We start from the raw sequence: 54,119 nt of genomic DNA, 5'->3' as shown, positions 1-54,119 counted from the left end.
TAATTTGAATTTCTATTTATTTGATTAATATTTAATTTGAATTACTATTTGATTGACCTCTAATTATAAAAACAACAATATTTTATTACTATTTGATTTCTATTTAAAAACAATATTTGATTACTAAGAAAAATTGTTGTAATTTCAATTACAATTAAACTGATTTCTATATTTTTTAAAACAAAATACTTGATTACCACTTGATTTCTATTTATAAAAACAACAATACTTTACTATTATTCAATTAATATTAAAAACTTTTGTAATTTGAATTACTATTAAATCTATTTCTATTTAATTTTAATGCCTATTTAATTGATTTCTATTTTTCAAAAACAACAATATTTAATTACACTTTGACTTCTATTTTTAAAATATCAATACTTAATTTTTATTTACTTACAATAAAAAATATTATAATTTGAATTACTAGTTCTTTAGTTAATTGATTTGTAATTTGTAGAAAAAGTTTTGTTATAAAACAAATTCAAAAATATAAAAAAATCTAAATCAAATATTTTATGGATAAGATCTGTCATATTTATATAATTTAAAATTTATAAGATTTTTGGAAAAATTAAATTTTTTTTTTAAATTTATGACAATTTTATAATTTAAATAACAAATTAAAAATTTGAAAAACAATCATTGTATAGCATTAAAGTAATACAAATAGTTTGTTAAAATATTTATGTTCATTTCAAAAAATAATCAATTGATACGTTGACTAAAGAAATTAGAAAAACAATTAATGGATATATTTTATGCATAACAATTAATGGACAGTATCAAAATAATTTTTAAAATATTTATGTGAGTTTCAGAAAAAATAAAGATTTTTAAGAATAACCAAATGATGCGATTGATTAAAAATTTAGAAAAACAATCCATAGATATTTCTTGACATAACAATGAATGAATAGTATCAAAATAAATATGTTAAAATATTTAGGTTAATTTTAAAAAAAAATCAGAATATTTAAATGATACTTTGACTAAACCACCTTATATATACTACTACTATTGATTACAAATTCAATAGCTATCTAGGGCATCATAAACATTACAAATTCAATATGTCCATCACCACTTTCGATTACGCTCTCCCTTGCAAAACACACAATAAGTACGATGTTTTTTTCAACTCTTTCATTATTCACACAATGATTACAAATGTTCCTTCCATGCTCGACAAATGGCTTTTAAGCATCAAGCCTTACCTCAACGACAGCGACAACGTAATCGTCGGGTTGGATGTTGAATGTCTCCTCGCCAAACGTCGCAGTATGCCAAACACGACTACTGTCCTTCAACTTTGCATCGGTGGAGAATGTCTTATTTTTCAAATTTTACACGCCTCGTTTATTCTAGAATCACTCATTAATTTTTTGGGCAACAAAAACTACAAGTTTGTCGGTGTTGGAATCAAAGACGGCGTGGACAAGCTTCTTAGAGATTTCTCCTTGCGTGTTGTAAGCTTTGTTGATCTTCGCACACTTGCTGCAATAAAGATGAGTGACAAAGCTTTGAAATTTGCAGGGCTTAAAAAATTGGCTCTTCGTGTTGGTGGTATAGAGATTGAGAAACCAAAGAAAATTACATTGAGTAATTGGAGTAATTTTCCACTTACTCTTAAGGAAGTTGAATATGCATGTCTTGATGCTTTTATCTCTTTTGAGGTTGGAAGACTTCTTTTCTTATTATAGGGTTTTATTGATTTTTATGGCTTTTATTCATCGAGTGAAAGTATTGAAGATTTAATTACATATCAATATATCAAGAATTTTATAAATTGTTCATATTATTTACTTTAGTCTTGTTAAATTTACGTATAGTTATACTTTGTCATCGTTTTTATACTTGCATATGCAAGTCGTGTTTTAATATAAATATTATAGTATGCTGAAGTTTGGCTTTGAGTTTTTTACTTTCTAGACATAAGTTTGAAATTATAAAATGTTATAAGTTCAATTTTGAAGTTTTTTCTCAATCTTGTTTTTTTCTCAAATAAATTTCATTGCCGGTCATTATTACAATATAAGTTAATTTTGAAGTTTTGAATGAAATCTTATCATCTATTAATGATTTATATCTTATTTAGTGTATTTTTATTTGATTTGAATTAGAATTAATTTTAATTAATTTTGTATTATTTATTTAAAAATTAAATATGATTTAATTTTACTAAAAACTTAAATTCGAGCTAGATGATATTTGATTATGTGAAAAGCAATCTTTTAAAAAAATAAGATTTAAAATGAAGGGTAGAATTGAAAGAAAGAAACTATATCAAAACTTAGTTTGTCTTCTATATAAGGGGCCAACTAATATAAAACTAAAAATATAGTCAGAATTTAAACCTCCAAACTTTTAATAAAAGATGAGAATTTTATAATAATAAAATATTTAGAGTAAAATATATTTTCTTACTGAAATATATCATAAAAAAGTTAGGTTGAGCACTAAACCGGCACATATTATACGCTTCCATATATAGATATACATTCAAATTTAAATTAAAATTAGCTTAGATTTGATTTGATTTTTTAAGATTGATTAAGGATTCTTTCAGATTTGATTTGATTTTTATCGTTCCATGTTAACTTTAAATTTGATTTTTTAAACTTTTTTTTAGAGATTACATAGATTACTTATTTAGAATATGAAATATAATTTATAAATTTAAATTATCCATGAAGTATATGTATAGTTCGTTTGATAACTAATGACTACTGCATCGATAATCAAATTAATGGGTGTTTTATGCCAAAATCTCTTGCTTCTAAACCGATCCAAATACTTTCTTACATGAAAATATAAATAAAAATGTGGGGTGATATTACCATATGTGAATATTGATACCCTATCTTTACAAGCCATGTAGAACTCAGAAGTCGATTAGCATAACAAACGTCCACCGCCTACTAGCACTCCTTATTTTCGAGTCTAATTTTACGGAATTAGGGACAAAATTATAATCATTTCCACTAATATGGTTTTACTAAATGACCTACCTCCATTTCATGGAAATCTATTCCACTAAATATGGCTTTACGGCTGGACCTACCTCCATTGCATGGAAATCCTTTCCACCAAATATGGCTTTACGTTACGACCTTGTTCTTTTCTTCATATGCATAAGTGGTTCAAACCTAATATTTTCCACACTAAGCTTCTTTAGAAAGATACTATTTATGGTAACATTATCATTATACCCATCGTCATCAAATCTCTTTAACGCATCAGTCGTTTCTCTGTTAATATTCTAAAATGAGATATTACACTATCTATAATATACACGGGACTTGTTTTTTTTATAAATATTAGAATATATATATTGTCTAACTCATCCTCATAAATTTGCTAGGGTTTCTATTAGACATTGTTGTAATGTTAAATGGTAGTAAAATATGTATTGAGCAGTATATTCAATGGTAGTAAAATATGTATTGAGCAGTATACTCAAATAAATAATTAAATATAACATAAAATATATTTTATATAATTGAAATTAAACAATACAAGTGATACAAGACTTATTTAAATTGAACATCTAAACATTTTAAATGGAATTGAAAAAAATTACTTATTTAAATTGAACATCTCGACATCATAATTGATTTTGAAATGCACCAAATTCTTAAGATTAATTTTGTTTAATAATTTTTTTATTAATCGGTGATAAATATTTACTCATTAAAATACCAATGTTAAATATATTTTTTTTAATATTTATCAATGAAAAATTAATTTTGAACCTTTTTTTAGTGTACCGATAAAAAATATTTGTCCAATATTTCTTAATAGTTATCGATGACAAATATTTACCGAGTGTTTTTTATATACACTCTCAAATATGTTTCTAAAATATATCAATATCCCTTTAAATTTAAATATCCATCAATGTGTTGTGTTTTAAATATATAATACAATTCGTATATCATAACTATTTTCATATTTATTGAAAGATATTTAAAAGGTTTATGTAATACCCGGTATTATATCGTCCGAATTATTATCATTAATATAATGTGATATGATTAGTGAGACAAATATAATACGCCTTTTTATTAGTAGGCTTAATGTAACAATTAGGCCAATTAGTAACTATGGGGACATTATAGTACTTTCACCCTTAATATAGAATTGCGACTTGTTTGGATCCCTCATTCTTTCCTTGTCCAAAAACAGAATTTTGAGAGGGAGAGAAAGAGAAGGAAGCGTGGAAAGAGATGAAGAGGAAGAAAGTTCCAAAAACTTGGTCCAAGCTCACTTCTTGCATGCACCAGAATTCTGTCCAAACCTTGTTCCTTTCATCATCTCCATCTTGCTACAGCTTCATCATCATCTTCTTCATCTCTAAGGTGAGTCCTTAGATAGAAACTTTGGGCTTGCATGTTGGGGTTTCCAATTTGGGGTTTAGGGATTATGAGTGAAGTATGAATTATAGATGTTAATCATGATAGTTCTGCTATAATCCTTGTTTACTGATGTTTCTAAATGCATTTGTGTGATACAATTTCGTTTGGACTGTTGTACAAATGTAGGGGATCAATTATAGATTATTTGGGACTGGTTTAGAGCTCCCAAAATGTAGAAAAATGATTCTGGTTCAGTGTAACCGGTTACGGGTTTGAGTGTAACCGGTTACGCTGTTGAAAAACTGAGAATCTGAGCATTTTGCGTGACCGTAACCGGTTACGGTTCCTGGTGTAACCGGTTACACTGGGCGCAGAAGGAAAAATTCAGTAGTTTGGGAAATTCATATCTCCCGTTTCGTGCGTCCGTTTGATGCGTACCATATACCGTTAGAAAGCTAATTAAGTATACTATCTAGAAAAATTAGCTTTGGTGTTTAAATAATATTTTTCGGCATATCTGACATGCCTTCAGTTAAAGTGCGACACTGATATTATGCAAATTATGTAAAGTTAGACTGAATTAGCTCACTATTTTTAACTGCTATGTTATGCTGGAGTAAGAATGCTATATTATGATGAAATATGATCATTCTATTAATGCCCATTATTTCGGTTAAATAATCGGGTTTGTCTGTTTGCGTGCTTTAGCGTTTGTCTATGTGTGTGTGTGCTGAATCGAAGTAGACCAGGTACTAAGTTACGATTCGGACCATGGGTCCTTGAGTTGTCCATGGGACTGCCCTGATCATGGATCCCAGAGGCACATACCTGAACTACCGTTACAGTGTGCTTGTGAGGGTCTGGAGGCATTTTACTCACTTGCTGTATACACACTCGCGTGCTCGGTATGATGGCGTTATGCGGCTAAGTAAGCCTACGCATAACAGGTAAACCATCTCTAATGATGCCATGTAGGCTACATCATTAGGTTCCTACCCGGATGGGCTCATGCGTCGAGACGGCGTGTTGCACTTGCTGTTAACACCACGTGCGTACAGATGGTTAATGGGACGGTGTCGCCTCTTAGGCAAGGTCACCTCGCAGCCGTGTAGCCTTGTGCGAGCCCGTTTAACCATTCTTGCAGGGTGCTTGTGCAAGTCTCTTGACAAATAGGCACGGGTGAACCCACCGAGGGTGTGTTAGTAACTTAGTCTAGTGGTATTAACTTACTTCTGGATTCCCCGTTATGGATGCGGGTTTTGCATGCTTGTTGCTATAAAATGTGTAATTGTTTGAGGCAAGTCCAATGGTGGACGAGTCACTTGTTGCTCCGTACTTGTACCGGAAGTGAGTATAACCCCGAATCAATGGTGGATTCGGTTTTGATTGCATGTTCCCTTTAGATCCGAGTGGACTAATAGGATAGGCGGACTCACTGAGATTTAGTAATCTCATCCCATTCCAATTATTTATTTTTCAGGTGGTTCGAGGCAAGATCGCGGTAAGGGAAAGATGGATTAGATCTCTTGGCGATGCTTGGATGTTTCTTTTAGTTTCTTATCATGCTTACTAGTTCGTGTATTTTGGATATGTACTGATATGATGTACTTGTATTTTGGCCATGATACATTCGGCTCATGTATTCGTGTACTTCTATTTTCCGCTGCAACTATTATGTAATTGTTGTCTTATGAACCATATTTAATACTTTATGCATATTATTCTAGACAAATATGTGTGGGGTGTTACAGTTGGTATCAGAGCAGGTCGATCCTCGACCTTGCTAAGACACATCATAATGCAGTACAATTCTGCCTCATATGTGTTTAATCAGTATGATTCCTTATGTCTTATTTATGGCATTGAGTCTGATCAACTTGATTCCATGCGTAGGACAGACAGGGAGATGGCTGAGCAACGCAGAGGTCCCGGGAGGCCCAGAACTAGGCATGTGGAGCCCGAGCAAGAAGCCGGAGGTGCAGGCGTGCCTTGGCAACAGATGATGCAGCAGATGATGCAGCAGAACCAGATGATGGCTCAAATGATGCAAGGCATGCAGGGACAACAACCTCCTACTCAAGCTCCCGTTCCTCAAGCTGCAGCTGGACCAGATTTTCGTGCCTTCTTCAGGATGGATCCTCCAGAGTTTGTTGGTGGACTTGAATCACTCTTGGCTCATGATTGGTTAGCTGGTATGGAGAGGGTGTTTCAAGCTATTCAGTGTACTGAAGAAGAGAAGGTGATCTTTGTTACTCAGAAGATGAAGGGACCAGCTCTTAGGTGGTGGAACACTGCATCTACTTATTTCACCACACAAGAGATTCCTAAGGATTGGCAACACTTCAAAGTGGCATTCTTGGAGAAGTATTTCCCTAATAGTGTGAGGACTCAGAAGGAGCGAGAATTCCAGAACTTCAAGCAAGGTGACATGTCTGTTTCAGAATATGCAGAGAAGTTCGAGGACTTGGCAGACTACTCCAGACAAGCTGCTTATGCTCCAGATGAACTATGGAAGATTGATCAGTTTATGATGGGTTTGAGGGCCGACATTGCTCATAGTGTTTCCCAAAGAGAGTTCACTACCTATGCTGAATGCTTGAGACAATGCTATGTTGCTGAAAACAGTTTGAAGAGGGTTCAAGAAGAGAGGAACCAGAACAGGACTAACTTTAGGGAGCAAGGGAGATCTACTCAAAACTTGAGGCCCCGTAATCCTCCACCAAAGATGAAGCAAAGCCACGGTGACCGTTTCCCCCGACCACCCTTTTGTGATAAGTGTAGGAGGAAGCACACTGGAAATTGTGAGGTTTATCATGTTAGATGTTTTGAGTGTGGCGAGCAAGGTCACGTGATGAGGAATTGCCCGAAGAAGAGAGCTCTAGAAAAGACTGCAGGTCGTGTTTACACTTTGGATTCGAGGAAGGCCAAGGGAAACAACAATCTCATTGCGGGTACGTGTTATGTTAACAATTAACCTTTATGTGTTTTAGTTGATTGTGGAGCCACTCATTCTTTTGTCTCTACCGAGTGTGTTTACCGACTTAGTTTGGAAGCTACTCCATTACCCAATCCTATAATTATTTCTTCGGCAACGGATGATACTGTGGAAGCTCGACTAATTTGCAAAGATTGTTCAGTCTCTTTTAATGGTCGTGACTTCCCGATTGATCTAATTTTCTTACCCCTCAAGAAGCTTGATGTTATTCTAGGGATGGATTGGTTGTCTCTTAACTCGGTGTACATTGGTTGCAAAGAGAAGGCCATATTCATTCCTGCAGAAGAGACTTCTTCCGATGATGTAATTACCAAGTTGATAGAAGGTACAATCAGCACGGTTAATTATCTCTTTTCTCAAGAAAGATCCTTTCTTTTAGTTCTTTCTAAGGAGCCTTCTGTGAGGATTGAATTGTCGAAGATTCCGGTGGTGTGTGAATTTCCTGATGTATTTCCTGAGGATATCACTTCTCTTCCTCCAGAAAGGGAAGCGGAATTCTCAATTGATCGTGTTCCTGGAACAGCCCCAGTCTCCATCACCCCTTATAGGATGTCTCCTATTGAACTCAGAGAACTGAAGCGTCAATTGGAAGAGCTTCTTGCTAAGCATTTCATCCAACCCAGTGTTTCTCCATGGGGAGCTCCTGTTCTTTTGGTGAAGAAGAAAGACGGAAGTATGCGTCTGTGCATCGATTACCGTCAGCTGAACAAAGTTACCATAAAGAATAAATATCCTTTACCACGGATTGATGACCTCCTAGATCAGTTGAAAGGAGCCAGTGTGTTCTCGAAGATTGATCTTAGGTCAGGATACCATCAAATTCGAGTGAAGAGCTCAGATGTACCAAAGACTGCATTCAGGACCCGATATGGTCACTACGAGTTTTTAGTTATGCCTTTTGGTGTGACTAATGCTCCGGCAGTTTTCATGGATTACATGAATCGAATCTTTCAACCATATCTGGACCAGTTTGTAGTGATCTTCATTGATGATATTCTTGTGTATTCTCGTACTCCCGAAGATCATGAAGAACACTTGCGGATTGTGTTATCTACTCTGTGAGAGAAACAATTGTATGCCAAGTTCAGTAAGTGTGAATTTTGGCTATCCGAAGTAAGTTTTCTCGGTCACGTCATCTCTGGGGGAGGCGTGGCAGTGGATCCTTCTAAAGTAGAAGCAATGGTGAATTAGAATCGGCCAAAGAGTGTGACTGAAGTCAGAAGCTTCTTAGGTTTGGCAGGTTATTACCGGAGATTTATCATGGGGTTTGCTAAGTTAGCCTTACCATTGACAAAGCTTACGCGAAAGGAGGTTGCTTTTGAATGGGACTCCGAGTGTGAGCAGAGTTTCCAGAAACTTAAGAAGAAGTTGACTACTGCACCCGTGTTAGTAATTCCGGATCCAAACCGATCCTACGAGGTGTTCTGCGATGCTTCTAAGAAAGGTTTAGGCGGAGTATTGATGCAAGACGGCCAGGTGGTAGCTTATGCCTCTCGGCAGTTGAGATCTCATGAAGAGAATTACCCGACCCATGATCTTGAGCTTGCTGCAATAGTTTTTGCACTCAAGGTGTGGCAACATTACCTATATGGCGTTCACTTTGAAATGTTTAGTGATCATAAAAGCTTGAGATATCTTTTCGACCAGAAAGAGTTGAATATGCGACAAAGGAGATGGATGGAGTACCTCAAAGATTATGACTTTGAATTGAAGTATCATCCAGGAAAGGCTAACAAAGTGGCAGATGCATTAAGTAGGAAGGAATTTCGAGTTGCGGAGTTGATGATGTTAGAACATGACTTATTGGAAAGGTTTCGAAATCTTAACCTTCAGTTTGAATGGACACCCAATGGTGTGTTGATCAGTAATTTGAGCATTCAGAATGATCTACGAGAAAGAATTCGGATATTCCAAGGGTATGATGAGCAATTGCAAGCGAGCGAAGGCATGCCTGATTTTGTGAGAGCACCTGATGGAGTAATCTTGTTTAAGCAACGGATGTGTGTACTGAGTGATTCTGAGTTGAAGCGTTTGATTCTGGATGAAGCACACAAGAGTAGATTTTCTATTCATCCTGGATCGACCAAAATGTACCAAGACTTGAGGAAAGACTTTTGGTGGCCAGGGATGAAGAAGGAGATTGCAGAGTATGTAGCACAATGTCCCATTTGTCAACAGATTAAGATTGAACACCAGAGGCCAGGAGGAATGTTGCAACCACTGGAGGTACCAACGTGGAAATGGGATTCTATCTCTATGGATTTCATTGTGGGATTACCTCGTACTCGAGGCGGACATGATTCTATATGGGTAATAGTGGACAGGTTGACTAAGTCTGCTCACTTTTTACCTGTAAAGACCACTCACAATGTGATTCATCTCGCAAGGCTTTTCATAGCAGAGATTGTACGGTTGCATGGCGTGCCGTCCAGTATAGTGTCTGATCGTGATCCAAAATTCACTTCGAGATTTTGGAAGATGTTTCATAAGGAATTGGGGACTAGATTGGATATGAGTACGTCTAACCATCCTCAATCCGATGGGCAAACGGAGAGGACGATCCAGACGATAGAGGATATGTTGAGAGCTTGTATTCTAGAAGAAGGTGGGAGTTGGAAGGATCATTTGCCGTTGATAGAGTTCGCATATAATAATAGTTACCATGCTAGTTTGGGTATGGCTCCCTATGAAGCTCTATACGGGAGAAAATGTCGATCACCTTTGTGTTGGGCCGAAGTAGGGGAGAAGAGTATTCTTGGACCGAATATTATACAAGAAACCACCGAGAAAATTAAGATGATCCGAGATAATCTCAAGAAAGACCAAGACCGACAAAAGAACTATGCGGACAAGCGAAGGAGACCCTTAGAATTTGAGGTTGGTGACCATGTGTATTTGAAGGTCACTCCAAGATTGAGATTGGGAGGACCGTTCAAAACACGAAAGCTCAGTCCGAGGTATGTGGGACCATATCAGATTATGAGCCGAGTAGGTGAGGTGGCTTATCAGTTGGCATTACCGCCTTCACTATCCGGGCTGCATGACGTATTCCACGTATCTCAACTCCGGAAGTTTGTGCCCTATACTTTTCATCCTATCCTTCCGGATTCTGTTGAGGTAGAACCAGATCTTTCCTATGATCCTCAACCTTATCGTATCTTGGAGCGTGCTAGCAAGTGTCTGCGCAGTAAGGAGATACCTATCGTGAAGGTGATGTGGGATGAGACGCGTCCTGAGGAAGCTACGTGGGAGGTTGAGTCAGAGATGCGGGAATCCTATCCTCACTTGTTTTGGTAAGTTTTCTTTGAATTCGAGGACGAATTCTATTTAAGGGGGGGAGAATGTAATACCCGGTATTATATCGTCCGAATTATTATCATTAATATAATGTGATATGATTAGTGAGACAAATATAATACGCCTTTTTATTAGTAGGCTTAATGTAACAATTAGGCCAATTAGTAACTATGGGGGCATTATAGTACTTTCACCCTTAATATAGAATTGGGACTTGTTTGGATCCCTCATTCTTTCCTTGTCCAAAAACAGAATTTTGAGAGGGAGAGAAAGAGAAGGAAGCGTGGAAAGAGAGGAAGAGGAAGAAAGTTCCAAAAACTTGGTCCAAGCTCACTTCTTGCATGCACCAGAATTCTGTCCAAACCTTGTTCCTTTCATCATCTCCATCTTGCTACAGCTTCATCATCATCTTCTTCATCTCTAAGGTGAGTCCTTAGATAGAAACTTTGGGCTTGCATGTTGGGGTTTCCAATTTGGGGTTTAGGGATTATGAGTGAAGTATGAATTATAGATGTTAATCATGATAGTTCTGCTATAATCCTTGTTTACTGATGTTTCTAAATGCATTTGTGTGATACAATTTCGTTTGGACTGTTGTACAAATGTAGGGGATCAATTATAGATTATTTGGGACTGGTTTAGAGCTCCCAAAATGTAGAAAAATGATTCTGGTTCAGTGTAACCGGTTACGGGTTTGAGTGTAACCGGTTACGCTGTTGAAAAACTGAGAATCTGAGCATTTTGCGTGACCGTAACCGGTTACGGTTCCTGGTGTAACCGGTTACACTGGGCGCAGAAGGAAAAATTCAATAGTTTGGGAAATTCATATCTCCTGTTTCGTGCGTCCGTTTGATGCGTACCATATACCGTTAGAAAGCTAATTAAGTATACTATCTAGAAAAATTAGCTTTGGTGTTTAAATAATATTTTTCGGCATATCTGACATACCTTCAGTTAAAGTGCGACACTAATATTATGCAAATTATGTAAAGTTACACTGAATTAGCTCACTATTTTTAGCTGCTATGTTATGCTGGAGTAAGAATGCTATATTATGATGAAATATGATCATTCTATTAATGCCCATTATTTCGGTTAAATAATCGGGTTTGTCTGTTTGCGTGCTTTAGCGTTTGTCTATGTGTGTGTGTGCTGAATCGAAGTAGACCAGGTACTAAGTTACGATTCGGACCATGGGTCCTTGAGTTGGCCGTGGGACTGCCCTGATCATGGATCCCAGAGGCACATACCTGAACTACCGTTGCAGTGTGCTTGTGAGGGTCTGGAGGCGTTTTACTCACTTGCTGTATACACACTCGCGTGCTCGGTATGATGGCGTTATGCGGCTAAGTAAGCCTACGCATAACAGGTAAACCATCTCTAATGATGCCATGTAGGCTACATCATTAGGTTCCTACCCGGATGGGCTCATGCGTCGAGACGGCGTGTTGCACTTGCTGTTAACACCACGTGCGTACAGATGGTTAATGGGACGGTGTCGCCTCTTAGGCAAGGTCACCTCGCAGCCGTGTAGGCTTGTGCGAGCCCGTTTAACCATTCTTGCAGGGTGCTTGTGCAAGTCTCTTGACAAATAGGCATGGGTGAACCCACCGAGGGTGTGTTAGTAACTTAGTCTAGTGGTATTAACTTACTTCTGGATTCCCCGTTATGGATGCGGGTTTTGCCTGCTTGTTGCTATAAAATGTGTAATTGTTTGAGGCAAGTCCAATGGTGGACGAGTCACTTGTTGCTCAGTACTTGTACCGGAAGTGAGTATAACCCCGAATCAATGGTGGATTCGGTTTTGATTGCATGTTCCCTTTAGATCCGAGTGGACTAATAGGATAGGCGGACTCACTGAGATTTAGTAATCTCATCCCATTCCAATTATTTATTTTTCAGGTGGTTCGAGGCAAGATCACGGTAAGGGAAAGATGGATTAGATCTCTTGGCGATGCTTGGATGTTTCTTTTAGTTTCTTATCGTGCTTACTAGTTCGTGTATTTTGGATATGTACTGATATGATGTACTTGTATTTTGGCCATGATACATTCGGCTCATGTATTCGTGTACTTCTATTTTCCGCTGCAACTATTATGTAATTGTTGTCTTATGAACCATATTTAATACTTTATGCATATTATTCTAGACAAATATGTGTGGGGTGTTACAGTTTATATTTAAGTAATTTATCTGTACTTAATCTTTAGTATAAATTATAATTAATTAGTTATAATTATTGTTTTATCTTGCTAAAACACTCTAAAATTAGCCAATTAATTAATGATAACTATTTATTCAACGAGTAAATAGTACACTCTAATAATTATTTTAGTCCTCATTTTTAGAAAAATGATGCGACAAAATTGAAGTGTAAATATTTTTTATTAGCGTATTATAATTTATTTTAAAAAATTATAATATTAAAATTTATTAATTTAACCTGTTTTGTTCAAACTTTTGTATGCTCTAATAATTTCTCTAGTGATTTTTTTTATTAAAAAAAAGCACATGTAAAACTTTAATGATGACCTCATTAAAGCGGAAGAGATACTTCCTAAAGAACTCGCAAGACCCTTGAAGGATGTTAAACAAACTTGTGGTCAATACATTCCTATGCTTACTTACTGAGAATTAAAGGGTCAATTTCATAACGATATCCTGATAACTAGTCACTTAGAGGCATGGACGATTCATGTACAACCTTAATGTTGCATCCTTGAAAGTATTGGGAAGAATGTTACAAACTTAAAGTTGCAACCTTAGTGCCAATGATGGCGATTTGGTTGTTGATTGAGGCAACAAGCTCCCAGGGGTCTCCTCTTCCATCAAACTTCATTAATGATTGAGGCTTGAAGTTCTCGGGTACTGGGCTCCAATATTTCATCAGAGAAAGGTTAGGGATCCAGGATTTTCATCTTTTTATTAGGGTCGACCTCCTGGTATCGTTGTTGAAGGTTTATGATATTTTATTCTAAGGTTTTATTGTAACAACACATTTCGTCCATAGTAACTCTCATCGCTGCTATGGTAGGGTTGTCTTCACCGACATGGCTGTTAGCTTCTATGGTGCCTCGTCTTATCATAATGTCGAGGATGGCGTCGGAGGCAGCTTGTGAAGTGATCTTGAGTTTGGCCTAGGTTAATTTTGCTGATGCCCACAGTGGGCGTCAATTTTATTTGCAAAAAGCATAATGATGTTGATGACCATGTTCACTGTGATCGTGAAAGGGTCTCTATATTCTGATTATTTGAAACTTGAGAATATCCTTTAGACCCTTTGGGTTGAAGTATTACTAAATGTCCCATTGGGCCAGGCTATAGAGAGGAAACCATTTTCTCCTACTTTCTCCACAAGTACATGGGAGTAGATGGAGTACCAATCTCCTAAGTTGAAGGATGCTTACCTTCCTTTATGGCGTGATAATACTAACTTTATCCTTAGTGATTCTTTTGCCATATGTGGGAGATAGACAAAGTGGTAATCTTAGGATTGAATTAGATGAGTATAAGCCATGAGTCAGACAACCTGAGGTAAAATCTACACAAGTACTTCTAAGTCTTGAGATGTTTCTTTGGATTGACTCTTTCCAGACCTAATAAAATTATCAAAGTCCAACTACAATTCTTCAAGTAAATAAACATTTTAAGAAGACATACCCCTTAATTACGGGATCATTACCGCCATTTAATAGTATTAAATACTTTTTTTTGTTGGTATTTTGAGCTACTAAATAAACTTTTCTTACAAAATATAGAATGACAAATGAATAAAACACTACAAGAAAAGCAAAGTTTGTCTAAGAATAATTACTTTGCCAAATCATCATACAACAGTATTTGATTACTTTTTAATTACTTATTTTTTATTTTAATTAATATTTACTCACTATAAAAAATGTTGTAATTTGAATTTCTATTTATTTGATTAATATTTAATTTGAATTACTATTTGATTGACCTCTAATTATAAAAACAATAATATTTTATTACTATTTGATTTCTATTTAAAAACAATATTTGATTACTAAGAAAAATTGTTGTAATTTCAATTAAAATTAAACGGATTTCTATATTTTTTAAAACAAAATACTTGATTACCACTTGATTTCTATTTATAAAAACAACAATACTTTACTATTATTCAATTAATATTAAAAACTTTTGTAATTTGAATTACTATTAAATCTATTTCTATTTAATTTTAATGCCTATTTAATTGATTTCTATTTTTCCAAAACAACAATATTTAATTACACTTTGACTTCTATTTTTAAAATATCAATACTTAATTTTTATTTACTTACAATAAAAAATATTATAATTTGAATTACTAGTTCTTTAGTTAATTGATTTGTAATTTGTAGAAAAAGTTTTGTTATAAAACAAATTCAAAAATATAAAAAATCTAAATCAAATATTTTATGGATAAGATCTGTCATATTTATATAATTTAAAATTTATAAGATTTTTGGAAAAATTAAATAAAAAATTTAAAAATTTATGACAATTTTAAAATTTAAATAACAAATTAAAAATTTGAAAAACAATCATTGTATAGCATTAAAGTAATACAAATAGTTTGTTAAAATATTTATGTTCATTTCAAAAAATAATCAATTGATACGTTGACTAAAGAAATTAGAAAAACAATTAATGGATATATTTTATGCATAACAATTAATGGACAGTATCAAAATAAATTTTAAAATATTTATGTGAGTTTCAGAAAAATAAAGATTTTTAAGAATAACCAAATGATGCGATTGATTAAAAATTTAGAAAAACAATCAATAGATATTTCTTGACATAACAATGAATGAATAGTATCAAAATAAATATGTTAAAATATTTAGGTTAATTTTAAAAAAAAAATCAGAATATTTAAATGATACTTTGACTAAACCACCTTATATATACTACTACTATTGATTACAAATTCAATAGCTATCTAGGGCATCATAAACATTACAAATTCAGAATGTCCATCACCACTTTTGAGTACGCTCTCCCTTGCAAAACACACAATAAGTATGATGTTTTTTTCAACTCTTTCATTATTCACACAATGATTACAAATGTTCCTTCCATGGTCGACAAATGGCTTTTAATCATCAAGCCTTACCTCAACGACAGCGACAACGTCATCGTCGGGTTGGATGTTGAATGTCTCCTCGCCAAACGTCGCGGTATGCCAAACACGGCTGCTGTCCTTCAACTTTGCATCGGTGGAGAATGTCTTATTTTTCAAATTTTACACGCCTCGTTTATTCCAGAATCACTCATTAATTTTTTTGGCAACAAAAACTACAAGTTTGTCGGTGTTGGAATCAAAGACGACGTGGACAAGCTTCTTAGAGATTTCTCCTTGCGTGTTGTAAGCTTTGTTGATCTTCGCACACTTGCTGCAATAAAGATGAGTGACAAAGCTTTGAAATTTGCAGGGCTTAAAACATTGGCTCTTCGTGTTGGTGGTATAGAGATTGAGAAACCAAAGAAAATTACATTGAGTAATTGGAGTAATTTTCCACTTACTCTTAAGCAAGTTGAATATGCATGTCTTGATGCTTTTATCTCTTTTGAGGTTGGAAGACTTCTTTTCTTATTATAGGATTTTACTGATTTTTATGGCTTTTATTCATCGAGTGAAAGTATTGAAGATTTTATTACATATCAATATATCAAGAATTTTATAAATTGTTCATATTATTTTTTTTATTCATCGAGTGAAAGTATTGAAGATTTTATTACATATCAATATATCAAGAATTTTATAAATTGTTCATATTATTTACTTTAGTCTTGTTAAATTTATGTATAGTTATACTTTGTCGTCGTTTTTATACTTGCATATGCAAGTCGTGTTTTAATATAAATATTATAGTATGCTGAAGTTTGGCTTTGAGTTTTTTACTTTCTAGACATAAGTTTGAAATTATAAAATGTTATAAGTTCAATTTTGAAGTTTTTTCTCAATCTTATTTTTTTCTCAAATGAATTTCATTGTCGGTCATTATTACAATATAAGTTAATTTTGAAGTTTTGAATGAAATCTTATCATCTATTAATGATTTATATCTTATTTAGTGTATTTTTATTTGATTTGAATTAGAATTAATTTTAATTTATTTTGTATTATTTATTTAAAAATTAAATATGATTTAATTTTACTAAAAACTTAAATTCGAGCTAGATGATATTTGATTATGTGAAAAGCAATCTTTTAAAAAAATAAGATTTAAAATGAAGGGTAGAATTGAAAGAAAGAAACTATATCAAAACTTAATTTGTCTTCTATATAAGGGGCCAACTAATATAAAACTAAAAATATAGTCAGAATTTAAACATCCAAACTTTTAATAAAAGATGAGAATTTTATAATAATAAAATATTTAGAGTAAAATATATTTTCTTACTGAAATATATCATAAAAAAGTTAGGTTGAGCATTAAACCGGAACATATTATACGCTTCTATATATAGATATACATTCAAATTTAAATTAAAATTAGCTTAGATTTGATTTGATTTTTTAAGATTGATTAAGGATTCTTTCAGATTTGATTTGATTTTTATCGTTCCATGTTAATTTTAAATTTGATTTTTTAAACTTTTTTTTAGAGATTACATAGATTACTTATTTAGAATATGAAATATAATTTATAAATTTAAATTATCCATGAAGTATATGTATAGTTCGTTTGATAACTAATGACTACTGCATCGATAATCAAATTAATGGGTGTTTTATGCCAAAATCTCTTGCTTCTAAACCGATCCAAATACTTTCTTACATGAAAATATAAATAAAAATGTGGGGTGATATTACCATATGTGAATATTGATACCCTATCTTTACAAGCCATGTAGAACTCAGAAGTCGATTAGCATAACAAACGTCCACCGCCTACTAGCACTCCTTATTTTCGAGTCTAATTTTACGGAATTAGGGACAAAATTATAATCCTTTCCACAAATATGGTTTTACTAAATGACCTACCTCCATTGCATGGAAATCTTTTCCACCAAAGATGGCTTTACGGTTGGACCTACCTCCATTACATGGAAATCCTTTCCACCAAATATGGCTTTACGTTACGACCTTGTTCTTTTCTTCATATGCATAAGTGGTTCAAACCTAATATTTTCCACACTAAGCTACTTTAGAAAGATACTATTTATGGTAACGTTATCATTATACCCATCGTCATCAAATCTCTTTAACGCATAAGTCGTTTCTCTGTTAATATTCTAAAATGAGATATTACACTATCTATAATATTCACGGGACTTGTTTTTTTATAAATATTAGAATATATATTTTGTCTAACTCATCCTCATAAATTTGCTAGGGTTTCCATTAGACATTGTTGTAATGTTAAATGGTAGTAAAATATGTATTGAGCAGTATATTCAATGGTAGTAAAATATGTATTGAGCAGTATAATCAAATAATTAATTAAATATAACATAAAATATATTTTATATAATTGAAATTAAACAATACAAGTGATACAAGACTTATTTAAATTGAACATCTAAACATTTTAAATGGAATTGAAAAAAATTACTTATTTAAATTGAACATCTCGACATCATAATTGATTTTGAAATGCACCAAATTCTTAAGATTAATTTTGTTTAATAATCGGTGATAAATATTTATTCATTAAAATACCAATGTTAAATTTTTTTTTAATATTTATCAATGAAAAATTAATTTTGAACCTTTTTTTAGTGTACCGATAAAAAATATTTGTCCAATATTTCTTAATAGTTATCGATGACAAATATTTACCGAGTGTTTTTTATATACACTCTCAAATATGTTTCTAATATATATCAATATCCCTTTAAATTTAAATATTCATCAATGTGTTGTGTTTTAAATATATAATACAATTCGTATATCATAACTATTTTCATATTTATTGAAAAATATTTAAAAGGTTTATATTTAAGTAATTTATCTGTACTTAATCTTTAGTATAAATAATAATTAATTAGTTATAATTATTGTTTTATCTTGCTATAAAACTCTAAAATTAGCCAATTAATTAATGATAACTACTTATTCAATGAGTAAATAGTACACTCTAATAATTATTTTAGTCCTCATTTTTAGAAAAATGATGCGACAAAATTGAAGTGTAAATATTTTTGTATTAGCGTATTATAATTTATTTTAAAAAATTATAATATTAAAATTTATTAATTTAACCTGTTTTGTTCAAACTTTTGTATGCTCTAATAATTTCTCTAGTGATTTTTTTTATTAAAAAAAAGCACATGTAAAACTTTAATGATGACCTCATTAAAGCGGAAGAGATACTTCCTAAAGAACTCGCAAGACCCTTGAAGGATGTTAAACAAACTTGTGGTCAATACATTCCTATGCTTACTTACTGAGAATTAAAGGGTCAATTTCATAACGATATCCTGATAACTAGTCACTTAGAGGCATGGACGATTCATGTACAACCTTAATGTTGCTTCCTTGAAAGTATTGGGAAGAATGTTACAAACTCAAAGTTGCAACCTTAGTGCCAATGATGCCGATTTGGTTGTTGATTGAGGCAACAAGCTCCCAGGGGTCTCCTCTTCCATCAAACTTCATCAATGATTGAGGCTTGAAGTTCTCGGGTACTGGGCTCCAATATTTCATCAGAGAAAGGTTAGGGATCCGGGATTTTCATCTTTTTATTAGGGTCGACCTCCTGGTATCGTTATTGAAGGTTTATGACATTTTATTCTAAGGTTTTATTTTAACAATACATTTCGTCCACAGTAACTCTCATCGCTGCTATGGTAGGGTTGTCTTCACCGACATGGCTGTTAGCTTCTATGGTGCCTCATCTTATCACAATGTCGAGGATGGCGTCGGAGGCAGCTTGTGATGTGATCTTGAGTTTGGCCTAGGTTAATTTTGCTAATGCCCACAGTGGGCGTCAATTTTATTTACAAAAAGCATAATGATGTTTATGACCATGTTCACTATGATCGTGAAAGGGTCTCTATATTCTGATTATTTGAAACTTGAGACCCTTTGGGTTGAAGTATTACTAAATGTCCCATTGGGCCAGGCTATAGAGAGGAAACCATTTTCTCCTACTTTCTCCACAAGTACATGGGAGTAGATGGAGTACCAATCTCCTAAGTTGAAGGATGCTTACCTTCCTTTATGGCGTGATAATACTAACTTTATCCTTAGTGATTCCTTTGCCATATGTGGGAGATAGACAAAGTGGTAATCTTAGGATTGAATTAGGTGAGTATAAGCCATGAGTCGGACAACCTGAGGTAAAATCTACACAAGTACTTCTAAGTCTTGAGATGCTTCTTTGGATTGACTCTTTCCAGACCTAATAAAATTATCAAAGTCCAACAACAATTCTTCAAGTAAATAAACATTTTAAGAAGACATATCCCTTAATTACGGGATCATTACCGCCATTTAATAGTATTAAATACTTTTTTTTTGTTGGTATTTTGAGCTACTAAATAAACTTTTCTTACAAAATATAGAATGACAGATGAATAAAACACTACAAGAAAAGCAAAGTTTATCTAAGAATAATTACTTTGCCAAATCATCATACAACAGTATTTGATTACTTTTTAATTACTTATTTTTTATTTTAATTAATATTTACTTACTATAAAAAATGTTGTAATTTGAATTTCTATTTATTTGATTAATATTTAATTTGAATTACTATTTGATTGACCTCTAATTATTAAAACAACAATATTTTATTACTATTTGATTTCTATTTAAAAACAATATTTGATTACTAAGAAAAATTGTTGTAATTTCAATTACAATTAAACTGATTTCTATATTTTTTAAAACAAAATACTTGATTACCACTTGATTTCTATTTATAAAAACAACAATACTTTACTATTATTCAATTAATATTAAAAACTTTTGTAATTTGAATTACTATTAAATCTATTTCTATTTAATTTTAATGCCTATTTAATTGATTTCTACTTTTCAAAAACAACAATATTTAATTACACTTTGACTTCTATTTTTAAAATACCAATACTTAATTTTTATTTACTTACAATAAAAAATATTATAATTTGAATTACTAGTTCTTTAGTTAATTGATTTGTAATTTGTAGAAAACGTTTTGTTATAAAACAAATTCAAAAATATAAAAAATCTAAATCAAATATTTTATGAATAAGATCTGTCATATTTATATAATTTAAAATTTATAAGATTTTTGGAAAAATTAAATAAAAAATTTAAAATTTATGACAATTTTAAAATTTAAATAACAAATTAAAAATTTGAAAAACAATCATTGTATAGCATTAAAGTAATACAAATAGTTTGTTAAAATATTTATGTTCATTTCAAAAAATAATCAATTGATACGTTGACTAAAGAAATTAGAAAAACAATTAATGGATATATTTTATGCATAATAACTAATGGACAGTATCAAAATAATTTTTAAAATATTTATGTCAGTTTCAGAAAAAATAAAGATTTTTAAGAATAACCAAATGATGCGATTGATTAAAAATTTAGAAAAACAATCAATAGATATTTCTTGACATAACAATGAATGAATAGTATCAAAATAAATATGTTAAAATATTTAGGTTAATTTAAAAATAAATCAGAATATTTAAATGATACTTCGACTAAACCACCTTATATATACTACTACTATTGATTACAAATTCAATAGCTATCTAGGGCATCATAAACATTACAAATTCAAAATGTCCATCACCACTTTTGATTACGCTCTCCCTTGCAAAACACACAACAAGTACGATGTTTTTTTCAACTCTTTCATTATTCACACAATGATTACAAATGTTCCTTCCATGGTCGACAAATGGCTTTTAAGCATCAAGCCTTACCTCAACGACAGCGACAACGTCATCGTCGGGTTGGATGTTGAATGTCTCCTCGCCAAACGTCGCGGTATGCCAAACACGGCTGCTGTCCTTCAACTTTGCATCGGTGGAGAATGTCTTATTTTTCAAATTTTACACGCCTCGTTTATTCCAGAATCACTCATTAATTTTTTGGGCAACAAAAACTACAAGTTTGTCGGTGTTGGAATCAAAGACGGCGTGGACAAGCTTCTTAGAGATTTCTCCTTGCGTGTTGTAAGCTTTGTTGATCTTCGCACACTTGCTGCAATAAAGATGAGTGACAAAGCTTTGAAATTTGCAGGGCTTAAAACATTGGCTCTTCGCGTTGGTGGTATAGAGATTGAGAAACCAAAGAAAATTACATTGAGTAATTGGAGTAATTTTCCACTTACTCTTAAGCAAGTTGAATATGCATGTCTTGATGCTTTTATCTCTTTTGAGGTTGGAAGACTTCTTTTCTTATTATAGGGTTTTATTGATTTTTATGGCTTTTATTCATTGAGTGAAAGTATTGAAGATTTTATTACATATCAATATATCAAGAATTTTATAAATTGTTCATATTATTTACTTTATTCATCGAGTGAAAGTATTGAAGATTTTATTACATATCAATATATCAAGAATTTTATAAATTGTCATATTATTTACTTTAGTCTTGTTAAATTTATGTATAGTTATACTTTGTCGTCGTTTTTATACTTGCATATGCAAGTCGTGTTTTAATATAAATATTATAGTATGCTGAAGTTTGGCTTTGAGTTTTTTACTTTCTAGACATAAGTTTGAAATTATAAAATGTTATAAGTTCAATTTTGAAGTTTTTTCTCAATCTTATTTTTTTCTCAAATAAATTTCATTGCCGGTCATTATTACAATATAAGTTAATTTTGAAGTTTTGAATGAAATCTTATCATCTATTAATGATTTATATCTTATTTAGTGTATTTTTATTTGATTTGAATTAGAATTAATTTTAATTTATTTTGTATTATTTATTTAAAAATTAAATATGATTTAATTTTACTAAAAACTTAAATTCGAGCTAGATGATATTTGATTATGTGAAAAGCAATCTTTTAAAAAAATAAGATTTAAAATGAAGGGTAGAATTGAAAGAAAGAAACTATATCAAAACTTAATTTGTCTTCTATATAAGGGGCCAATTAATATAAAACTAAAAATATAGTCAGAATTTAAACCTCCAAACTTTTAAGCTTTTTTTTAGAGATTACATAGATTACTTATTTAGAATATGAAATATAATTTATAAATTTAAATTATCCATGAAGTATATGTATAGTTCGTTTGATAACTAATGATTACTGCATCGATAATCAAATTAATGGGTGTTTTATGCCAAAATCTCTTGCTTCGAAACCGATCCAAATACTTTCTTACATGAAAATATGAATAAAAATGTGGGGTGATATTACCATATGTGAATATTGATACCCTATCTTTACAAGCCATGTAGAACTTAGAAGTCGATTAGCATAACAAACGTCCACCGCCTACTAGCACTCCTTATTTTCGAGTGTAATTTTACGGAATTAGGGACAAAATTATAATCCTTTCCACAAATATGGTTTTACTAAATGACCTAACTCCATTGCATGGAAATCTTTTCCACCAAATATGGCTTTACGGCTGGACCTACCTCCATTGCATGGAAATCCTTTCCACCAAATATGGCTTTACGTTACGACCTTGTTCTTTTCTTCATATGCATAAGTGGTTCAAACCTAATATTTTCCACACTAAGCTTCTTTAGAAAGATACTATTTATGGTAACATTATCATTATACCCATCGTCATCAAATCTCTTTAACGCATCAGTCGTTTCTCTGTTAATATTCTAAAATGAGATATTACACTATCTATAATATACACGGTGTAACAACCCAAATTACACTAGAGAGATATTGACATATGAGTGGTAGAGGTCACTAAACTATGCAACAAGAGGTGCAAATGACATAGATGGAAGATATATTATGAGCTTAACTAATAAGTTTAGTTAGAAGTGGACTAAATGGCAAGATGGTAAATACCATTTAGTTAAAGGGCTTGTTGGTCCAAATGGGAAGTATATCATCAAGAAAGGGCTTGTTAGACATGTAGAAATCAGAATTTAGAAGAAGAAGAGAAGGGAAGGGTGGAAACGTGAAAGGAGGAGAGGAGATGAAGTATGGACTCAAGCTTCTTCATCATCATGCTTGTACACAACCTTGGAGGATTTGGATGGAGAGGCAATGATCAAGGACAGGAGCAGCTATCATCATCTTCTTATCTCAACAACAAACTCAGAATCTCCTCTCAAACCAAGGTGAGTTCCATTAGATAGAACTTGGGTAGGTAGTTTGGGAATGTATGCATGTTGGGTTTTGGGTTGAGTTTGATGCTTTGCATGCTTGATCAATTGATGGAAATATGTTCTCATTATGATAATAAATGGATTGTATCGTTATTACATGTTTGAGATTGAATTAGGATTGATTAAGATGCAAAAATGGAGGTTAGAACCCTAAAATATGTGTTCTGCACTGTCAGGTTCGCTACAGCGAACTCTGTGTTCGCTGCAGCGAATGCCTGCAGACTGCATAATTATGTTCTCACGAAAACGGCCATAACTTGAGTTCTACAACTCGAAACGGAGTGCCGTCAGAAGCGTTGGAAAGTTCTTTGAGTGCTTTATGTGATATTGCTTAGATAACATGCTTTTGATGCAGATATAGATTATGGCACATAATTAGGTGTCGCTTAGTATTAGAATAAACGCAATTAGCCTTGAGTTTATGTCAATATGATGTAATCCTTGAGTTGAACTTAGACCAGAATGTTACCCTAACTATTAGGTTGTATAATGTCATCCTAAAATGAGTATTGAACTTTTGGTTGTATTTTAGGAGTTTAGATGTGTTATGGAAAGTTCTGGTTTTTCCTTTGCTAAGAACTTTCGCTTAGCGAACTTTGGCTCGCTGTAGCGAATGCTCGCTGTAGCGAGCTATGTAGCGAATAAACCTGGGAGTTGAACTGATTTATTCGCTGTAGCGAACTTTCATTCGCTGTAGCGAATCGGGGCTTCGCTGGGAGTTCGCTGTAGCGAACTAGTCTGATGCAGAATTGATATTTCTCCCATTTGAGTGCAGTTTCGTTTCGTATCGGAATTGAAGGCCTCTTATGACTTGTATGGCATTCTGATGTGTGTTTTAATTGTATAAGACCATGACATGACTGAAATCCCTTGGATATGTTTGTATGTTGTGAAATACAAATTATGTGTATTATATTGTGGCATTATTATTATTGATTTCGTTTGTTTCGGTTGAACATTCGAATGTGATTGCCTGTGTGATGGCTTATACCGTGCTGTGTGATCTCGGTGATGTGTGTATGCTTGAATCGGAGTAAGCTTAAGCTACTAGGTGGTAAGTCCTATTTATGGACTTAGTTCCATCATTACCGTTGCGATGTGCTTGTGAGGGCCTACGGGGCGTATCCCACTCGACGTTAACTCATCTACGTTCTCGGTATGTTTTGCACACTTGAGCTACCATTGCGATATGCTTGTGAGGGCCTACGGGGCGTATCCCACTCGACGTTAACATATCGGCGTGCTTGGTATGGTGGAGAAGTAATGCCATGTAGGTAATATTACTTCCGATTCACCTCTAGTGATGCCACGTAGGCAAGATCACTAGGCTTTCGCCCGGTGGGCTCGTATTGTCAAGATGGCGTATTTGCACTCGACGTTAACTCATCTGCGTATGGACAGTGATGGGGGGTCGGACGCCACTTAGGCAATGTCACGGCTGTAACTCATCTCGGATGGATTCCATTTAGGAAGAGTATCCGATTAGTCTTGCGATGTGCTTGTGCAAGTCTCTTGATGCGATGTACGGGTGTAACTCACCGAGGGTGTGGTTTGGCAGCCTAGGTAGACAGGCAGATTCTACTCCTGGATTCCTCGTACACGGGTACGGGTCTGCATACTTGTTTATGATGGCGTTGCGCCTGTTGTTGTTTTTACCTCATTGGATGGTTATGGGACTTCCATTGGTGGTGTACCCTTGTTTGTATTTGTACCTGGCCGTGAGGAAAACCCGGATTCTCGGTGAATCCATTTGATTGCATGCACCTTGTAGAACTGAGCGAACCCGTAAGATAGGGGAACTCACTGAGATTTAGTAATCTCACCCCAATCCTCTTAATATTTTTCAGGAACAAGTTAGAAGTAGACGGATTGCTTGAAGGATTGCTTTGAAGACTGTGGACAAGCCTATGGCAGGAAGACCTCGTCAGACGTTATCTTTCCGCTGTGTATTGTTGAAGACAAGCTGATCGTATATATATCTTAGTTGGAAACTTGAATTGTATATGATTTTGATTTCTTGTCTTTACCGCTTATGTATGTTTCTTGTACCATTTATAGCATCACTACATATTATTCTAGACATATATGTACGGGGCGTTACCGTTGGTATCAGAGCAGGTCGATTCTTGTCCCTGCCATGAGACATCAATAGCAATTCTCTTCTCCCTCACTTGTGTGTGTTGCTCACCCGATTTCTACTATCATAATATTCATTCGTTGAGCCTGGCCAGCTCACTGACTGTATATGCGATAGATAAGATCGTGGTAGAGCCACTACGAGGATGCTTAAGATCTGAAACGACTCGAACTGAAGTAGTAGAAGTCAGTTGAGTAGAAGGGATGTTGAGGTTGTCCGCCATAAGAGGAGTGTCAGTCGAGGAATTATGGATAACCCAACTGTCATAGTAAGGTTTGAAACAATTGGGATTTCTAAGATTTCGATTGGACGGAGTGAACCTTCTTTGGATCCTTCTAGTAGTGGAGGAAATTCACGAAGCGACTGAGTAGGAATGAAGTAAGGGAATTTTGTGATAAAGCCCATCTTAGAAATTCGTTGCTCGATCATGGTGTTAGTAGCATACATGGATGGAGAAACGGTTGAATGTAAGACTTATGGGAATTTGTACAGAGATATTGGATCTTTTAGTCAATCTGGCTTGGGAAGTACTTGTATAGATAAGGAGCTACATTCCGACTTGTTCTGGTGTACCCCAAGTAGTAGGTAATTACCCAGTAAAGGGCTGATCGAACGAGTGGAAGTGGTGACCTCCAATTGGGCAAATTTCCTAGATGTCTGTTCTGGTGGAAGACGTTATTGCATCTTCATGCTCATTCTGAAATGCGTGAGTCCTAGAACTACGCTAGGAGGCAGCTGAATGAATGAAAATGCTGAGTGCAGTGATCCATGTTTCTTACTAGTTGTGATTCATCTACCTCGAGTGAAACCGTAGAACTACGCTAGGTGTTGGGTACTTAGGTAGATTGAACTAGTGGTTATCTGCAACATTGACAGGCTGGCCTTATTTTGTGATTGTCGTCATAACCATGGTATTCTTATATGGTGGAAGTTATCTTTAAGGATTCTCTTGTGTGTGCCCTGTGTGACTGAGTACACACCCGACATATGAACTCGAACTGAATTCTTATCAAGTCAGATCTAGCTTGTTGCATTTAGAGGAAGTTAACCCTGAACGTGTAACAATCTTAGGTTTCAGCATCCTAAGGAGTATGACTAAAAGGACTTGAGGAGCAATGTCCCCAGTGGGAGACCTGTCTAGTTATTGTCGGTCGTGGTGATAGGATACAAGTGGAAATCGTTATACGCTACAGGGTAATTACTTGAGTACATGGCCTCGGAGCTAGACCACCATGTTAGTACTACCAAACAGGTATGACGCCACAGTATCACTGTCGTGCACGAGATGGGTGAGTCGTATTTTTCGACAGATATGAGACACGGTTGATCTAGAACTCGAGGTAGGATCCTGATTTGGTACTCGTGAGTCACGAACCCAAAATTATCATAAGGTAGGTGGAATGAGAATCCATATGTCGCACTCGATGATTCAGGATTATGCGAGCGGGTGACAATGATATGGATTATATTCTAACGCTACGCTCATGAGGAGACCGTGGGTGGTCGTGGTCACGTGAGAATTTTAGGTTTCTACATCGTGGATGTTTCTTAATCTGTCAGATTGGTGAACCTTTGTGTGTGAGTGTCCGAGGCAAGAGATAGGTGTGAACAATATATCCTGGACGGCACAATGTGTGACTAATCTCTAACCTTGGTGAACACTGCTGGAGTGGATGAAGTGTATCTTGGATTAGCTCAATGTGAGATATACCTAGAGGAGTATTGGTAGATCCTCAGTAACATGGACAAAGTCGAACTCGGAAAAGTAGAGGCACTGTAGTTTTGGGAGTGTCGTGGAATTTCAAAGGGGATGTCTGAGGCATGGAGTATGACCTCTTGTTTTGTGACTAAATCTTTGCAGTTAGGAACGTTGCATTGGGATAATGCAACCGAAGAAGTCAGCTTTGTGTCAGCTTCAAAGACGAAAGACATTAGATGACTGTGTGATTATAAGCGCATCTGAGAAAGGATTATTACATCAATCAAGTCGCGTGAGTTATTAGAAGTATTGTCACACCAACGGTGTGAAGTCGTATGGCTGGGGAGAGTTATCGTAGCAGCTGTAAGATGTGGAAGTCGGTAAGATAAGGTTAACTCGTACTCAAAGAAAGTATTTGGCTTTGGAAGTTTGGAAGTGAAGCATGTGGACCAAGTCGTATTCAAGTAGACTTAATCCAGAATGATGGAAAAGTTAGTAACTTAAGTTTTGGGCATTACTCAACCTCGAGGAGAATTGGGGCGAAGAGTGTGTTTAAGGTTCTAGCAAGTGTTATATTCTGACGAATGCCGAGAAGGAACTGTTACTATTAAAGATTAAGTATGGTGTAGGGATGGAACTAAGTGAACCAAGAACGAAAGGGGATTCGGAGGATTCCAAGGAGTGTGTAACTGGTAGATATCAGAGTAGTGCAACGGATAGGCAGAATCAGATAAGTATGTAGTGCGTATGGATGGACTACTTGAAATATTTCTTGTTGGAATATAGATATCTTCCTAAGAGAACTCCCTGGAGCGATGTTTCGTTTGTTCCTATCTCTCAGTGACCCGCCAAAATCTTGAGAGGTAATGTTGGTGGACTAGTTTAGAGGAGGCTTCATGATTCATGTTTGATCAATATCCCCTGATCGACGGTCGAGTTTGTGGGTATAGTGACCATTGGAATGAGGAAGTCAAGTAAAGGATGCTTCTTAACAAAGACTTGTCGTGGATACGTCTTGTGCACTTATGAGCGAGTGTGAACACTTGGATGATGGTTGCAGGACCGCTGTAAGAGTTCATTCCTTTGTCTGGAGGACTTTGTGTGAAGTTATTGAATACCAAGGATTTCGTTGCAGAATTATACATCTGCAGGTAGTAGTGGCAGATATTTTGTCTAAGGATGAAACAAGGATTGAAGTAAGAGTTTTGTTGTATGAAGACGTTAGGCTTGGAATAAGCCAATTTGAGCATCTGGGAATCAGAATTCCGGACTGAGGAATTTAACAAGCATCTGCATGACACCTTATGGATTCGTTTGGAAGGATGTGGAAATTTTGTGGCTTATGTTGAGTAGGGTTGAGCTTGGCAGACATTTCAGATGGGAATTGTACGACCAGAGTAGATTTCCCGAATATTTAAGCTATGAAGATTCCGTGCGAAGAAGTAAGGTTATGAACCTCGGAGGGATCATTCCTAGGTATGTAAAGGTAGAGTATTAGAAGAGTTGTGTTGTGTAAAGTCTAAGATCCCAGTCAAGAATGTTCGTACGCAAGTGTAGGTGGGTGTGCTTCTTGGAAGGAACAACTTTTAACGAAGTCATGAGGTTTATCCGGAGACGGGATGTAAGGAACATTTATCCCCTCATTGGAAGAAGATGTTAGAAGCTTGTTTTCCTAATGATTGGAAGGAATTCGAGGACGAATTCTATTTTAAGGGGGGGAGAATGTAACAACCCAAATTACACTAGAGAGATATTGACATATGAGTGGTAGAGGTCACTAAACTATGCAACAAGAGGTGCAAATGACATAGATGGAAGATATATTATGAGCTTAACTAATAAGTTTAGTTAGAAGTGGACTAAATGGCAAGATGGTAAATACCATTTAGTTAAAGGGCTTGTTGGTCCAAAGGGGAAGTATATCATCAAGAAAGGGCTTGTTAGACATGTAGAAATCAGAATTTAGAAGAAGAAGAGAAGGGAAGGGTGGAAACGTGAAAGGAGGAGAGGAGATGAAGTATGGACTCAAGCTTCTTCATCATCATGCTTGTACACAACCTTGGAGGATTTGGATGGAGAGGCAATGATCAAGGACAGGAGCAGCTATCATCATCTTCTTATCTCAACAACAAACTCAGAATCTCCTCTCAAACCAAGGTGAGTTCCATTAGATAGAACTTGGGTAGGTAGTTTGGGAATGTATGCATGTTGGGTTTTGGGTTGAGTTTGATGCTTTGCATGCTTGATCAATTGATGGAAATATGTTCTCATTATGATAATAAATGGATTGTATCGTTATTACATGTTTGAGATTGAATTAGGATTGATTAAGATGCAAAAATGGAGGTTAGAACCCTAAAATCCGTGTTCTGCACTGTCAGGTTCGCTACAACGAACTCTGTGTTCGCTGCAGCGAATGCCTGCAGACTACATAATTATGTTCTCACGAAAACGGCCATAACTTGAGTTCTACAACTCGAAACGGGGTGCCGTCAGAAGCGTTGGAAAGTTCTTTGAGTGCTTTATGTGATATTGCTTAGATAACATGCTTTTGATGCAGATATAGATTATGGCACATAATTAGGTGTCGCTTAGTATTAGAATAAACGCAATTAGCCTTGAGTTTATGTCAATATGATGTAATCCTTGTGTTGAACTTAGACCAGAATGTTACCCTAACTATTAGGTTGTATAATGTCATCCTAAAATGAGTATTGAACTTTTGGTTGTATTTTAGGAGTTTAGATGTGTTATGGAAAGTTCTGGTTTTTCCTTTGCTAAGAACTTTCGCTTAGCGAACTTTGGCTCGCTGTAGCGAACTGTGTAGCGAATAAACCTGGGAGTTGAATTGATTTATTCACTGTAGCAAACTTTCATTCTCTGTAGCGAATCGGGGCTTCGCTGGGAGTTCGCTGTAGCGAACTAGTCTGATGCAGAATTGATATTTCTCCCATTTGAGTGCAGTTTTGTTTCGTATCAGAATTGAAGGCCTCTTATGACTTGTATGGCATTCTGATGTGTGTTTTAATTGTATAAGACCATGACATGACTGAAATCCCTTGGATATGTTTGTATGTTGTGAAATACAAATTATGTGGATTATATTGTGGCATTATTATTATTGATTTCGTTTGTTCCGGTTGAACATTCGAATGTGATTGCCTGTGTGATGGCTTATACCGTGCTGTGTGATCTCGGTGATGTGTGTATGCTTGAATCGGAGTAAGCTTAAGCTACTAGGTGGTAAGTCCTATTTATGGACTTAGTTCCATCATTACCGTTGCGATGTGCTTGTGAGGGCCTACGGGGCGTATCCCACTCGACGTTAACTCATCTGCGTTCTCGGTATGTTTTGCACACTTGAGCTACCATTGCGATATGCTTGTGAGGGCCTACGGGGCGTATCCCACTCGACGTTAACATATCGGCGTGCTTGGTATGGTGGAGAAGTAATGCCATGTAGGTAATATTACTTCCGATTCACCTCTAGTGATGCCACGTAGGCAAGATCACTAGGCTTTCGCCCGGTGGGCTCGTATTGTCAAGATGGCGTATTTGCACTCGACGTTAACTCATCTGCGTATAGACAATGATGGGGTCGGACGCCACTTAGGCAATGTCACGGCTGTAACTCATCTCGGATGGATTCCATTTAGGAAGAGTATCCGATTAGTCTTGCGATGTGCTTGTGCAAGTCTCTTGATGCGATGTACGGGTGTAACTCACCGAGGGTGTGGTTTGGCAGCCTAGGTAGACAGGCAGATTCTACTCCTGGATTCCTCGTACACGGGTACGGGTCTGCATACTTGTTTGTGATGGCGTTGCGCCTGTTGTTGTTTTTACCTCATTGGATGGTTATGGGACTTCCATTGGTGGTGTACCCTTGTTTGTATTTGTACCTGGCCGTGAGGAAAACCCGGATTCTCGGTGAATCCGTTTGATTGCATGCACCTTGTAGAACTGAGCGAACCCGTAAGATAGGGGAACTCATTGAGATTTAGTAATCTCACCCCAATCCTCTTAATATTTTTCAGGAACAAGTTAGAAGTAGACGAATTGCTTGAAGGATTGCTTTGAAGACTGTGGACAAGCCTATGGCAGGAAGACCTCGTCAGACGTTATCTTTCCGCTGTGTATTGTTGAAGACAAGCTGATCGTATATATATCTTAGTTGGAAACTTGAATTGTATATAATTTTGATTCCTTGTCTTTACCGCTTATGTATGTTTCTTGTACCATTTATAGCATCACTACATATTATTCTAGACATATATGTACGGGGCGTTACACACGGGACTTGTTTTTTATAAATATTAGAATATATACTTTGTCTAACTCATCCTCATAAATTTGCTAGGGTTTCCATTAGACATTGTTGTAATGTTAAATGGTAGTAAAATATGTATTGAGTAGTATATTCAATGGTAGTAAAATATGTATTGAGCTGTATAATCAAATAATTAATTAAATATAACATAAAATATATTTTATATAATTGAAATTAAACAATACAAGTGATACAAGACTTATTTAAATTGAACATCTAAACATTTTAAATGGAATTGAAAAAAATTACTTATTTAAATTGAACATCTCGACATCAAAATTATTTTGAAATGCACCAAATTCTTAAGATTAATTTTGTTTAATAATTTTTTTATTAATCGGTGATGAATATTTATTCATTAAAATACCAATGTCAAATATTTTTTTTTAATATTTATCAATGAAAAATTAATTTTGAACCTTTTTTAGTGTACCGATAAAAAATATTTGTCCAATATTTCTTAATAGTTATCGATGACAAATATTTACCGAGTGTTTTTTATATACACTCTCAAATATGTTTCTAAAATATATCAATATCCCTTTAAATTTAAATATTCATCAATGTGTTGTGTTTTAAATATATAATACAATTCGTATATCATAACTATTTTCATATTTATTGAAAAATATTTAAAAGGTTTATATTTAAGTAATTTATCTGTACTTAATCTTTAGTATAAATAATAATTAATTAGTTATAATTATTGTTTTATCTTGCTAAAAAACTCTAAAATTAGCCAATTAATTAATGATAATTATTTATTCAATGAGTAAATAGTACACTCTAATAATTATTTTAGTCCTCATTTTTAGAAAAATGATGCGACAAAATTGAAGTGTAAATATTTTTTTATTAGCGTATTATAATTTATTTTAAAAAATTATAATATTAAAATTTATTAATTTAACCTGTTTTGTTCAAACTTTTGTATGCTCTAATAATTTCTCTAGTGATTTTTTTTATTAAAAAAAAGCACATGTAAAACTTTAATGATGACCTCATTAAAGCGGAAGAGATACTTCCTAAAGAACTCGCAAGACCCTTGAAGGATGTTAAACAAACTTGTGGTCAATACATTCCTATGCTTACTTACTGAGAATAAAGGGTCAATTTCATAACGATATCCTGATAACTAGTCACTTAGAGGCATGGACGATTCATGTACAACCTTAATGTTGCATCCTTGAAAGTATTGGGAAGAATGTTACAAACTTAAAGTTGCAACCTTAGTGCTAATGATGGCGATTTGGTTGTTGATTGAGGCAACAAGCTCCCAGGGGTCTCTTCTTCCATCAAACTTCATCAATGATTGAGGCTTGAAGTTCTCGGGTACTGGGCTCCAATATTTCATCAGAGAAAGGTTAGGGATCCAGGATTTTCATCTTTTTATTAGGGTCGACCTCCTGGTATCGTTGTTGAAGGTTTATGACATTTTATTCTAAGGTTTTATTGTAACAACACATTTCGTCCATAGTAACTCTCATCGCTGCTATGGTAGGGTTGTCTTCACCAACATAGCTGTTAGCTTCTATGGTGCCTCGTCTTATCACAATGTCGAGGATGGCGTCGGAGGCAGCTTGTGATGTGATCTTGAGTTTGGCCTAGGTTAATGTTGCTGATGCCCACAGTGGGCGTTAATTTTATTTGCAAAAAGCATAATGATGTTGATGACCATGTTCACTATGATCGTGAAAGGGTCTCTATATTCTGATTATTTGAAACTTGAGAATATCCTTTAGACCCTTTGGGTTGAAGTATTACTAAATGTCCCAATAGGCCAGGCTATAGAGAGGAAACCATTTTCTCCTACTTTTTCCACAAGTACATGGGAGTAGATGGAGTACCAATCTCCTAAGTTGAAGGATGCTTACTTTCCTTTATGGCGTGATAATACTAACTTTATCCTTAGTGATTCCTTTGCCATATGTGGGAGATAGACAAAGTGGTAATCTTAGGATTGAATTAGGTGAGTATCAGCCATGAGTCGGACAACCTGAGGTAAAATCTACACAAGTACTTCTAAGTCTTGAGATGCTTCTTTGGATTGACTCTTTCCAGACCTAATAAAATTATCAAAGTCCAACTACAATTCTTCAAGTAAATAAACATTTTAAGAAGACATATCCCTTAATTACGGGATCGTTACCGCCATTTAATAGTATTAAATACTTTTTTTTTGTTGGTATTTTGAGCTACTAAATAAACTTTTCTTACAAAATATAGAATGACAAATGAATAAAACACTACAAGAAAAGCAAAGTTTGTCTAAGAATAATTACTTTGCCAAATCATCATACAACAGTATTTGATTACTTATTTTTGATTTTAATTAATATTTACTTACTATAAAAAATGTTGTAATTTGAATTTCTATTTATTTGATTAATATTTTATTTGAATTACTATTTGATTGACCTCTAATTATAAAAACAACAATATTTTATTACTATTTGATTTCTATTTAAAAATAATATTTGATTACTAAGAAAAATTGTTGTAATTTCAATTACAATTAAACTGATTTCTATATTTTTTAAAACAAAATACTTGATTACCACTTGATTTCTATTTATAAAAACAACAATACTTTACTATTATTCAATTAATATTAAAAACTTTTGTAATTTGAATTACTATTAAATCTATTTCTATTTAATTTTAATGCCTATTTAATTGGTTTCTATTTTTCAAAAACAACAATATTTAATTACACTTTAACTTCTATTTTTAAAATATCAATACTTAATTTTTATTTACTTACAATAAAAAATATTATAATTTGAATTACTAGTTCTTTAGTTAATTGATTTGTAATTTGTAGAAAAAGTTTTGTTATAAAACAAATTCAAAAATATAAAAAATCTAAATCAAATATTTTATGGATAAGATCTGTCATATTTATATAATTTAAAATTTATAAGATTTTTGGAAAAATTAAATAAAAAATTTAAAATTTATAAGATTTTTGGAAAAATTAAATAAAAAATTTAAAATTTATGACAATTTTAAAATTTAAATAACAAATTAAAAATTTGAAAAACAATCATCATATAGCATTAAAGTAATACAAATAGTTTGTTAAAATATTTATGTTCATTTCAAAAAATAATCAATTGATACGTTGACTAAAGAAATTAGAAAAACAAATAATGGATATATTTTATGCATAACAATTAATGGACAGTATCAAAATAATTTTTAAAATATTTATGTCAGTTTCAGAAAAAATAAAGAATTTTAAGAATAACTAAATGATGCGATTGATTGAAAATTTAGAAAAACAATCAATAGATATTTCTTGACATAACAATGAATGAATAGTATCAAAATAAATATGTTAAAATATTTAGGTTAATTTTAAAAAAAAATCAGAATATTTAAATGATACTTTGACTAAACCACCTTATATATACTACTACTATTGATTACAAATTCAATAGCCATCTAGGGCATCATAAACATTACAAATTCAAAATGTCCATCACCACTTTTGATTACGCTCTCCCTTGCAAAACACACAATAAGTACGATGTTTTTTTCAACTCTTTCATTATTCACACAATGATTACAAATGTTCCTTCCATGCTCGACAAATGGCTTTTAAGCATCAAGCCTTACCTCAACGACAGCGACAACATCATCGTCGGGTTGGATGTTGAATGTCTCCTCGCCAAACATCGCGGTATGCCAAACACGACTGTTGTCCTTCAACTTTGCATCGGTGGAGAATGTCTTATTTTTCAAATTTTACACGCCTCGTTTATTCCAGAATCACTCATTAATTTTTTGGGCAACAAAAACAACAAGTTTGTCGGTGTTGGAATCAAAGACGACGTGGACAAGCTTCTTAGAGATTTCTCCTTGCGTGTTGTAAGCTTTGTTGATCTTCGCACACTTGCTGCAATAAAGATGAGTGACAAAGCTTTGAAATTTGCAGGGCTTAAAACATTGGCTCTTCGTGTTGGTGGCATAGAGATTGAGAAACCAAAGAAAATTACATTGAGTAATTGGAGTAATTTTCCACTTACTCTTAAGCAAGTTGAATATGCATGTCTTGATGCTTTTATCTCTTTTGAGGTTGGCAGACTTCTTTTCTTATTATAGGGTTTTATTGATTTTTATGGCTTTTATTCATCGAGTGAAAGTATTGAAGATTTTATTACATATCAATATATCAAGAATTTTATAAATTGTTCATACTATTTACTTTATTCATCGAGTGAAAGTATTGAAGATTTTATTACATATCATTATATCAAGAATTTTATAAATTGTTCATATTATTTACTTTAGTCTTGTTAAATTTATGTATAGTTATACTTTGTCGTCGTTTTTATACTTGCATATGCAAGTCGTGTTTTAATATAAATATTATAGTATGCTGAAGTTTGGCTTTGAGTTTTTTACTTTCTAGACATAAGTTTGAAATTATAAAATGTTATAAGTTCAATTTTGAAGTTTTTTCTCAATCTTATTTTTTTTCTCAAATAAATTTCATTGCCGGTCATTATTACAATATATGTTAATTTTGAAGTTTTGAATGAAATCTTATCATCTATTAATGATTTATATCTTATTTAGTGTATTTTTATTTGATTTGAATTAGAATTAATTTTAATTTTATTTTGTATTATTTATTTAAAAATTAAATATAATTTAATTTTACTAAAAACTTAAATTCGAGCTAGATGATATTTGATTATGTGAAAAGCAATCTTTTAAAAAAATAAGATTTAAAATGAAGGGTAGAATTGAAATGTAACACCCCATACATAACTGACTAGTATATTATGCATGAAACGTTAAAATTGATATTGAGTACATACAAAAGCTATAGATATAGAGAGATCCATATAAAATACAACATGAAATTCTACTAAGAATTACAACACATGTGTCTTCAATGGATCTGCACAGCGGAAAATGAGATCTGACGAGGTCTCCGAGCCATCACCACTTTAAGCCGTCAATCCGAACCTGCTATCTGTCAAACGCTACTAAACTGGACCTGAAAAAAATATAAGTTGATTGGGGTGAGATTACTAAATCTTAGTGAGTCCTCCTATCCTATGGGTCCACTCGGTTCTACAGGGTACATGCATCAACAAAACCGAATCCACCATTGATCCGGGGTTCAACCTCACATCCGGTACAAGTACGGAGAAAACAAGTGACTCGTCCACCATTGGACTTGTCTCACACAAATACACATAGTATAGCAAACAAGTATGCAAACCCGCATCCACATACGGGGAATCCAGAAGTGTAAATAACCCCGGCTAGGATTATGGAATAAATGCATCCTCGATGAGTAACCTCCTGCCTATTTGTCAAGGGACTTGTACAAGCACACTGCAGGATGGTTAAACGAGTCCACAAGCCTAAATGGCCGTACCATGACCTGGCCTAATTGGCGTCATTATCCCGTTAACCTCCTTCACGCTAGTGAGTTACGCCGAGTACAAACCGCCACCTTGACGCCTGAGCCCATCGGGCGAAAGCCTAGTATTAATCTACGTGACTATACTAGAGGTGAGTTATCACATTATGCATTAGCCTACATAGCCGCATAACCCCACCATACCGAGCACGCACGCGTGTTAACGCCAAGTGAGTAAAACCCCGTACGGAAACTCACGAGCACACTGCAACGGTAGCTCAGATGCACACCATATCGAACAATACACATGAACGGGTTATTCCATTGGACTACACGGTCCGGGAGGGCTCATAGACTACACGGTCAGAGCAACGTCCCAATCTAGCCTGCCGGCCACTTCGATTCAAGCATACAAAAATATGACATAAAGTCAAGGTCACAACCAATACAATCAAACCAATCGTTTAACCAAAACGACGGTGTCCACAGGTTCCATGTATCATACATAATGGCATAACAGTTTCACACATGGATATACTATTTATAGTAGCAATAGGCATTCTATTCAATGCATAACATATTAATTAATAACAATCGAAAGGACACAAATCCTCATGATAAATTGATATTCTAGTTTGGGGACCTATCTTATCAAATAGTACGTATTACTAGCTTTCCAACGATATAAAGTTTGCGCGAAACGGACTTACGACGCAAAAGTTATGAATTTTCGAAGTTATGGAAAATCTGCCCAAACAGCAATGTAACGGGTTACATGAATCATGTAACCGGTTACATCACTGTAAAACTGCGTTTTTCACCCCTTTTCACACATGTAACCGGTTACATCAACCATGTAACCGGTTACATCGCTGACAGACCCAAAAATTCTGCATTTTAAGAGTTCTAAACCAGTCCCAAAACCTATCCAATTACTTCTAAGTATCACAATTGATCCCAAACGAAATTCTAACATGTATATATACATAATCATCAGCATGCAAAGGATTAAAGCAATACAATATCCCATAACATTATCGATTAACAATTTATCATATAAGCATGTTAATCATCATGGATTTTCACTAAAACCCCAAACCCCAACATGCAAATTTCCCATGATTCCCCCAAAGCCTCTAACTAAGGACTCACCTTGCTAAAATGGAGGTTTAGAAAGATGTTGTTTGCTGCCATTGGACTCCCACCATAGCCAAAGTTTCACTCCATCTTCATCAAATCCGTAATCACACTTGTACCCACTTTCAGCATCACTGACACAACTTCAAGGTCAGTTTTCTCCTTTGAAACAGAAGATATGAACGCGAACCATAGGTGCAAATCGAAGAGAAATTCGTTAGCTATCCAATGGGACCAGAATCGTTACGATCGGAGTTACGAGTTGAGAGTTATACCTGATTTAGTGGAGCTGTATCATGGGTTGCGAAAATGGAAATTGATGAACTTGAGTTCTCCTTTCTTTCTATGCTTCTAAGCTCTCTCCCTCATAAATTCTGATTTTGGAAAAGCTACTACCAAACAATGCCTTAAGTTCCATGCAAGCAATGCTTATAGTCCATCATGCCCTCCAACTAAGTGATAATTACCAAGATGCCACTTAGTTGGATTCTAACTAACCCACTAGCTTTCTTGTTATTAATCATTCTTTGGATTAATAGAGAATAAGACCAATGCTTTCTCTCTAATTACCATTTGCTCATTTAAATGATAATTATCGGTGTCGAAGGATCGGGATATTACATTCCCCCCTCCTTAAATAGAATTCGTCCTCGAATTCCTTCCGTTCACCACGAAACCAACTCTTCGTATCTCTCCAATCAGGGGAAAGAATGTTACTCACATTCGTCCTTAGGTCATCTCACTACACATGATTAGAAACCATGACTCTCAAGCAACACGTCTAATCTGATACTTCGTCTTGACATTCCTGACCGGAAACCTTAGTACTCACCCAACGCATCTTCTCTGGAACTTCATCTCAATAACCCTGAGAAAGATCTTCTAATACTCTTAATTTCCGCTGACCTACACTGGACTTTCATGCCTTCGAAAGCCGTAATACCCTATCCCTGTCGGGCGTCCTTAGTTTCAATCTTCGCTGAACTTATCCTTGCTCAACACACATTACTAATTCTTCCTCAACTCCTCGAATCGCTTCCTGTTCATAAATCCTCGCTACCACGTTGCTCTCCACAACGAAACGTCGGATTACCTCCTACATTAGTCCATTCAATGACGTTAAGATGACTGCCAATTCCCTTGGTCTTAACTTCCAACTCCCTGATGCTTACGACGACTCGATCCAAGTTCCCCTTTGCGTATGCAACTAAGGCTTCTTACTTCGATTCTCGTTTCGCTATTATCCGTAACAACCGTCATTACCATCCACAAGGTGAAACACTCTGCAACTACAACCTTGTTATTCCACCACCTCACACAAGATTCCACTGATGAAAGGTGAAATTCAACAGTTAACCTGCAAATACTGCCCACGTCTTCCTCCACACTTGTCCTGCATAAGGCATAGCCACAAGGAACTTACGCCAATTGCAATTCTTCACTTGCTTTCAGCATTTCAACGGTCACGATGCTCTATCCAACCCTTGATGCTTACAAGCTAAACTGATGACTTACGAACATTGGACCGCCTGCCATCCACAAAATGTATTCCCAAGCTGGCCCATTGACCACACCGCTCGAGTTCATGGTGGATCCCTAAGAGACTGGAATGAACGAAACGTTGCTTCGACAATTTCTATCAGGAAGATACTTTCATCCCAACATAAAATCCTACAAATAGTCTGTTCGTTCCTACCTCAGACTTATCTGATTCTTCCTTGATCCGTTGCGCTACTCTGATTCCAACAAGTCACACAACTTGAAATCCTCTGAGTCACGTTATATCCATAATTCACTTAGTTTCCATTACTACACAACAGTTCCTTATCCACAGTTATCCAATTACAACACGTTCCAGAACTCCATATACATCCATCATCAACTACTCGTCAAAGTTGCATACTCTCCAGAATCAAGCTTCTACTTACCCTGCCATTCCATATAGTTCATCTACCACAACTTAGGTACACGTTTCATCCTCAGGACATTGAAACCCAAAAATTCACTGGCTTAGAGGTTCGTCCTTGTCACTGATTTCTACAGCGTACATCTGCTGTGTTTGTCATTCCAACAAATCTTGTTGCTCAACCGGTATATCAAACCCTTCACGATGTACTGTAACTCATGATAACTCTAGCAGTTTTACACAACTTCTACCCAACCATACACCTTCATTCTCTTAGCGCAGTATCACCTCTGATAACTCGTGCGACTTACTGATATAAAAATCCTCACATAGCCACACTCCAATCACACAATCATCTAATGTATGTTCCATCTCTGACCTAAACTGACTTCCTCAACGGCTGCATCCTTCATTGCAGTGCTTCTAACAATCAGTGTAGCCATAATGCGATAAATTGCACTTTGTACTTCGAACATCTCTCTTATAAACTCTTTAGCAGTTCTCAAACCCAAATGTCCATGCTTTACCAAGATTAACTCTTCTCCACTCAGAGTATCTAGCAATACCTTACCATACACATCACACATCAAGCCGATCCAAGATACAATTCACATATCCCATCACCGGTCGCCAATGGTACATGATAGCCACTCACCATGCTGACCAGGATATCATGACCGCACATGAGTCCCACCCTAGACACTCATGCAAAATTGCCAACTTAACACTTCATGAAACGAGAACGTCTGCAAGGTATAATCTGACTCTAACTTGCGCGAGCACGATCATTCAGAGTCTCCATAAGTATAGTATTGGATCTTGATCCATCTCACCATCGTCTGTCTAGTCATTCCTCTACTATCGAGCGCGACGTATGGATCCTTATCCCACATACCTTATGAGAGTCTGGATCTGCATCTCACAAGTGCCAAATCAGAATTCTACCTTGAGCTTCAGATCACCTTTGTCCCACACACGTCGGAAAAAGGATGACTCACGCATCTTGTGCACGATAGCGGTACTGTGGCATTATACCCGTCTGGTAGTACCAACATGGTGGACCAAAACCGAGGCCATGTATCCAGGTAACCTACCTCAGTGGCGTATAATGATCTCCACGCGTATCCTAAAGTCACAACCGACAAGTGTCTGAACAGGCTTCCAATAGGCTCGTCGTTCCTCAAATCCTTCAAATCACACTCCTCAGGATGCTAAAATCTGAGAGTGCTACACATCAAGGTTACTAACTCGGAAAACCAAAACGGCAAGCACGAAGATATGAAGTTCAGCTCCGGGTTACCATGCAGTGCGGGTACCCACTCGTCCCACGCATGCATGAGATTCCAAGGATAATTCAGTGCAGATAGGAATACTATAGTTCCTAACATCCGACGCAACTGCGATCATCCTGCTGACGTTCCAGATAGATCTTAGTTACTACTCGCCTGAACGCCCAACGCCAAGCGTAGTTCTATGGCTTCACTCGGGGTCAAACGAACAACAACTAACAAGAACTTAGGTCACTGCATTTCACGCTTCTACATCATTTCATATTCCATCTAGCATAGTTCTAGAACTTAAATATAAAATGATAAGAACAGAAATACATATCCTCTTCTATCGACCGGGTATTCAAGCCTCACCCAATCGTAAGCTACCACACTCGTACATTCCACCAACATCTACTAGGTAACTACTCTCAATTAGGGTACTTCAAGTTGGATCAGGATCTATTACTTCATCCATCCAATTACTGTCCGTACTAGCACAAACAGAAAGGTCTGACTCCTCTGTTCGCATTTCCAAGGGTTATTCTGTCCTATCAGCTCATCAGTCGCACTCAACACCAGCAGCATCATCGGTACTGAATCTTACTAATTCTCAGCTCAACACCTTCGGAGAATCCCACTTACAAGGCTCCTACTCATTCCTATTTGGATTTCCCTTGCTATTACCAAGACTTAGAGAAATCTTCACTTCGTCCAATCAAAATCCTGGGGGTTCAAGCTGTCTCCATCCACTCCTTGACAGTTTGGGTATTACTACTTTGTGTCGAACGCTCTCCTTAAGCTTGACGACTCCAATATCATCCACTTAAAACGTCCAACAATTCATTACTCATCCCACTCCAACAACTTAGGTTCACAACCTTACAGGCTTACGAGTCCTCGTGGCGGCTCTGCCGTAATCCTACTGTCTCACACTCAGTCGATGAGTTGATCAAGTTCAACAATTGAATGAGATATCAGTAAAATCAGGCTAGCAACACACACTTGAGAGGAGGAAAAGGAATTGCTAGTGATGTCTCATGGCTCGGCCGAGAATCGACCTGCTCTGATACCAACTGTAACACCCCATACATAACTGACTAGTATATTATGCATGAAACGTTAAAATTGATATTGAGTACATACAAAAGCTATAGATATAGAGAGATCCATATAAAATACAACATGAAATTCTACTAAGAATTACAACACATGTGTCTTCAATGGATCTGCACAGCGGAAAATGAGATCTGACGAGGTCTCCGAGCCATCACCACTTTAAGCCGTCAATCCGAACCTGCTATCTGTCAAACGCTACTAAACTGGACCTGAAAAAAAATATAAGTTGATTGGGGTGAGATTACTAAATCTCAGTGAGTCCTCCTATCCTATGGGTCCACTCGGTTCTACAGGGTACATGCATCAACAAAACCGAATCCACCATTGATTCGGGGTTCAACCTCACATCCGGTACAAGTACGGAGAAAACAAGTGACTCGTCCACCATTGGACTTGTCTCACACAAATACACATAGTATAGCAAACAAGTATGCAAACCCGCATCCACATACGGGGAATCCAGAAGTGTAAATAACCCCGGCTAGGATTATGGAATAAATGCATCCTCGATGAGTAACCTCCTGCCTATTTGTCAAGGGACTTGTACAAGCACACTGCAGGATGGTTAAACGAGTCCACAAGCCTAAATGGCCGTACCATGACCTGGCCTAATTGGCGTCATTATCCCGTTAACCTCCTTCACGCTAGTGAGTTACACCGAGTACAAACCGCCACCTTGACGCCTGAGCCCATCGGGCGAAAGCCTAGTATTAGTCTACGTGACTATACTAGAGGTGAGTTATCACATTATGCATTAGCCTACATAGCCGCATAACCCCACCATACCGAGCACGCACGTGTGTTAACGCCAAGTGAGTAAAACCCCGTACGGAAACTCACGAGCACACTGCAACGGTAGCTCAGATGCACACCATATCGAACAATACACATGAACGGGTTATTCCATTGGACTACACGGTCCGGGAGGGCTCATAGACTACACGGTCAGAGCAACGTCCCAATCTAGCCTGCCGGCCACTTCGATTCAAGCATACAAAAATATGACATAAAGTCAAGGTCACAACCAATACAATCAAACCAATCGTTTAACCAAAACGACGGTGTCCACAGGTTCCATGTATCATACATAATGGCATAACAGTTTCACACATGGATATACTATTTATAGTAGCAATAGGCATTCTATTCAATGCATAACATATTAATTAATAACAATCGAAAGGACACAAATCCTCATGATAAATTGATATTCTAGTTTGGGGACCTATCTTATCAAATAGTACGTATTACTAGCTTTCCAACGATATAAAGTTTGCGCGAAACGGACTTACGACGCAAAAGTTATGAATTTTCGAAGTTATGGAAAATCTGCCCAAACAGCAATGTAACGGGTTACATGAATCATGTAACCGGTTACATCACTGTAAAACTGCGTTTTTCACCCTTTTTCACACATGTAACCGGTTACATCAACCATGTAACCGGTTACATCGCTGACAGACCCAAAAATTCTGCATTTTAAGAGTTCTAAACCAGTCCCAAAACCTATCCAATTACTTCTAAGTATCACAATTGATCCCAAACGAAATTCTAACATGTATATATACATAATCATCAGCATGCAAAGGATTAAAGCAATACAATATCCCATAACATTATCGATTAACAATTTATCATATAAGCATGTTAATCATCATGGATTTTCACTAAAACCCCAAACCCCAACATGCAAATTTCCCATGATTCCCCCAAAGCCTCTAACTAAGGACTCACCTTGCTAAAATGGAGGTTTAGAAAGATGTTGTTTGCTGCCATTGGACTCCCACCATAGCCAAAGTTTCACTCCATCTTCATCAAATCCGTAATCACACTTGTACCCACTTTCAGCATCACTGACACAACTTCAAGGTCAGTTTTCTCCTTTGAAACAGAAGATATGAACGCGAACCATAGGTGCAAATCGAAGAGAAATTCGTTAGCTATCCAATGGGACCAGAATCGTTACGATCGGAGTTACGAGTTGAGAGTTATACCTGATTTAGTGGAGCTGTATCATGGGTTGCGAAAATGGAAATTGATGAACTTGAGTTCTCCTTTCTTTCTATGCTTCTAAGCTCTCTCCCTCATAAATTCTGATTTTGGAAAAGCTACTACCAAACAATGCCTTAAGTTCCATGCAAGCAATGCTTATAGTCCATCATGCCCTCCAACTAAGTGATAATTACCAAGATGCCACTTAGTTGGATTCTAACTAACCCACTAGCTTTCTTGTTATTAATCATTCTTTGGATTAATAGAGAATAAGACCAATGCTTTCTCTCTAATTACCATTTGCTCATTTAAATGATAATTATCGGTGTCGAAGGATCGGGATATTACATGAAAGAAAGAAACTATATCAAAACTTAATTTGTCTTCTATATAAGGGGCCAACTAATATAAAACTAAAAATATAGTCAGAATTTAAACCTCCAAACTTTTAATAAAAGATGAGAATTTTATAATAATAAAATATTTAGAGTAAAATATATTTTCTTACTGAAATACATCATAAAAAAGTTAGGTTGAGCACTAAACCGGCACATATTATACGCTTCCATATATAGATATACATTCAAATTTAAATTAAAATTAGCTTAGATTTGATTTGATTTTTTAAGATTGATTAAGGATTCTTTCAGATTTGATTTGATTTTTATCGTTCCATGTTAATTTTAAATTTGATTTTTTAAACTTTCTTTTAGAGATTACATAGATTACTTATTTAGAATATGAAATATAATTTATAAATTTAAATTATCCATGAAGTATATGTATAGTTCGTTTGATAACTAATGACTACTGCATCGATAATCAAATTAATGGGTGTTTTATGCCAAAATCTCTTGCTTCTAAACCGATCCAAATACTTTCTTACAGGAAAATATAAATAAAAATGTGGGGTGATATTACCATATGTGAATATTGATACCCTATCTTTACAAGCCATGTAGAACTCAGAAGTCGATTAGCATAACAAACGTCCACCGCCTACTAGCACTCCTTATTTTCGAGTCTAATTTTACGGAATTAGGGACAAAATTATAATCCTTTCCACAAATATGGTTTTACTAAATGACCTACCTCCATTGCATGGAAATCTTTTCCACCAAATATGGCTTTACGGCTGGACCTACCTCCATTGCATGGAAATCCTTTCCACCAAATATGGCTTTACGTTACGACCTTGTTCTTTTCTTCATATGCATAAGTGGTTCAAACCTAATATTTTCCACACTAAGCTTCTTTAGAAAGATACTATTTATGGTATTATTATCATTATACCCATCGTCATCAAATCTCTTTAACGCATCAGTCGTTTCTCTGTTAATATTCTAAAATGAGATATTACACTATCTACAATATACACGGGACTTGTTTTTTATAAATATTAGAATATATATTTTGTCTAACTCATCCTCATAAATTTGCTAGGGTTTCCATTAGACATTGTTGTAATGTTAAATGGTAGTAAAATATGTATTGAGCAGTATATTCAATGGTAGTAAAATATGTATTGAGCAGTATAATCAAATAATTAATTAAATATAACATAAAATATATTTTATATAATTGAAATTAAACAATACAAGTGATACAAGACTTATTTAAATTGAACATCTAAACATTTTAAATGGAATTGAAAAAAATTACTTATTTAAATTGAACATCTCGACATCATATTTGATTTTGAAATGCACCAAATTCTTAAGATTAATTTTGTTTAATAATTTTTTTATTAATCGGTGATAAATATTTATTCATTAAAATACCAATGTTAAATTTTTTTTTTTTTTAATATTTATCAATGAAAAATTAATTTTGAACCTTTTTTTAGTGTACCGATAAAAAATATTTGTCCAATATTTCTTAATAGTTATCGATGACAAATATTTACCGAGTGTTTTTTATATACACTCTCAAATATGTTTCTAAAATATATCAATATCCCTTTAAATTTAAATATTCATCAATGTGTTGTGTTTTAAATATATAATACAATTCGTATATCATAACTATTTTCATATTTATTGAAAAATATTTAAAAGGTTTATATTTAAGTAATTTATCTGTACTTAATCTTTAGTATAAATAATAATTAATTAGTTATAATTATTGTTTTATCTTGCTAAAAATCTCTAAAATTAGCCAATTAATTAATGATAACTACTTATTCAATGAGTAAATAGTACACTCTAATAATTATTTTAGTCCTCATTTTTAGAAAAATGATGCGACAAAATTGAAGTGTAAATATTTTTTTATTAGCGTATTATAATTTATTTTAAAAAATTATAATATTAAAATTTATTAATTTAACCTGTTTTGTTCAAACTTTTGTATGCTCTAAATTTCTCTAGTGATTTTTTTTATTAAAAAAAAGCACATGTAAAACTTTAATGATGACCTCATTAAAGCGAAAGAGATACTTCCTAAAGAACTCGCAAGACCCTTGAAGGACGTTAAACAAACTTGTGGTCAATACATTCCTATGCTTACTTACTGAGAATTAAAGGGTCAATTTCATAATGATATCCTGGTAACTAGTCACTTAGAGGCATGGACGATTCATGTACAACCTTAATGTTGCATCCTTGAAAGTATTGGGAAGAATGTTACAAACTTAAAGTTGCAACCTTAGTGCCAATGATGGCGATTTGGTTGTTGATTGAGGCAACAAGCTCCCAGGGGTCTCTTCTTCCATCAAACTTCATCAATGATTGAGGCTTGAAGTTCTCGGGTACTGGGCTCCAATATTTCATCAGAGAAAGGTTAGGGATCCAGGATTTTCATCTTTTTATTAGGGTCGACCTCCTGGTATCGTTGTTGAAGGTTTATGACATTTTATTCTAAGGTTTTATTGTAACAACACATTTCGTCCATAGTAACTCTCATCGCTGCTATGGTAGGGTTGTCTTCACCAACATGGCTGTTAGCTTCTATGGGGCCTCGTCTTATCACAATGTCGAGGATGGCGTCGGAGGCAGCTTGTGATGTGATCTTGAGTTTGGCCTAGGTTAATTTTGCTGATGCCCACAGTGGGCGTCAATTTTATTTGCAAAAAGCATAATGATGTTGATGACCATGTTCACTATGATCGTGAAAGGGCCTCTATATTCTGATTATTTGAAACTTGAGAATATCCTTTAGACCCTTTGGGTTGAAGTATTACTAAATGTCCCATTGAGCCAGGCTATAGAGAGGAAACCATTTTCTCCTACTTTCTCCACAAGTACATGGGAGTAGATGGAGTACCAATCTCCTAAGTTGAAGGATGCTTACCTTCCTTTATGGCGTGATAATACTAACTTTATCCTTAGTGATTCCTTTGCCATATGTGGGAGATAGACAAAGTGGTAATCTTAGGATTGAATTAGGTGAGTATAAGCCATGAGTCGGACAACCTGAGGTAAAATCTACACAAGTACTTCTAAGTCTTGAGATGCTTCTTTGGATTGACTCTTTCCGGACCTAATAAAATTATCAAAGTCCAACTACAATTCTTCAAGTAAATAAACATTTTAAGAAGACATATCCCTTAATTACGGGATCATTACCGCCATTTAATAGTATTAAATACTTTTTTTTTGTTGGTATTTTGAGCTACTAAATAAACTTTTCTTACAAAATATAGAATGACAAATGAATAAAACACTACAAGAAAAGCAAAGTTTGTCTAAGAATAATTACTTTGCCAAATCATCATACAACAGTATTTGATTACTTTTTAATTACTTATTTTTTATTTTAATTAATATTTACTTACTATAAAAAATGTTGTAATTTAAATTTCTATTTATTTGATTAATATTTAATTTGAATTACTATTTGATTGACCTCTAATTATAAAAACAACAATATTTTATTACTATTTGATTTCTATTTAAAAACAATATTTGATTACTAAGAAGAATTGTTGTAATTTCAATTACAATTAAACTGATTTCTATATTTAAAACAAAATACTTGATTACCACTTGATTTCTATTTATAAAAACAACAATACTTTACTATTATTCAATTAATAATAAAAAATTTTGTAATTTGAATTACTATTAAATCTATTTCTATTTAATTTTAATGCCTATTTAATTGATTTCTATTTTTCAAAAACAACAATATTTAATTACACTTTGACTTCTATTTTTAAAATATCAATACTTAATTTTTATTAACTTACAATAAAAAATATTATAATTTGAATTACTAGTTCTTTAGTTAATTGATTTGTAATTTGTAGAAAAAGTTTTGTTATAAAACAAATTCAAAAATATAAAAAATCTAAATCAAATATTTTATGGATAAGATCAGTCATATTTATATAATTTAAAATTTATAAGATTTTTGGAAAAATTAAATAAAAAATTTAAAATTTATGACAATTTTAAAATTTAAATAACAAATTAAAAATTTGAAAAACAATCATTGTATAGCATTAAAGTAATACAAATTGTAATACCCCGTATTAAATTAAGTGCTCTAATGTTATCAGCTGACACTGAGGTTTTATTAATTGGTACATTAGAGATACTTTTGGACATTTGAGTTAGTAGTGTAACTTAAGATATTTTCTTATATCTTTTCCTTTTGCTTTTCTTCTTCATTTTTCAACAAGAAGAGAAAGATAGAGAGAAGAAGTAGAGAGAAGGAAGAGCAAGAGGAGAAAAGAGGAAAAAGCTTGGGTCTTCATCATTTCTCCGCCGAATCGACTCATCTTCGACATCAACGACTCATAATCGAGGTGGGTTTTAGTTAGAAACTTATAACTTTTGATTATGGATGAAAATCATAGTTTTGGAATTGGGGGTTTTCTATAGAAAAACCTAGGTTTGTGAATTAATCTTGGATGTTCATGGATAGGAGTTGTAAGCTATAAGGATATTATGGTTATGTTATTTCTATGCATTAGTGTGATCTGGAACAGGTTCAGATGTGAAAATGGTTGGATTAAACCATGGGAAAAGCAAGAAAACAGATCTGGAACTTCTGTTTTCGCGCGCTTCGCGGCGCGAACGGTAGGTGGCGGCGCGAACCATGTAGAAGAATTATGGGGTTTGGTTCTGTTAACAGTACGCGGCGCGTACAAGGCTTCGCGGAACGAACACTATGAGAATTCTTGAGAGACTTGCCACTGCCTGAGGTTGGCGGCGCGAACATTAGTTGCGGCGCGAACACCATGAGATTTTGGTGAGGTTTGCTACTGCCAGACGGTTCGCGGCGCGACCTAGCTGTTGCGCGGCGCGAACTGAAGCCTTCTTAACCAATTATTTAGTGTAATAACATAAAACTGTTTCGACCATAACTTTTGAACCGTAACTCGGTTTTAATCACCGTTCGAAGTGGTAGGAAGTTAGAAGCGTGTACTTTCTAGTAGTGTAGGTTTTGGGATCAAAAGAGAATTATTTAATCGAGAGTCGATTTGCTTGATTACTTGGGTTATTTATCGTTCGGAACCATGTGGACTGTATGCCTTTGGTATGACGAATATGTACCCTATAATTGTGATAAATTGCCATTGTTATAGAAATAATGTTAATTGTTTGGTTGGGTCCTATTGCAGGTGGATTGGTATGCCTTTGTTATATATATATATATATATATATATATATATATATATATATATATATATATTATATCAAAGAGGGTTGAATAACTTCATTTTATATGAATAACGGATAAGTGAGGAAAACTAGGATTTGTTAGGTATATGTAACTTAACAAGGAAAACCTAGGATGAGACATTATATGGAACATACGTGAAATTGAATATTCATGGAGGAAAGGCTAACAGGCCTAGTGGTTTGCGTGAGCGATCACCATTGTATGATGTATTAATCGGAACCACTATATTTCTTTATTTCTTTTTTTTCTTTGAATGCTAAGAGGCATTCTATGTGCAGAGAGGCACTGTGCAGAGAGGCACTAACAATCTTGGCAGGTTGGATTCCCGTTTTTGTGTACGAATGGAACCTAAGGGTAGAGACTTGTGATGGTGTACGGACCATGTGAAGTGACGATTAATGGGGGAAGGCTCATGAATCCGAATCCATTTCGTATGTCAAGATTTTCCAAAGGATCCATGACTCGTGCCACCTCCTAGACGTAGAAGGGGACGGGAATAGAGGGATGCCTTGGTATTGGTTTCCGATTAGTAATCTTGTGTTTGAGTTGTTGAACTCTAAGTATGATTCCATATAATGTTAGTGTGTGAACTCAAGGTCTAGTTCCTTTTATGACTTGAGACTTATAGGCTAGAACCTTGTAAAGCCGAGAGGATCCATAGGATAGGGAACTCACTGAGATTTTGTATCTCACCCCATTATATATTGATTTCAGGTACTACAGGTTCCGCGAAGGGTAAGGAGAAAGCAGTTTGATTTCCTTATTCCTTATGTTCTTTTGGATATGGCGAAGCTTCCGTTGTGGAGTTCTTTTGAGATCATTGTTTGATCTAGTTCTTAGTATTTTCATTTTGAACATCTTGTATGTATTATGCCATTGTGTAGAATATTTGTATTAGGGCATTAATATGTATAATGTGTTGACTAGGAACTTATTGGTATTTCAGTACCAAATACTTGGATTCATATATAATTATATGCTTTGATATATGTTTTTATATATGGGTGTTACAGTTGGTATCAGAGCAGGTCGTATCCTCGACCTAGCCATGAGATATTATAAGTGTTTCTTTCTGTCCAAGATGTGTTGTGTTCCCATGAGTTTTGTTGTGTTATGACTATGGTATTGAGCCTGATCAACTTAATCCCATTTTGATAATCGAGGAACATGGCGGACGGACGCAGGACTCGTGGTCGACCCCCCACACGGCCTCCACAAGTGAATCCACCGGATGGCGGTGCGAATGTTCCATGGCCCCAATTCATGCAACAGATGCAACAGCAGCAGAATCAGTTCATGCTGCAGATGATGCAACAGATGAATGGCGGTCATAATGTTCCAGTGGTTGTGCCCGAAGCTGTAGGTGGGACCTATAGGGATTTCGTTTGCATGAATCCTCCGGAATTTCATGGCGGACTAGATCCTATAAAGGCGCATGAGTGGGTGGCCAATGTAGAAGGAATCTTTGAGATCGTGCATTGTAGTGAAGAGAACAAGGTGGTGTTTGCTTCTCATTCGCTGAAGGGTCCAGCTATGAGGTGGTGGAAGGGTGCTTCTGCTTTGATGACTACTGAGGAAGTACCTAAGGAATGGGAAAATTTCAAAACCACTTTTATGGAGAAATACTTTCCTAGTTCGCTGAGGACTAAGAAGGAGTTGGAGTTCCAACAGTTAAGGCAGGAAAATATGTCAGTGGCTACTTATGCTGAGAAGTTTGAAATTTTGGCTGCTTACTCTAGGCAGGCCGCGTATACTCCTGATGAGGGTTGGAAGGTGGACCAGTTTCTGTTTGGTTTAAGGGCTGATATCTCACATAGTGTGTCCCAGAGGGAGTTCACTACTTATACGGAGTCTTTGCGACAATGTTATGTGGTTGAGACCAGTTTGAAGAAAGTTCAAACTGAGGAAGATTTGAAGAAGAAGAATCAACATGAGAGAGGAAGACCAAGCCAACAATTTCGACCTAGGCCACAAGCTTTCAAAGGGAAGCAAGTGCAAGGTTCTCGGTCTAGTGCACCTCCGGTGTGTCGTAGCTGTGGTAAGAATCACCTTGGAAGGTGTAACTTTGAAGGGGTGAAATGTTTTCATTGTCAGCAAGAAGGGCATATGGCTAGGAATTGTCCTCAGAATAAGAATCAAGTACAAGGAAGGGGTACTGGTAGAGTTTACACCTTGGATGCTAAGAAGACCAAGAGTGATAACTCTTTGATTGCGGGTACGTGTTTCATTAATGGGCATTCTTGTTTTGTTCTATTTGATTGTGGAGCAACACACTCTTTTGTGTCATTGCAATGTATGAAGCGACTTGGGTTGCAAGCTACTCCTTTATTTCCTCCTATGGCGGTTACTACTGCTATGGATGAAATGGTTGAGACACCGTTGATGTGTGAGAATTGTGTGTTATCTGTGGGTGGTAGGAATTTCTAGATTGATCTTGTTTGCTTACCACTTAAGAAGGTAGATGTTGTTTTGGGAATGGATTGGCTTTCTGCTAATTCGGTATTCATTGGGTGTGAAGAGAAGTTAATCATTATTCCATCTGAAGAAGCCACTCCGAAAGATGTTTTAACTACTATGCTGGAAGGTACGGTAGGTATGATTAATTTCTTGTTTGAGAAAGAGAAGTCTGTTCTGTTGGTTCTTACTGAGGAGACGGGTGACAAGTTAGAGGTTTCACAAATTGCTGTTGTTAGAGAATTTCCTGATGTTTTTCCCGAGGATGTCACTTCTCTTCCTCCGGAAAGGGAAGTGGAATTCTCTATTGACCTGATACCGGGAATGGCTCCTATATCCGTTTCTCCGTATCGGATGGCACCGCTTGAATTAAGAGAATTGAAGGGGCAATTGGAGGAGCTGATGGCTAAACATTTTGTGCGACCTAGTGTCTCGCCGTGGGGAGCTCCAGTATTGTTAGTAAAGAAGAAGGATGGTGGGATGAGACTATGTATTGATTACCGTCAGTTGAACAAAGCCACTATCAAGAACAAATACCCTTTACCAAGGATAAACGACCTGTTAGATCAATTGAAAGGAGCCTGTGTGTTCTCGAAGATTGATTTGCGGTCGGGTTATCACCAAATCCGTGTGAAGAGCTCAGATGTGCCAAAGACTGCCTTTAGAACCCGTTATGGTCATTATGAATTCTTGGTGATGCCTTTCGGTGTGACGAATGCTCCAGCTGTTTTCATGGATTATATGAATCGGATATTCCAGCCTTACTTAGATCAATTTGTGGTAGTCTTTATTGATGACATTCTTATTTATTCTCGTACTCCACAAGAGCACGAAGAACACCTGAGGATTGTTCTGTCGGTATTGCTAGAAAATCAATTATTTGCTAAGTTAAGCAAGTGTGAGTTTTGGATGACGGAGGTAAGATTCCTTGGTCATGTCATATCTCAAGGAGGTGTGGCAGTGGACCCGTCAAAAATTGAAGCAGTGATTAATTGGAAGAGGCCGAGTAATGTCTCAGAAGTCCGAAGTTTCTTGGGCTTAGCAGGCTACTACAGAAGATTTATAAAAGGGTTTTCTCAATTGGCTTTACCAATGACTAGACTTACCCGAAAGGAGTGTCCTTATGAT

At 35.1% G+C, this 54,119-nt stretch overlaps 4 protein-coding genes across 4 annotated transcripts; all 4 read left to right on the top strand.

Annotated features, from left to right (window-relative positions):
- The first annotated feature begins 1,163 nt into the window (after positions 1 to 1,163).
- Positions 1,164 to 1,706, top strand: LOC131614199 (uncharacterized). The gene has a single exon (XM_058885821.1). The coding sequence runs from the start codon at positions 1,164 to 1,166 to the stop codon at positions 1,704 to 1,706; it is 543 nt and encodes a 180-aa protein (XP_058741804.1).
- Positions 1,707 to 15,721: 14,015 nt separating this feature from the next.
- Positions 15,722 to 16,264, top strand: LOC131614198 (3'-5' exonuclease-like). The gene has a single exon (XM_058885820.1). It carries the CDS (start codon positions 15,722 to 15,724, stop codon positions 16,262 to 16,264), a length of 543 nt encoding a protein of 180 aa, XP_058741803.1.
- A 5,222-nt stretch (positions 16,265 to 21,486) lies between these two features.
- Positions 21,487 to 22,029, top strand: LOC131614197 (uncharacterized). The gene has a single exon (XM_058885819.1). The coding sequence runs from the start codon at positions 21,487 to 21,489 to the stop codon at positions 22,027 to 22,029; it is 543 nt and encodes a 180-aa protein (XP_058741802.1).
- A 13,636-nt stretch (positions 22,030 to 35,665) lies between these two features.
- On the top strand, positions 35,666 to 36,208 carry LOC131614196 (uncharacterized). Its single transcript, XM_058885818.1, has one exon. The coding sequence runs from the start codon at positions 35,666 to 35,668 to the stop codon at positions 36,206 to 36,208; it is 543 nt and encodes a 180-aa protein (XP_058741801.1).
- Positions 36,209 to 54,119: the final 17,911 nt, after the last annotated feature.

Source organism: Vicia villosa, linkage group LG6 (genome assembly GCF_029867415.1).
Source record: "Vicia villosa cultivar HV-30 ecotype Madison, WI linkage group LG6, Vvil1.0, whole genome shotgun sequence".
NCBI lineage: Eukaryota > Viridiplantae > Streptophyta > Magnoliopsida > Fabales > Fabaceae > Vicia > Vicia villosa.
The sequence above is the reverse complement of the archived record's forward strand: the minus strand, read 5'-3'. Positions and strand labels throughout refer to the sequence as shown.

What these genes read in the sequence shown, in the direction of transcription:
- LOC131614197 (XM_058885819.1), top strand. Translation starts at nt 21,487, where the DNA reads ATGATTACAAATGTTCCTTCCATGGTCGACAAATGGCTTTTAAGCATC.
- LOC131614198 (XM_058885820.1), top strand. Translation starts at nt 15,722, where the DNA reads ATGATTACAAATGTTCCTTCCATGGTCGACAAATGGCTTTTAATCATC.
- LOC131614196 (XM_058885818.1), top strand. Translation starts at nt 35,666, where the DNA reads ATGATTACAAATGTTCCTTCCATGCTCGACAAATGGCTTTTAAGCATC.
- LOC131614199 (XM_058885821.1), top strand. Translation starts at nt 1,164, where the DNA reads ATGATTACAAATGTTCCTTCCATGCTCGACAAATGGCTTTTAAGCATC.